The sequence below is a fragment of the Anomaloglossus baeobatrachus genome, chromosome 11 (assembly GCF_048569485.1).
Source record: "Anomaloglossus baeobatrachus isolate aAnoBae1 chromosome 11, aAnoBae1.hap1, whole genome shotgun sequence".
Lineage (NCBI taxonomy): Eukaryota > Metazoa > Chordata > Amphibia > Anura > Aromobatidae > Anomaloglossus > Anomaloglossus baeobatrachus.
In genome coordinates, this window is record NC_134363.1 from 143299664 (window position 1) to 143371752 (window position 72089).

At 45.6% G+C, this 72089-nt stretch overlaps 4 protein-coding genes across 4 annotated transcripts; all 4 read left to right on the top strand.

Annotated features, from left to right (window-relative positions):
* The first annotated feature begins 5752 nt into the window (after positions 1-5752).
* LOC142255861 (olfactory receptor 5G3-like) lies at positions 5753-6685 on the top strand. The gene has a single exon (XM_075327308.1). The coding sequence runs from the start codon at positions 5753-5755 to the stop codon at positions 6683-6685; it is 933 nt and encodes a 310-aa protein (XP_075183423.1).
* A 14542-nt stretch (positions 6686-21227) lies between these two features.
* Positions 21228-22175, top strand: LOC142255862 (olfactory receptor 5V1-like). The gene has a single exon (XM_075327310.1). It carries the CDS (start codon positions 21243-21245, stop codon positions 22173-22175), a length of 933 nt encoding a protein of 310 aa, XP_075183425.1. The 5' UTR covers positions 21228-21242.
* Positions 22176-33545: 11370 nt separating this feature from the next.
* LOC142256426 (olfactory receptor 5V1-like) lies at positions 33546-34478 on the top strand. The gene has a single exon (XM_075328106.1). It carries the CDS (start codon positions 33546-33548, stop codon positions 34476-34478), a length of 933 nt encoding a protein of 310 aa, XP_075184221.1.
* A 32179-nt stretch (positions 34479-66657) lies between these two features.
* Positions 66658-67590, top strand: LOC142256372 (olfactory receptor 5G3-like). Its single transcript, XM_075328010.1, has one exon. It carries the CDS (start codon positions 66658-66660, stop codon positions 67588-67590), a length of 933 nt encoding a protein of 310 aa, XP_075184125.1.
* Positions 67591-72089: the final 4499 nt, after the last annotated feature.

Sequence of the window (72089 nt, forward strand, 5' to 3'; positions counted from 1 at the left end):
CATGTGGCTGTATGGGGGTATACACTAAATCTTTCTTTTGGTAATCACTGAGGATCATCAGGGTCAGATTTCCACCAATAATACATTTATGATCCGTCTAAAGAACTTCAGTGACTTGGTCTAAGTGACTTTTAGGGCAGCAGAAAAATTTCTTTGGCCAACCATTGGTTGAATATTACTCTTGTAGATCATGTATCTCAACAAACAGTAGTTTATGCACCAGAAAAGTCCCCTAACCTTCATATGTCCTATGATATTTTATTATGTAAAAAAATATATAGTAGATACAGTAGGGAAAATAATTATTTGATAAGCTGCCAATTTTCCTCACCTTCAGAGAATGGAGAGGTCTGTAATTTTTCTCATAGGTAAAATCAACTGTTACAGACAGAATAAAAAAAATTAGTAAATCACATTGTATGACTTTTAAATAATTAATTTGCATTTTATTGCATGAAATAAGTATTTGATACAGTGAAAAGCAGAAATTAATATTTGGCACAAAATCCTTCATTTGCAAATACAGAGGACAGACATTTCCTGTAGATCTTGACCAGGTTTGCACACACTGCAGCAGGGATTTTAGTGACTCCTCCATACAGATATTCTCCAGATCTTTGAGGTTTCGGGGCTGTCACTGGGCAACATTGAGTTTCAGCTCTTCCAAAGATTTTCTCTTGGATTCATGTTTGGAGACTGGCTAGGCCACTTCAGGACCTTGAAATGCTTCTTAAGGAGTCACTCCTTAGTTGCCCTTGTTGTGATTCAGGTCCTTGTTATGCTGGAAGACCCAGCCATGACCCATCTTCAATTCTCTTACTGAGGGAAGGAGGTTGTTGGCCAATATCTCGCAATACATGATATGTGCAGTCGTACTGTCTCTTTTTCAGAAAAGCACCCCAAAGCTTCCACCCCCTTGCTTCATGAATGGGACGGTGTTCTTTGGGTTGTACTCATCCTTCTTCTTCCTCCAAACATAGTGAGTGGAATTGATACCAAAAGGTTCTATTTTGGTCTCATCTAACCACATGACTTTCTCGCATGCCTTCTCTGGATCATCCAAATGGTCACTCGCGAACTTCAAATGGGCCTGAACATGTGCTGGCATGAGCAAGGGGACCTTGCATGCCCTGCAGGATTTTAATCCATGATGGCATAATGTGTTACTAATAGTAATCTTTGAGACTGTGGTGTCAACTCTCTTCAGGTCATTGACCAGACCTCCAGTGTAGTTCTGAGCTGATTACTGACCTTTCTCAAAATCATTCTTACCGCATGAGGCAAGATCTTGCATGAAGCCCCAGAGTGAGTAACAATGACAGTTATATTGTGTTTCTTTCATTTTCTGATAATTGCACCAACAGTTGTTGCCTTTTCACCAAGCTGCTTGCCTAATGTCCTGTAACCCATCTCAGCCATGTGCCTTGGGAAACCTTGCAAAATTGGCAGTGTAACAAATTCTTATTTTCCCACTGTATGTTGCATATTTCAGATATTACTATTTTTATTTCTTTCCTAGGATATCAGATGAAATGAAGAGCAATCACACAATTGTAACAAGATTTATTCTTTTGGGATTTTCTGGAGTTATCGAGAATCAAATCTTCCTTTTTCCAATCTTTTTATGTACCTATATCCTCACAGCGGCTGGGAACCTATCTATAATCGTTGCATACCAGCTAACTCAAAGCCTTCACACTCCAATGTATTTTTTTCTTGCTAATTTTTCACTATTGGAAATACTATACAGTCATATGAAAAAATTTGGGCACCCCTATTAATGTTAACCTTTTTTCTTTATAACAATTTGGGTTTTTGCAACAGCTATTTCAGTTTCATATATCTAATAAATGATGGACTGAGTAATATTTCTGGATTGAAATGAGGTTTATTGTATTAACAGAAAATGTGCAATCTGCATTTAAACTAAATTTGACAGGTGCATAAGTATGGGCACCTCAACATAAAAGTGACATTAATATTTTGTAGATCTTCCTTTTGCAAAAATCACAGCCTCTAGTCGCTTTCTGTAGCTTTTAATGAGTTCCTGGATTCTGGATGAAGGTATATTTGACCATTCCTGTTTACAAAACAATTCCAGTTCAGTTAAGTTTGATGGTCGCCGAGCATGGACAGCCCGCTTCAAATCATCCCACAGATGTTCAATGATATTCAGGTCTGGGGACTGGGATGGCCATTCCAGAACATTGTAATTGTTCCTCTGCATGAATGCCTGAGTAGATTTGGAGCGGTGTTTTGGATCATTGTCTTGCTGAAATATCCATCCCCTGCGTAACTTCAACCTGCTTCTTAATGGTGGAGAATGGTGAAAGGAGGCTGGGGTGATGTGCGGTGAGTGCTGCTCTGTGCAGTGCTGCTTTGTGCACTGCTCCCATTCATGCCTCAGCAGTTGATTTAAGAAAAATGGCACCTGGAGGTGGCGCGTGTGCAGATAAGATCTCAGCTTGTCAATTAACCGATAACTCAATCTGCGCATGCACCGACTCCGGGCACCATATATTTGAATCCCACACTGCTGACAATTCCTAGATGTTTTCTCTGCTTCACAGTGCCGCCGAGCATCTGGGACACCCGCCGCACCACCCTGCTCCATGACCGTCCCTGCCTCTTGTGTCCCCGGCACCACCACTGCTGCCGCACCACCCTGCTCCACGACCGCCTCTGGGTAGTGTGACCCTTGCTCCACCACCATTGCTGCCTCCTGGTAAGACACTACTAGCTTAGAAGGCGGACCCCATTTTTTTTTCTTTTTTTTTCCTCTAAATTTGGGGTGTGTCTTATAATCCAATGCATCTTATAAAATTAAAAATACGGTACTAGTCATACAGAAAATTTAAGTTCTACTGCAAAGATTCATTGTAAAATACATTTTGCATAGAAATTTGGACCTAAAATTGAAATGCAGGACATTAAGTAGAGATCGGGAGCTATTCTGATTTGAAATTTATATTACACACTAGGGTTTTTTTGTAATATATTTTCAATTACCATTTTTTGTTTATTTGAAGTCTTGGAGATTTTTTTTTATATGGTGTAATTTAGTATGAAAATTGTAATGCATTCAGGCTATTTAATGATTGGGAGTCTATAATCAAAGTTATTCCTTAAATCAGTCCTGATTTATCCACAACTGGAACTGAACCAGTGTTTCGAGAGTCCGCAATAAAAAGCGTGAGATTCAAAATAACAATTTGTGAATTCCTCGATTTATCATTTGGAATGAGGGGACTAAAAAAAAATAACATTATCTGAAAAAAAAGCAATACAAAAAAATGACATCTCTGTTCTCACAACAATCCGAGAAATCTTCATATTCTCTTATTTTTAGTTAAAAAAGATTAAGATATTTCTACTTTTCTGGTCATTGTATTTGGTTTATTTCAGTTTTTTACTCTATGTATTGTTTGTAACACAATATGTAAAGCCTGCTTTACACATTGCAATTGTGCATATGATATCGTATGCGATTTGAAACGCCCCCATCGTAAGTGTGGCACGTTTAATTTGCTGAATGTGCCGCACAAACGATTAACCCCCGTCACACGTACTTACCCATCCATACGACCTCGATGTGGGCGGCGAACGTCCACTTCCTGGAGTGGGAGGGACGTTCGTCATCACATCGACGTCACGCGGCAGTCGGCCAATAGAAGCGGAGGGGCGGAGCTGAGCGGGACGTAAACATCCCACCCACCTCCTTCCTTCCGCATTGTGGGCCGGGAGCCGCAGGACGCAGGTAAGATCTGTTCATCGTTCCCGGGGTGTCACACACAGCAATGTGTGCTACCCCGGGTACGATGAACAATCAGATGTACAATTCTAGAGAAAGGTACGATGTGTATGCGATGAACGTTTTACTGTTCAATCGCAATCGCACGTACCTGTCACACACTGCAATGTACCTTACAATGCCGGATGTGCGTCACCTACGACGTGATCCCGCCGACACATTGTAAGATACATTGCAGCGTGTAAAGCGGGCCTTAGCTGTGAACAAATGGGAAAATATGTTATTTTTGTATGATTTTCTGAAATGACAATGTTATTACTAGAGATGATCGAATCTTATAAAAGTCTAATATGGCAGCTTCAACTAACTTTTCCCAAAAAATGGAATTTGCGGTAAAATAATTTGTCATGATTCACAGGGTCCATTAAGTGTTTAATTGCCCAGTAAAGATGTGAAACCATCTGCAAGGATCGTATTGAACCACTTTTGCTTTTTAGTTCAAAGACAGACTTAAAAATGTCAAAGTAAACTTAACCTAACTGGCTAGAGGAAAAACCAACAGCCTATTTACCATTACACTGTACTAGCAGACTTTTTAGGCTACTTAAATTGTAAAAACTGTCCAAAAATTATCCCTTGTTATTGGCAGTTGCCCGAACTGCTGGTATTTTTGCACAGGTGATGGAAACAAAAGAACCCAACTTGAAAAATGTTGTAATATGTAGTTCCACATCTAAAGATTAACAGAAGAACCCATAGCTTTTCTTACCCGGATTGGTGAAAAATGATCCCTACTAGAGAAGTATAAAAAGCTTTGATCCAATAGAAGAAGTGATCATTTTTTGAGGGATGATTAATCAAACATTTTTACCACAACTCAATTGACAGAAGTTAATCTCTGGTAATATGGAAAACATGGGCATGTAACAGATCAGTTTATATGCATCTCACTTTGGCCTCAAACATGACTCCTTACAGGATGGTGCAGTGACAATGACAGGTTTGCTCAATTTGGGGCAAGGAAGGTCAATGGTTACAGTCACTCAATAAGGGCCCAAACTTGATGGTTACACATTAGAGAGTGTCACGCATCTTGACGATTACACAACTATGAAATGATTCTTGGTGTTTCGACACCAATACTGAGGCACACAATGATACTGATACACTGTGCTTGTTGGTTACTGATCAATGCTGTGGTACTCTGCTTGGGGGTTACGTTACAGTGGTCAGTTGACAAAGATCACAGCCCTACAGTGTATTCATCAAGAATGGGTCAGAATCCACGCACTGTGTTTAGAGCCTCTTCTATCTTCAGTTGTTCTTCAATGTCATTGGTTGAAATTGATGGACTAGTGTCTCTTTTCAACTATAACTTTTTAACTATGTCACTATAGGTTCTTCGGTAGGTAACTGATCTAAAAAAAACTTCTGTTAATTTGCTATCTGTTAAATCCAGTTCTAACTCTTACTAAACTAACCAACAGGTGAGCTTTACAGTAAAGCAGCTTTCCGATGAGCTCTCTAGCTTCCTTCTACTGTCCAGCTTACTCACTCTCACTTTTTTAGCTCTTCCCAAGTCTCTTTTTGCAACTTTTTACATTTTCCATCATTGTTTTATTAAGTTTTGAAAGATTAAAATGATTATTCAAATTAAAAATGTTTCGTGCACAAGCAGAGCTCAATTTACTCAAGGGATGAGTCCCAAATGATTACCATCTACCTACCTCTAATATAATGAAGGAATGCTACGATCACCATGTTAGATGCATCTTTGAGATTAATTAATGGAACAAGTGATGGATAAAATTTTTCGTAGAAAACTTTTCTTGGTCAACTATTTGTTGAGTGTTACTCCTGTAGATCATGTATCTCAGCAAACAGTAATTTATGTTCAAGTAAATTCTAAATTATAAAACAATATTTTATTATTTAAAAAATATAGTTGATATGTTGCATATTTAACATTTTTCTGTTTCTTTTTTCAGAATATCAGATGAAATGAAGAGCAATCAAACAATGGTAACAGGATTTATTCTTTTGGGATTTTCTGGAGTTATCGAGAATCAAATCTTCCTTTTTCCGATCTTTTTATGTACCTATATCATCACAGTGGCTGGGAACTTATCTATAATCCTGGCATACCAGCTAACTCCAAGACTTCACACTCCAATGTATTTTTTTCTTGCAAATTTTTCACTCCTGGAAATACTATATGTGTCATGTACTGTCCCTAAGATGTTGTCCAGTCTATGGTCAGAATGTAAAGCCATCTCCTTCTCCGGCTGCGCTATACAAATGTATTGTTTCTTGCTGTTGGGTGGAACAGAATGCTACATGCTCGGAGCCATGGCTTATGACCGCTATAACGCCATATGTCACCCTCTGTTATATAATGTGATTATGAGTGACGTTGTCTGTATCCAGCATATAGTGGGATCATATTTCATTGGCGCCGTGAATTCCCTAATTCACACAACATTCACTTTTTCATTACCGTTCTGTGGATCAAATGAGATAGACCATTTCTTCTGCGATGTGCCACCCGTCCTAGAACTTTCCTGCCAGGATACTTGGGTTAATGAACTTGTGATATTAGTGATTGCCGGCTGTCTTGTAATTGGTCCATTCATAGTAACATTGATTTCCTACATAGAGATCATTTCAAAAATTCTAAAACTTCATTCCACATCTAGTAAGAGAAAAACTTTTGCAACCTGCTCCTCTCACCTAATAGTTGTTACAATATTTTATGGTTCGATAAGTTTTATGTACTTTAGACCCAGGTCAAGCCATAGAATTGGTCAAAACAGTGTGGTCTCGTTAATGTATACAGTTATTTCTCCACTCTTTAACCCTTTTATATACAGTCTACGGAACCAAGAGGTCAAATCAAGTATCAAGAACATATTTTTACAGAAGAAAAGACTCTGATCCATTATTTTTGTTTACTTTTAATTTTATCATTTTATTTTCTGAATATAAAGTATAATGTGTTTTTGGGTGCACAGTTTGTAATTTAGTCTAAATCCAAATAAACAAGTCTTAAATGATTTGGCTGTGACCTTATTTTTAGGGTTAATACAATTGTAAATTAGACATAAGAAAGGAAAGTATTTTGTATGCTCACCGTACTTGCTGTAACAATGTAGTAAATATCCAAGCTGGAAACACCTAATTCACCGTTGACCTGCGGATATACAAATGAAAAGGAAGAAGGGGGATTCCAGATCTTTTGCAGAATTAAACTGTCAAGTTTATTTGTGCATAATTAAAAATCCATATTCGGCAATAGAATAACCATAATCAAACACGTTTGAGGGTTGACTCCCTTGTTCACTAAATAATAGTAGCTTAACATGGAACAAAGTATACAAAACCACAACCATTGTCACGGTTCGGGGTTCTCCCGAGCCTCAAACTGCTCCTGCTGTATCCCCATCCTCTGCTGTGGTGCCAGCTGGCTCTCCTGTGCCACATGTCCGCCGCTCTAGGCGCCTGGCTGCTGGCGTCTGGTGTCCAGGGTCTTTGTACGTTCTGAGGCTAAGTCCCTGTTTTGCCCTACCGAGCATGCGCAGGTTCCGCTGCCTCTCCTGGCTCTAAGTGCAGGATTCGCGCTACTGCGCATGTGCATCACCATTGATGTCATTGGTGACATGGCATATCACACATTGGCCACTGCTGCCATCACTGGTAATGTGGCGGTCCCTGAGTGGCCGCTGTTGATGCCATTGTCAACTGGTGCTTGGTGTAACGTTCAGTCCAGAGGTGAATCCACGGGACCATGCACCGGACTCTCCCAGAGAGACAACCAGGAGCGAACCCCTGTACAGGGATTGTCCGGCGGCCTCCCCAGAGGGCCTAGATGCACAGCAGCCAGGACACAAGTGAGTTCGGGTTGCGTGTCCTTCAGATGTCCAGTACGGGATATGGCGACAAGTCCAACGGTAGCCGTGGGCAGGACGGATGACAGGAACCGGGTACGGGCACCGAGTGGAAACAGCAGACGGAGTCCGGGTCCAGCGAGGAGTGCAGGCTGATGAGGCCAGATGGAATCCAGAAGCGGTGATGGGTACGGACTGGCAGAAGATGACGGGATCCACAGCTGATGGTCACCGGCGCGACTCATGGGAAGCGGCAGGCTGGAAACACTCGGGTTGGCAGTCGGACACTGTGGGCAGAGACAGGGTTAACTTGGGTACTAAGCACAGAGGGACCTGAACATCTAGTGCAAGAGATAGACTACAAGAACACATTGAACAGGCACCGCCCACAAAAAAAGGAAGTCTTATATACCCTGTACCTGTAATCAGCCATATCCTGTTTCAGTGACGCTGGTCCTTTAAGAAGAGGTGAGTGAGCACGCCCGCGCTCTAGTGCGCATGCGCGAGGCCTGAGCGCCGGAGATCAGCACAGGATGCTGGGGAGAGAGCGGAGGAAATGCAGGGAAGCTGGAAGCTGAATCCCAGGCCGCAGCGGGACGCCAGGGCCGAAGGGCGGGGAGCACGGAGGATGTGCAGGAGGGAGAGCTGGGGCAGCAGGAGCGACCAGGGTGCCCGGGGACCGGATCGGTGAGTGACGGGTGGCGCAGGGATCTCGGGGGCGTGACAGTACCCCTTCCCTCATGCCCCTCTCCCCGCAACCGGGACAGGAATTCGCAGAGAAGAGGAGCAGCAATGTTCTCCCGGGTTTTCCAGGACTGTTCCTCGGGACCGAATCCCTCCCAATCAACAAGAAAGAACTGCTTACCCCTCACTCTCTTCATGGCCAAGATGTCTCTTACCTCATACACATCATCATCGGCAAGAGGAGGAGGAGAATTACCAGGATCTGAGAAGTAGGGACTCAAGATGACTGGCTTGAGCAAGGATACGTGGAAGGAGTTAGGGATGCGCATCGTGGCCGGCAGCTGAAGTTTGTACGAGACCTCATGGATCCGGTTGATGATCTTGAAAGAACCGATGTATCGAGGACCCAACTTGTAGGATGGAACTTTCAGCCGGACGTATTTGGAGGAAAGCCACACCATATCCCCAGGAGAGAAGTGAGGGGGATTGAGGCGTCTTTTGTCAGCATGTTTCTTCATCCGAGCGGAAGCGCGTTCAAGAGAGGTTTTGACAGTACTCCATATTTTGGAGAAATCTCTGGACAGGTCGTCTGCAGAGGGAACACCAGAAGTAGAGGGTACTGGTAGTGGCACGGAATGCTGAAGACCGTAGACAATATGGAAGGGAGAGCTGGATGAGGACTCACTGGTGTGATGATTGTATGAGAACTCAGCCCAAGGCAGCAGTTTGGTCCAGTCGTTATGGTGAACGTTGACAAAGTGCCGGAGAAAGGTAGTCAGGACCTGGTTGATCCGGTCGACCTGACCATTCAACTAAGGATGGTATGCTGAAGAGAAGTCCAGGGATACTCCTAGGAGTGTACAGAGCACCCTCCAGAAGCGTGAGGTGAATTGACTCCCCCTTACGGACACAATATGCAGAGGAAAGCCGTGAAGCCGATGTTGAATGAAGATGTTGGCGAGGTCTGGAGCAGAGGGTTGTCTGACCAAGGGCACGAAATGGGCCATTTTAGAGAAACGATCCACCACAACCCAGATAACAGTACAGCCCGAAGACAACAGTAAGGGGTGTTTTACACACTGTGACATCACTAGCGATCTTATTAGCGATGTGACACGCCAGATCGCAGATGTGATCTGCCGAGATCGCACATAGGTCGTGTTTTATAGCGCCAGTCACATGTGCGATATCGGCAGATCGCATCTACGATCTGGCGTGTCACATCGCTAACTAGATCGCTAGCGATGTTGCAGCGTGTAAAGTACCCTTAAGTCTGTGATAAAATCCATGGCAATGTGTTGCCATGGGACGGAGGGAATGGGCAGAGGCAAAAGACGACTGGTGGCCAGGTGCTTGGGAGTCTTGTTGCGGGCACAGGACGGACAAGCTGCAACAAAAGAGACAACATCCTTACAGAGAGAAGGCCACCAATAGTGACGGGAGATCATGCCCCAAGTCTTCTTCTGACCTGCATGGCCGGCCACTTTTGATGAATGGCCCCAGTGAAGAACCTTTTGTCTGTCGGCCTCCACAACGAAGGTCTTCCCAGGAGGTATCTGCGACAGAGTGACTGGAGCCACCGAAACAACCTTACTGAGGCTAATGATGAACTGGCCCCTCTCTTCCTCTTGTTCTGCAGGTACGAAGGATCGGGACAAGGCATCGGCCTGCACATTCTTGTCAGCGGGCCGGAAATGTAGCTGGAGATCGAAGCGGGCGAAAAACAGAAACCGCCATGCTTGTCGAGGATTGAGTCTCCGGGCTGAATGCAGGTATGCTAATTTTTTGTGATCGGTATAAATTACAGTTAGGTCCAGAAATATTTGGACAGTGACACAATTTTCGCGAGTTGGGCTCTGCATGCCACCACATTGGATTTGAAATGAAACCTCTACAACAGAATTCAAGTGCAGATTGTAATGTTTAATTTGAAGGTTTGAACAAAAATATCTGATAGAAATTGTAGGAATTGTCACATTTCTTTACAAACACTCCACATTTTAGGAGGTCAAAAGTAATTGGACAAATAAACCAAACCCAAACAAAATATTTTTATTTTCAATATTTTGTTGCGAATCCTTTGGAGGCAATCACTGCCTTAAGTCTGGAACCCATGGACATCACCAAACGCTGGGTTTCCTCCTTCTTAATGCTTTGCCAGGCCTTTACAGCCGCAGCCTTCAGGTCTTGCTTGTTTGTGGGTCTTTCCGTCTTAAGTCTGGATTTGAGCAAGTGAAATGCATGCTCAATTGGGTTAAGATCTGGTGATTGACTTGGCCATTGCAGAATGTTGCACTTTTTAGCACTCATGAACTCCTGGGTAGCTTTGGCTGTATGCTTGGGGTCATTGTCCATCTGTACTATGAAGCGCCGTCCGATCAACTTTGCGGCATTTGGCTGAATCTGGGCTGAAAGTATATCCCGGTACACTTCAGAATTCATCCGGCTACTCTTGTCTACTGTTATGTCATCAATAAACACAAGTGACCCAGTGCCATTGAAAGCCATGCATGCCCATGCCATCACGTTGCCTCCACCATGTTTTACAGAGGATGTGGTGTGCCTTGGATCATGTGCCGTTCCCTTTCTTCTCCAAACTTTTTTCTTCCCATCATTCTGGTACAGGTTGATCTTGGTCTCATCTGTCCATAGAATACTTTTCCAGAACTGAGCTGGCTTCATGAGGTGTTTTTCAGCAAATTTAACTCTGGCCTGTCTATTTTTGGAATTGATGAATGGTTTGCATCTAGGTGTGAACCCTTTGTATTTACTTTCATGGAGTCTTCTCTTTACTGTTGACTTAGAGACAGATACACCTACTTCACTGAGAGTGTTCTGGACTTCAGTTGATGTTGTGAACGGGTTCTTCTTCACCAAAGAAAGTATGCGGCGATCATCCACCACTGTTGTCATCCGTGGACGCCCAGGCCTTTTTGAGTTCCCAAGCTCACCAGTCAATTCCTTTTTTCTCAGAATGTACCCGACTGTTGATTTTGCTACTCCAAGCATGTCTGCTATCTCTCTGATGGATTTTTTCTTTTTTTCAGCCTCAGGATGTTCTGCTTCACCTCAATTGAGAGTTCCTTAGACCGCATCTTGTCTGGTCACAGCAACAGCTTCCAAATGCAAAACCACACACCTATAATCAACCCCAGACCTTTTAACTACTTCATTGATTACAGGTTAACGAGGGAGACGCCTTCAGAGTTAATTGCAGCCCTTAGAGTCTCTTGTCCAATTACTTTTGGTCCCTTGAAAAAGAGGAGGCTATGCATTACAGAGCTATGATTCCTAAACCCTTTCTCCGATTTGGATGTGAAAACTCTCATATTGCAGCTGGGAGTGTGCACTTTCAGCCCCTATTATATATATAATTGTATTTCTGAACATGTTTTTGTAAACAGCTAAAATAACAAAACTTGTGTCACTGTCCAAATATTTCTGGCCCTGACTGTATGACTGGATACACCGCTCCCTCCAGCAAGTATCGCCATTCCTCCAAACCTAACTTAATAGCCAAAAGCTCCCGATCACCGATAGTGTAATTGCTAGAGTTGAGCGCAGTTCGAGGTTCTCCAATTTCATGTTCGAGTGATTTTAGGGGATGTTCTATATCGAACTAGAACTCGAGCTTTTTGCTAAAAGTTCGGCAGTTCGAGTTACGTTCGAGAACGATTCGATCAGCAAAAAGCCTAGATAATTACTAGCTGGCTTTTCACTGTAATAGTGTGAGTCACTCTGTGATTCACACTATTATCAAATTTCAGCGTATAGTGTACGGGGGGACGGGGTTTAGATCTGTGTTGCTGAGAGAATGTCGATCGCCATTTTTTTTTTCCCTAAGCGCGCATACAGTGGGGTGGGCCAGCATGTCAGCCAATCCCAGACACGCACACAGGTAAGTGGACTTTTTGCTAGACAAGCAAGGGCATGTGTCATAGGCTGTGAATGTCACATGTCCTTGCCTTATAAAATACGTCCATTTCCCCTGTCGCCGCCATTATCTGCCTTCTGCGTCTGGATGACAGTCACCGCTCACGCAGCTCCTGTCGCCGGTCCAGCTGTGTACGCTATACACACAGCGCTCTACAGATTAGGGACAGAAGTTTATTTCAGCTCTTTTCAGGGCTCATTTCCTCAGGCTCAGAGCCATAGGTGACAGTCAGGTCTGTTGAAACGCTGTATACAGCTTCAGATAACAACGTTTGTGTACCTAAGCTCAGGGAATTCCTTGCTGCATTTCACCATTAGGAGGGATAGAAAGTGAGGCTTCCTTTCCTCTACACTGACCCACAACCCGGCCACTGTACCCCCTGCCCTTTTTTGAAAAGTCATTTTAATAGAAAAGAGTGCTGCCAGTTAGTGCCATCCAAAAAGTGGCTGCTGTACTCCATTAGTGTCCCACTTCTGCCAAGCAAGTCCCACCACCTCTGCATTCTACCCTCCAGCCCTTTTTTGCAAAGCCATTTTAATAGAAAAGAGTGCTGCCAGTTAGTGCCATCCAAAAAGTGGCTGCTGTACTCCATTAGTGTCCCATTTGTGCCAGCAAGTCCCACCACCTCTGCATTCTACCCTCCAGCCCTTTTTTGCAAAGCCATTTTAATAGAAAAGAGTGCTGCCAGTTAGTGCCATCCAAAAAGTGGCTTCTGTACTCCATTAGTGTCCCACTAGTGCAAAGCAATTTCCACCACCTCTGCATTCTAACCTCCAGCACATTTTGCTACGCTATTTTTATAGCAAAGAGTGCTGAACATAAGTGGCATCCAAAAAGTTTCTGCTATACTAATTTTGTGTCCCACTTGTGCCAAGCAAGTCCCACCAACTCTGCATTCTACCCTCCTGCACATTTTTACTATGCTATTTTAATAGCAAACAGTGCTGCCAGTTGTAGGGCCATAGTTGCATTGTCAGGGATAGTCAGTGTTGGTTCTTCAGCTGTCAATAAAGCTAGACCACCTCTGCAGTCTACACCACCTCTCAATTTTTGCTACCACATTTTAAGTGGCCAATCTTGTCGCTAACAAAATGAGTGGCAAAAGGACAGATGCTGGTGGAAAGGGAAACAGGCGTGTTAGAAGAGGAAAAAAAGTTTGTGTCCGTGGGGAAGGTGGGAAAGCTACATTAACATCTGCTGAAGATAGGCCATCTTCCAGCAAAAGTAAGATGTCTACTACTTTCCGCGGACAATCCGATGTGCTCCCTTTTTTACGGAACAAAACAACTGGAACAAAGGTAGATGATGCACAAAACAAGCACATGCTTGAATGGATCTCAAGTGCTACAACAAGTGGCCTCTCCTCCACCTCAACTTGTAAATCCAAAAAACAACAGTCCTCTGAGTTGTCATCCCAATCACACTTGCTTTCTAACAGCTCTCAAGTCTCCACCCACCCTGTGGAGTATGGTGGAACACAGATGGCTGAGTCTGCAGAGCTGTTCAGTCACACTATAGGCTGGGAATCAGAGGTCTGCTCCCAAGCTACAGTGAGTACAGACCAGGAAATGGTCTGCAGTGATGCCCAGAAGCTTTGTGACTCAGATTTAGGCCCTGATGACCAAGATTCTGAGCTTAATGTAGACCCTTATTCACAAACTGTAACACCTGTTGGTGGAGACAATGAGGAGCATACTGATGACGATGAGACGCAGATACAAGATTGTGATGACAACTTAAATATTCGGTCAGGGCAGGAAGAGGTTAGGTCTGAGGGCGAGGGGAGTGCAAACACAACGCTTGATGATGAAGTTCTAGATCCCACCTATTGTCAACCCACAGTCAGGCACTCGAGGTCAACAGAGGCGGTGGAGGAGGATGCAACTGAGGATGAAGTTACCTGGACAGAGGAGGAGTACTGGTAGCACATCTACAACTGCATCCTCAGACACCACTCTGCCTCTGAGCACCAGTCGGGGTGGCTCAGCAGGTCGCATGTCCTCTAAGCCTTGCCTAGCCTGGTCCTTTTTTGACCTTGCAAAGGATCTCCCAAATCATGTGATCTGTAAAATTTATTGGGAATCTGTAAGTAGAGGCAAAAACCTCAGCAGTTTGACAACTTCTTCCATGAATCGTCACATAAATAGCTATCATAAGTCCCAGTGGGAAGCTTACTGTGCTGCAATGCGGCCTAGCGTAGCGGACCAACCTCCGCCTGCCCCTTCCAGTGCATCCGTGCGCTCTTCATCTTCTATGACTATGGGGGCAGCTGTCACATCTGTTCTTCCACGCACACCTTCCACCTCTTTAACCACAACAGGCAGTTTGCTTGGCAGGTCGTCAGTTGGTTTAAAAAGGGAAACAAGTGTGTGTGTACAGCTCTCTCAGACATCGATAGCACGAACTTTGGATGAAGTCAACATCATGTCTCCGCCTGCACTTTCCTCACAAACCTGCATTTTTCCAGGGACACACTACTCACCACCATATCCACACAGCAGCCAGATCTCTGTCCCTCATATGTGGACAAATAAAAGGTAATTTCCTCCGACCCATGACAAAACTAAGAGGTTAACTTTATCCCTCTGTAAGATCTTGGCTACCGAAATGCTGCCTTTCTGCCTGGTGTATCACACAGGTAGAAGAAAAGACCGGGTTTATGCCGCGCTGAAAACCACTGATGCGTGTAAATTAAAAGATTTCCTTTTTATTGGATAGTTCCTACGCGTTTCAGAGACATCCGTCTCCTTCCTCAGGAAAAGAAATCATATTACAGCAAGGCCGCTTGGACCTATATATAAGGAGCAAACAGCCATGTATGCATTAAGGACTGCCTGTATGACTCAGAGCTGATGACTCAGAGCCACATGGTAAAAAAAAAAAAAAAAAAAAAAAAAAAAAAAAAAAAAAAAAAAAAGGGAGATGGAACGATCGTGAATAACAGAAAAAAGTGTCTGATAGAGCATGATCCCAAGAAACATGGATAATTCCAACAAAGGGAGTACTGAAGAAATAAAAAATAAATAAATAAATGAATGAATAAAGACATGAAAACACTTGTTCCTCGTGTTATTTAATAAAGTCAGGGGGGGAAGAAATGTGAGGGATGTGTTCAAGATGGTGTGCGAACCTATGAAGTATAGGTGAATTTATTAGTGTTTAGTCCTCTACTCTACATGGGGGTACAGAGATTTAGAGTGAAAAATCAAAACAATGTGTAAAAAAGTATATATATATATATTGAACTATATATGGGGATACAGCGATCGTGAGTGAATATCCAGAGGGACGTGAAAAAAATCTTTTTAAATTTATTTATTTATAAATAAAACTATAAAGAATGAGGAACTGCAAGGGCACTGCGATTGAAAATTATTTTGATTAAAAATGTTTATAATGTCCGACAATGACAAAAAGAGCGGGCTCAGTGAGGAAACCACTAAAAAAGAGGGGGTTGGGGACATTTATATAAAAATGACGTCCAGGGATTTTTACTTTCTAATGCTTAGTATGCATTCTATTTTTGAAAAGGAGACATGCTCCGGTAATAAGTGAGTGAGTGGGAAAAAAAAAAAAAAAAAAAAAACTAGGGCACTTGCACAATAGAGGTGATACAAGTTCAAGGAAACGAGGGGTGACACCAGAGTTCACTACAGTGCAAGCCAGATACAATGCGCTTGCGCTAGACAAGCAGACAGGGAGGTTTTGTCAATCTAGCGGCAATGAGTGCAAAGAGTGCAGAGAGACAGCAAAAAAAAAAAAAAAAAAAAAAAAAAAAAAAGTTTACCAAATGCATGTAGCAGTCATTTGCATGAAGAGTAAGAGTATTAACGAGAGATGGAGGAACATAAAACGCAATAGAAATAAATAATAAATGGTAAAACAATAAGACTATACTTATTGTAGATATATATAGGACAGTGTCAATATAAAAGTACATACAATAAAACAGAATAAATGGGTAAAAAGTTTGTTAGCACTAGATATAAAAACAACGGCCAAGCCACTATATAAAACCAGATAAAAGGGTACTTCATAACTGATAGGGGATAAAAACGAATTAATAAAACAAGTCAGTGACCTCATTTAGACCAAAGGGTTTTAATGTATTTAGTTTGTTGATCCAAAAGGTCTCCTTTCTGCTCAGGGTTTATAAAACAAGTCTGCCTGGTGGACACAGAGGATTTTCGAGACCTTATGTCCGTCGCTGTACCCCAGTACCAGATGCCCAGTCGCCACTACTCTAAGAAAGGTGTGCCTGCGCTACATCAGCATGTCGCACACAACATCACCTCTTCCTTGAGAGATTCTCTGTGTGAACGGGTGCATTTCACCACCGATACTGGTGCAATACATCATGACGTATAGCCTGGGCCAACGAGATCCAGAGGTGGGGCAGATCACCCTGATGGAGTGGTCTCAGATCAAGGACCTATGCACCCTTCTGCACAGTTTCGACATGACAACGAATATGTTTAGCGCTGACAATGCCATTATCAGCATGACAATTCCAGTCATTTACATGCTGGAGCAAACGCTAAACACTATTCGGAGTCAGGGGGTGGGACAACAGGAAGGGGAGGAAGTAAAGGAGGATTCATATGCACAAGGGATACCAACATCTACAAGGTCCAGACGTTCATCATCACCAAGGCGACAGGCATGGGACAGTGGGGGAGGAGGATCAACAAGGGCGCATGGTAGCAGGCAAAATGTGGAGGAAGGTGCAGGAGAACATGAAGAAATGTAGGATGAACTGTCCATGTGTTGCAATACACCATGGACATGGAAGACTCAGAAGATGAGGGAGACCTTGGTCACATTTCAGTTGAAAGAGGTTGGCGGGAGATGTCAGAGGAAGAAAGAACGGTTAGAACCTCTATGCCACAAATACAGCAAGGACTTGATCCGCATAGATGCGCAAGACACATGAGCGCCTTGCTGCCTTCTTGCTGCACTACCTACAACATGACCCTCAGATTGTCAAAATTAGAAGTGATGATGACTACTGGCTTGCCACACTATTAGATCCTTGGTACAAGTCTAAATTTTGTGAAATAATTCCAGCCATAGCAAGGGACGCACGGATGCAGGAATATCAGCAGAAGCTGTTACTCAATCGTAGCTCGGCTTTTCCACCAAACCCCAGTGGTGCACGGAGTGAATCTCCCAGTTGTAACTTGACAAACATGGGATGGTCTCGTCATCAACAGTCTAGCCGTACCAGCAGCACCGTATCTGGTGCTGGTAACAGCAATTTTATTGAATCCTTTCATAATTTTTTTAGACCATCCTTTGCAAGGCCAACAGAGACAAGAAGTCTGACACATAGTCAACGGCTGCAGAGGATGATACAGGAGTATCTCCAAATGAACATCGATGCCAGGACTTTGCAACTGGAGCCTTGCTCATTTTGGGCATCAAATCTTGAAAAACGGCCTGAGCTCGCCACTTACGCCTTGGAGATCTTGTCGTGTCCAGCTGCCAGTGTTGTCTCAGAACGTGTCTTCATTGCTGCTGGGTGTGTGCTGACAGATAAGCGCACGCGTCTGTCCAGTGACAATCTGAACAAACTAACGTTCATCAAAATGAACAAGTCATGGATCCGCAAGGACTTTACTACCCCTGTGTCATCCTGGGGAGAGTAAATGCTTGTGTATTTGGAATGTGCTTGATGCAAATCTAGCTGTGAAGTGTACAACTGGGGCACAAGTGCTGCCACTGAAGGGTTGTCTGTGTGGCCCAATTTTTGGAGAAAAGGAGACTCTGCTTTGAGTCCACTTGCTGTGTTTTTAAAAATGAGCCAAGATGACCAAGTCTTGGTTTAGCAAGGACTTTGCTACCTACCCCGGTGTCATCCTGGGGACAGTTAAGGCTGGCATATTTTTCAATGTGCTTGATGCAAATCAACACATCCAGTTTGCAACTGGGGCACAAGTGATGCCACTGAAGTGGTGTGTGTGGCCCAATTTTTGGAAAAAAGGGAGACTCTGCTTGGAGTCTCCTTGCTGTGTTTTACATGACTTTAGAAGGGCATGCCATGCCTATATCTGTGTCTCCTCCTCTTTTTCCTCGTCCAGCTGTTTAGTTTTCGCATGAGTATTTGTCCTTGTCACTTTCCCATGTGTTTGTGTTATTTTGGGAGTTGTTTGGCACCTTTTGGACAACTTTGAGGGTGTTTTCCAGGTGTTTTTATATGTTTGTGATTGCATCCCATTGTTTCCAATAAGGGTTCGAGAGTTCGACGAACGGTTCGACGAACGGCTCGTCGAACGGAGCACCGATCGACGAACCGAACCGAACTTGAACTCTAGGGGGCTGGCTCATCTCTACTTCTAAGGTGTCCAAAAGGTGACAAACAACTCAGAAGACACCACAAACACAGAGCTGGACAAGTAAAAGGAGGAGGAGGCACAGATATAGGCATGTCATGCCCTTCTAAAATCATGTAAAACACAGCAAGTGGACTCCAACCAGAGTCTCCCATTTTTCTAAAAATTGGGCCACACACATTACTTCAGTGGCATCAATTGTCCCACAGTTGCAAACTTAACATGTTGATTTGCATGAAGCACAATCAAAATCCACAATCATTTCGTCTCCCCAGGATGACATAGGGGTAGAAAAGTCCTTGCTGATCCATGACTTCTTCATTTTGGATCATTTAAAACACAGCAAGTGGACTCCAACAAGTCTCCATTTTTTCCAGATTTGAAGCCCAAAATGAGCAAGGCTCCAGTTGCAGAGTCATGGCATTCTCTTGGAGATACTCCTGTATCATCCTCTACAGGCGTTGACTATGTGTCAGACTCCTTGTGTCTTGTGGCTTTGCAAAGGATGGCCTAAAAAATTCATGAAACGATTCCATAAAATTGCTGTTACCACCAGATACGGTGTTGCTGGTACGGTTTGAGTGATGATTACTCGACAGTCCCATGGTTGGCAAGTTAGAACTGTGAGATTCACTCTGTGCACCACTGGTGTTTAGTGGAAAAGCTGAGTTAAGATTGTGTGCTGCCGCAGGAATGAGGAACAACATCGTAACAGCGGTCGTTCCGACATTATGGAAATGACCGACGCTACACAGATCGCCGATATACGACGCTTTTGCGATCGTTTATCGGCGCATCTAGCCTTTACACGTTGCGACATCGTTACTGGCGCCGGATGTGCGTCACTTTCGATTTGACCCCGATGATATCGCAGGTGCGTTGTCGCAACATGCTAAGTACCCCTATGTCTTCCCTCTTCTAAGATCAGCAGAGTACACACTGTACTGTAGCTGCACATGTAGCTGTTGGGGGTATACACTGAATCTTTCTTCTGGTAATCACTGAGGATCATCAGGGTCAGATTTCCACCAATAAAACATTCATGATCCGTCTAAAGAACTTCAGTAACTTGCTCTAAGTGACTCTTAGGGCATCAGAAAAATGTCTTTGTCCAACCATTGGTTGAATATTATTCTTGTAGATCATGTATCTCAATAAACAATAGTTTATGCACCAGAAAAGTCCCCTAACCTTCATATGTCCTATGATATTTTATTATTTAAAAAAATGTAGTAGATACAGTGGGGAAAATAATTATTTGATAAGCTGCCAATTTTCCTCACCTTCAAAGAATGGAGAGGTCTGTAATTTTTCTTATAGGTAAAATCAACTGTTACAGACAGAATAAAAAAAATCAGAAAATCACATTGTATGACTTTTTTTTTTTTTTTCTGTAAATAATTTTATTGGGTTTAAGAAAAAGTGAACAAAGCATTGCTTATAACACGAATACGATGTAATCAAACAAAAGTCAAGGTTGATCCAAACATGTGGATCAAGCATGTAGCACTGTATTGTAAGAGAACTTTTATCAGGATAACATTGTATGACTTTTAAATAATTAATTTGCATTTTATTGCATTAAATAAGTATTTGATACACTAAAAAGCAGAAATTAATATTTGGCACAAAAATCTTTATTTGCAAATACAGAGGACAGACATTTTCTGTAGATCTTGACTAGGTTTGCACACACTGCAGCAGGGATATTAGTGACTCCTCCATACAGATATTCTCCAGATCTTTCAGGTTTCGGGGCAGTCACTGGGCAACGATGAGCTTCAGCTCCATCCAAAGATTTTCTATTGGGTTCATGTTTGGAGACTGGCTATGCCACTCCAGGACCTTGAAATGTTATTTAAGGAGTCACTCCTTAGTTGCCCCTGTTGTGATTCAGGTCATTGTCATGTTGGAAGACCCAGCCATGACCCATCTTCAATGCTCTTACTGAGGGAAGGAGGTTATTGGCCAAAATCTCGCAATACATGATATGTGCAGTCGTACTGTCTCTTTTGCAGAAAGGTACCCCAAAATTTCCACCCCCTTGCTTCATGGATGAGATAGTGTTCTTGGGGTTGTACACATCCTTCTTCTTCCTCCAAACACAGTGAGTGGAATTGATACCAAAAGATTCTATTTTGGTCTCATCTGACCACATGAGTTTATCGCATGCCTTCTCTGGATCATCCAGATGGTCCCGAACTTCAAATGGGCCTGAACATGTGCTGGCGTGAGCAAGGGGATCTTGTATGCCCTGCAGGATCTTAATCCATGATGGCATAATGTGTTACTAATGGTAATCTTTGAGACTGTGGTGTCAACTCTCTTCAGGTCATTGACCAGACCTCCAGTGTAGTTCTGAGCTGATTACTGACCTTTCTCAAAATCATTCTTACCGCATGAGGCAAGATCTTGTATGAAGCCCCAGAGTGAGTAACAATGACAGTTATATTGTGTTTCTTTCATTTTCTGATAATTGCACCACCAATTGTTGCCTTTTCACCAAGCTGCTTGCCTAATGTCCTGTAACCCATCTCAGCTATGTGCCTTGGGAAACCTTGCAAAATCAGCAGTGTGCCAATTTCTTATTTTCCCCACTGTATGTTGCATATTTCAGATATTGCTATTTTTATTTTTTACCTAGGATATCAGATGAAATGAAGAGCAATCACACAATTGTAAGAAGATTTATTCTTTTGGGGTTTTCTGGAGTTATCGAGAATCAAATCTTCCTTTTTCCGATTTTTTTATGTACCTATATCATCACTGTGGCTGGGAACCTATCTATAATCCTTGCATACCAGTTAACTCCAAGCCTTCATACTCCAATGTATTTTTTTCTTGCTAATTTTTCACTCCTGGAAATACCATACGTGTCATGTACTGTCCCTAAGATGTTGTCCAGTCTATGGTCAAAATGTAAAGCCATCTCCTTCTCTGGCTGCGCTATACAAATGTATTGTTTCTTGCTGTTGGGTGGAACAGAATGCTACATGCTCGGAGCCATGGCTTATGACCGCTATAACGCCATATGTCACCCTCTGTTATATACTGTGATTATGAGTGACGTTGTCTGTATCCAGCATATAGTGGGATCATATGTCATTGGAGCCGTGAATTCCCTAATTCACACAACATTCACTTTTTCGTTACCGTTCTATGGATCAAACGAGATAGACCATTTCTTCTGTGATGTGCCACCCATTCTAGAACTCTCCTGCCAGGATACTTGGGTTAATGAACTTGTGATATATGTGATTGGTGGCTTTCTTGCACTTGGTTCCTTCATAGTAACACTGATTTCCTATTTAGAGATCATTTCAAAAATTCTAAAACTTCATTCCACATCCAGTAAGAAAAAAACTTTTGCAACCTGCTCCTCTCACCTAATAGTTGTTACAATTTTTTATGGTTCAGCAATTTTTATGTATTTTAGACCCAGGTCAAGCCATAGAATTGGTCAAAACAGCGTGGTCTCGTTAATGTATACAGTTATTTCTCCGCTCTTAAACCCTTTTATATACAGTCTACGGAACCAAGAGGTCAAATCAAGTATCAAGAACTTATTTTTACAAAAGAAAAGACTCTGATCCATTATTTCCGCTCATTTTTAATTGTATAATTTTATTTTCTGAATCTAAAATATAATTTATTTTTGGGTGCACAATTTGTAATTAGTCTAAATCCAAATAGACAAGTCTTAAATGATTTGGCTGTGACCTTATTTTTAGGGTTAATACAATTGTAAATTAGACAAAAAAAGGAAAGTATTTTGTATGCTCACCGTACAGGCTGTAACAATGTATAGGGTTAGAACAACCAACATGCACGGGAAAGGAGCCCGTGCCATAATGTGTACATGGAAATAGCCATATACAGATATAGTTTCAACTAAAGAAAGAAAAGACTGTACAAAGGCTTAGAAGAATTAGGTAAATTTATTCAATTCAAAGCTTACAAAAGGTATAAAAGATTAAAAAAGGAATTGGAATGAGAGAACCAGCAGGTGGCGTACTCACACCTCAACTCAGTAATCAAGTCTATAAAGGTAAAAAGTGGCTGTACTAAAGCACCACAATGAGATGCCTACCAAACACTGCTCATATGATGAAATGTAAATGGCTGCCAAACGGCATGCCCTGAGGACCAATGGTTATACAAAAAGAGCTAAGCAGTGTCTGGAGGTAAAACAGTAGGTGCATGTAAAGGAGTTAAAAAACTCTTCAGCACACTATAAACAGAAGAATCATATACCTGAGTTGTGGGGTGAGCGACCAAGAGACCCGACCTAGGTTTCGATCTTAATGCCTTCTTCCGGGGATGGCCTCATGTTCAAATAGAGCGCCTTTTTATATCAACATGCACCAATAAAGAGACGGAAAAGACAGGCCAATCAAGTCAGTCTTTACTTTAGTTGGTATAGCAAGTGACAATCCCAACTCCTGATTGGTCTCCGGAGAGGCGTGTCTGTTCAACAAGGATGTACATGCAAAATGACGTATAGTGTAGCTATAGTAACCACAAAACAAATACCACTCAACCCCGAACTGCAAACAACATAAGCAGAGGGGGAGAGTGACACAGGTAACAGCCAATCGGAGATACCAATCTTATAATAGGTTGTCATTGCCCAGAGTATGGGAGAAACAACCGCAGCGTCTCATATAATAGTACAACAATGAAGGATCCAGCACTGCAGCAGTGTAAATCACCGAACAGCGTCCCGCGGGCCGAGCGGCGCATGCGCGGATGTCCCGAGAGTCGGCAAACCACGAGCGCGTGCAGCCATCGCCATAGAGACAGCCACTCCCCATGCAAGAGAAGTGGGCATCACCAGGGCGGAAGCATGTGTGACGCGCCCAAGGTACGGCCGAGCCACGCAGACAGGCGCGCAGGCGCACAGGCAGGCAGGAGACTGTTAGGAGAATCAAAAAGGACCGGCAGGATACTAGAATACTGAAAATGATATCATATACATATACAATATAAACAACTGAACCAATGCAATACATGATTATAAGTAAAATGTAATCATACACATAATAGACATGTTATGTACGTCCAGGTCCGTAGTAAATATCAATGTAAAATTCGAGATGATATCTTGCATAATAGACTACTGCTTTTGACAGGCAGTTAATCCTTTTCTTAATTGAAAATGCCTTGCCGTCAGAGGAGAAAAAATCACTAGCAACCTCAATATTTGGGCACGCAACACATGACCCACATGGTGAGCAGCCACTCCGACTATTGCGCAGGCTAAGGGAGGGGAAGGGGGGAGCAGGTTTGTCACGTTTGTCGTAATGACTCGTAGTCAATAGGTCTTAAGTTTCTTCCACGTCTAGATACGACTGATGGTTTCTGTGGAAGATAGTGACACAAAATAGGGTCAATGGTCAAAATAGACCAATATTTTGACAAAACCTCCATGATCCTGCCTCAGTGCGAGTGGTATTGAGTGATTAATCTTACCGTATTGTCAGACGTTTGTGTCTTCCTTCCGAAAAGGCCCTATTGACTACGAGTCAGTACGACAAACGTGACAAACCTGCTCCCCCCTTCCCCTCCCTTAGCCTGCGCAATAGTCGGAGTGGCTGCTCACCATGTGGGTCATGTGTTGCGTGCCCAAATATTGAGGTTGCTAGTGATTTTTTTCTCCTCTGACGGCAAGGCATTTTCAATTAAGAAAAGGATTAACTGCCTGTCAAAAGCAGTAGTCTATTATGCGACCTGCCCCTGTCCCCGTATTTATGTTGGCCTTACGACACGGGCCCTTAAGGTTTGTGTCAGAGAGCACGTACGTGACATCTTGGCCGCAAAAGATGAGGAATACGATGAAGGTTTGAAGACCTTACCAAAACATTTTAAATTATTCCATCAATGTAATCCTCACCTTTTGAAGGTACGTGGGATTGACCAAGTAGTAATGAATATTCGGGGAGGTAATGTAAGCCGTTTGCTTGCACAACGAGAAACCAAATGGATTTGGACTCTCAAAACCCTCCAGCCATTTGGGTTAAATGAATGTATGAGTTTTGCTCCATTTCTGTGATCCCTTGCTATATATTTACTGTTTGATTATGTATCCTCAGTCCAATCTTTTGTCCACTGCTATATTGGCCTTTTTTTAATTTGTTTTTAAATCTGTTTTCTTGTTTTCTATTTTTTAGTATGCGCTCTTTTTGTACCTACCTGTATATTTCTTCTTATGGTGGCTTTACTTCTTGAACTGGATCCATCCTTCATATTAATGGATTTACGATGGGATATACAGAAACACCTATACTTGCATTGGTTCAGTTGTCTATATTGTATATGTATATGATATAATTTTCAGTATTCTAGTATCCTGCCGGTCCTTTTTGATTCTCCTAACAGTCTCCTGCCTGCCTGTGCGCCTGCGTGCCTGTCTGCGTGGCTCGGCCGTACCTTGGGCGCGTCACACATGCTTCCGCCCTGGTGACGCCCACTTCTCTTGCATGGGGAGTGGCTGTCTCTATGGCGACGGCTGCACGCGCTCGTGGTTTGCCGACTCTCGGGACATCCGCGCATGCGCCGCTCGGCCGCGGGACGCTGTTCGGTGATTTACACTGCTGCAGTGCTGGATCCTTCATTGTTGTACTATTATATGAGACGCTGCGGTTGTTTCTCCCATACTCTGGGCAATGACAACCTATTATAAGATTGGTATCTCCGATTGGCTGTTACCTGTGTCACTCTCCCCCTCTGCTTATGTTGTTTGCAGTTCGGGGTTGAGTGGTATTTGTTTGGTGGTTACTATAGCTACACTATACGTCATTTTGCATGTACATCCTTGTTGAACAGACACGCCTCTCCGGAGACCAATCAGGAGTTGGGATTGTCACTTGCTATACCAACTAAAGTAAAGGCCGACTTGATTGGCCTGTCTTTTCCGTCTCTTTATTGGTGCATATTGATATAAAAAGGCGCTCTATTTGAACATGAGGCCATCCCCGGAAGAAGGCATTAAGATCGAAACCTAGGTCGGGTCTCTTGGTCGCTCACCCCACAACTCAGGTATATGATTCTTCTGTTTATAGTGTGCTGAAGAGTTTTTTAACTCCTTTACATGCACCTACTGTTTTACCTCCAGACACTGCTTAGCTCTTTTTGTATAACCATTGGTCCTCAGGGCATGCCGTTTGGCAGCCATTTACATTTCATCATATGAGCAGTGTTTGGTAGGCATCTCATTGTGGTGCTTTAGTACAGCCACTTTTTACCTTTATAGACTTGATTACTGAGTTGAGGTGTGAGTACGCCACCTGCTGGTTCTCTCATTCCAATTCCTTTTTTAATCTTTTATACCTTTTGTAAGCTTTGAATTGAATAAATTTACCTAATTCTTCTAAGCCTTTGTACAGTCTTTTCTTTCTTTAGTTGAGGCTGTAACAATGTAATCACCCGTATGGGATATCCAGGCTGGAAAACCTAATTAACGCTGACCTGTGGTAATACAAATGAAAGGAAAGAAGGGGGATTCCAGATCTTTTGTAGAATAAAACTCTCAAGTTTATTTGTGCATAATTAAAAATCTATGTTCAGTAGTATAATAACCATATTCAAACGCGTTTCAAGCTTTACACCCTTGTTCACTAAATAATAGTAGCTTAACATGGAACAAAGTTTACAAAACCACAACCATCAATCCTAGGAAACCTATTGTCACAGTTCGGGGTTCTCCCGAACCTCGAACTGCTCCTGCTCCATCCCCATCCCCTGCTGTGGTGTCAGCCATCTCTCCTGCGCTACACGTCCACCGTTCCATGCGCCTGGCTGCTGGCATCTGATGTCCAGGGTCTTTGTACGTTCTGAGGCTAAGTTCCTGTGTTGCCCTACCGCGCATGTGCGAGTTCCACTGCCTATCCTGGCTCTAACTGCAGGATTCACGCTACTGCGCATGTGCATGATGTCACTAGTGATACGGCAGCTTCTGATTGGCCATCGCTGACGTAACTAGTGACGCGACGGCCGCTGATTGGCTGTAGATGACGTCATTGGGGACATGGCGGTCCCGCATTGGCCGCTGCTGCCGTAACTGGTGATGTGGCAGTCTCTGAGTGGCCGCTACCGGCACCATTAACATCTGGTGCTTGGCTTAGGGCAGGGCTTAGTCTTTAAAAGATCTTGGATGACGCACATGGCTGCGCGTGCGTCACATTTGCTCTGTTATATGGTACAGATCTGTGCAGCCATACAGCAGCTTTAGCGCCATTGATATCTGGAAGCAGCAGGCAGGGTTAGGCGGCGGTACCAGTCACGCCAAAATTTGTGGTGAGGTACAGTGAGGGTCAGTCACTCCACTTCTGCTCTACCACTCCAGTCCTTCCATAGCAGCTCAGTGGTGTTAACTGGGCTGCGCCTCCTGTCCTGGTGTGCTTCATAGGTGCACGGACAGTCACCCTCAGGACTCTCTGTGCTGCTAACAGGAGAGGTCCTGCTCTTGGCATGTGTGCAGCTAACACCGCCAATTGTGTTTTCTATTTTCTTGTTTCTTTGAAGCTGTGCCGTCTCACCGCTTGTCCATCTGTAGCTTTACCTCCTGCCCGGAGGACCTCGGGAGCTGTTAGAACTTCTCTTCTTTTCGGCTCTAACTATCCTCCTGCGTAACACTTAGTATTACAAATAATGAAAGACTGTATTTTTTTACCATCTACATTAGTGCTTTTTTTGCATATTTACACATATTGCACTTAGCCCCAAAAAACTTGTAAAGTCCAATGCTAAACAACCATGTATTATTATTATTATTATTATTATTATTATTTTTAGGTTCAACGTACAAACTAGGCAACAGCATACTACCAAGAGACCTCTCTCTCCGTGCCACAAATGATACCTCATCTTTTAAGATTTTATTATATTCCTGATCCTGATACAAAATAGACATGAACCTCGCTTCAATATTTTTTATTAGTGTGAACTGTCTGCTAAAAGGAATACTAAAGTTCAATTGAGATGATATTTCCTTTTTTCTTTTTGCCATCCCTGACAGGGATGGTTTTGTGATCACTGGAATATCTTTTATATTCTGACTGTCAAAAATGCACTATCTCTGTCTGTTTATAGCTTTTCTGTAATAACCTTTGCGATGTTGCTGAATATTCCCTCTGGGAGTAAACCTCTTTAGAGCAATTGCGACCAAGCTGTGTAAACTCTCCCATTTTAATTGATCAAATGATATGTCTGTGGGGGTTACTGTCTACCCTAAATGTGGTATTTCCACTTATAGGTTTCCTATAATTCCGATACTCCGCCCTCTGTGAAACTCCCTCACCAAACATGGTTAGATCCAGGAAACCAATTTTAATATCAAAACCAATGAGAGGAAATCGCAAAGGCGCTTCACTACAGTTCATTTCATGTACGAACTGAGACATATCATCGACGCCTCCATCCCAAATTATTAGAACATCGTCGACATATCTCCCATACCAAAATATGTCTTTTTTTAAAGCTTTTCCTGTGAAGAAAGTATGTTCCTCCCACTAAGCTACACAGAGTGACACTAAGGAAAGGGAGAAATGGGAGCCCATCGACGCTCCTTTGATTTGCATAAAAAAAAAATCATTCTTGAACATGAAAAAATGATGTGCAAGCAAATAGTCTACGCCCTGTAATATCATTGCTTTGGTTTCTGAATTATATAAAGTGTAATGTTGCAAATGATATGCAATCCCACCAAACCCGGATAGCTGCAAATTCGCTTATCTTTAATTACCGTATTTTTCAGATTACAAGATGCACTTTTTCTCCCAAAAATTTGGGGTGCATCTTATAATCTAAATTTAGCTCCTTAATGGTGGAGAATGGTGACAGGAGACAGGGGTGATGCTGCGGGTGCTGTGCAGTGGGTGCTGCTCTGTGAGGCGGTAGGCGCTGCTCTGTGTGGCCCCGCTCTGTGAGGCGGGCGACACTGCTCTGTGCGGCAGGCAGTAAGGTAGAGCTGTGAGGTGTGGGCTTCAAATAAAGGTGCTCTCAGCTCAAAATTTATTCTGCACACATGCTGCCTCCGGCCCATTCATGCCTCAGCAGTGGATTTAAGGAAAATAGCACCTGGAGGTGACGCGTGTGCAGAATAGGATTTTAGTTTGTCAATTAGCCGATAACTCAATCTGCGCATGCACCGACTCCTATCACCATATATTTGAATCCCACACTGCTGACAACTCCAAGATGTTTTCTCTGCCTCACAGTGCCGCCGAGCTTCTGGCACAACCGCCGCACCGCCCTGCTCCATGACCGCCCCTGCCTCTTGTGACCCCTGCTCCACCATTGCTGCCACACTACCCTTTTCCACGACTGCCTCTGCCTCCTGCGACCTCCGCTCCACTGCTGAACCACCCTGCTCCATGAGCGCCCCTGCATAGTGTGACCCTTCCTCCACCACCACTGCTGCCCCCCGGTAAGACACCAACAGATTAGAAGGCAGATCCCATTTTTTTTCCTCTAAATTTGGGGTGCGTCTTATAATCCAATGCATCTTATAAAATTAAAAGTATGGTACTAGTCATACAGAAAATTGAAGTTCTACTGCACAGATTCATTGTAAAATACATTTTGCATAGAAATATGGACCTACAATTGAAATGGAGGACATTAACTAGAGATCGGGAGCCATTCTGAATTGGAATTTACATTACACACTAGTTTATATTTTCAATTACCATTTTTGGGTTATTTGACGTCTTAGAGATTTTTTTTTTATATGGTGTAATTTAGCTTGAAAATTGTAATGCATTCAGGTTATTTAATGATTGGGAGTCTAAAATCAAAGTTATTCCTTAAATCAGTCCAGATTTATCCACAACTGGAACTGATCCAGTGTTTCGAGAGTCTGCAATAAAAAGCGTGAGATTCAAAATAACAATTTGTGAATTCCTCTATTTATCATTTGGAATGAGGGGACTAAAAAAAATAACATTATCTGAAAAAAAGCAATAAAAAAAAAAATTACATCTCTATTCCCACAACAATCTGAGAAATCTTCATATTCTCTTATTTTTAGTTAAAAAAAAGACTAAGCTATTTTTACTTTTCTGGTCATTGTATGTGGTTTATTTCACTTTTTTCTCTATGTATTGTTTGTAACACAACATGTAAGCTGTGAACAAATGGGAAAATGTCTTATTTTTGTATGATTTTCTGAAATGACAATGTTATTACTAGAGATGATCGAATCTTATAAAAGTCTAATATGGCAACTTCAACCAATTTTGCCAAAAAATTGGAATTTGCGACAAAATAATTTGTCATGATTTACAGGGTCTTGTAAGTATTTAATCGCCCAGTAAAGATGTGAAATCATCTGCAAGGATAGTATTGATCCACTTTTAGCTTTTTAGTTTAAATACAGACTTAAAAATGCCAAAGTAAACTTAACCTAACTGGCTAGAGGAAAAGAATGATAACCAACAGCCTATTTAACAATACACTGTACTAGCAGACTTTTTAGGCTACTTAAGTTGTAAAAATTGTCCAAAAATTATCCCTTGTTATTGGCAGCTGCCCAAACTGCTGGTGTTCATGCACTGGTTGTGAAAAAAAAAAGAACCCAATATGGAAAATGTTGTAATATGTAGTTCCACATCTAAAGATTAACAGAAGAACCCATAGTTTTTCCTACCCGAATGGTGAAAAATGATCTCTACTAGAGAAGTATAAAAAGATTTGATCCTATAGAAGAAATAATCGTTTTTAGAGGGATGATTAATCAAAAATTTTGACTACAACTCAATTGAAAGAAGTTAATCTCTGATAATATGGAAAACATGGGTGTGTAAAAGATCAGTGTTTATGCTTCTCCCTTTGGCCTCCAACATGAATCCTTACAGGATGGCGCAGTGATAATAACTCAGACATTGGAGGGTTAAACTGAAACAGGTTTGCTCAATTTGAGGCAAGGAAGGTCAATGGTTACAGTCACTCAATAAGGACACAAACTTGATGGTTACACATTGGATAGTGTCACGCATCTTCATGACTACACAACTATGGAAAGAATCTTGGTGTTTAGACACCAATACTGAGGCACACAATGATACTGAAACACTGTGCTTGTTGGTTACACGTCAATGCTGTGGCACTCAGCTTGGTGGTTACGTTACAGTGGTCAGTTGACAAAGATCGTAGCCCTATTGTGTATTCATCAAGAATAGGTTAGAATCCACTCACTGTGTTTAGAGCCTCTTCTATCTTCAGTTGTTCTTCAATGTCATTGGTTGAAATTGATAGACAAGTGTCTCTTTTTAATTATAACTATTTAACTATGTTACTATAGGTTCTTCGGCAGGTAACCGATCTAAAAAAATCTTCTGTTAATTTGCTATCTGTTAAATCCAGTTCTAACTCTTACTGAACTAACCAACAGGTGAGCTTTACAGCTAAGCAGCGCTCTAATGAGTTTACTAGCTTCCTTCTGCTTACCAGCTAGCTCACTCTCACTTTTTTAGCTCTTTGCAAGTCTCTTTTTGCAACTTTTTACATTTTCCATCATTGTTTTATTAAGTTTTGAAAGATTAAAATATTTCTCAAATTAAAAATGTTTCGTGCACAAGCAGAGCTCAATTACTCAAGGGATAAGTCCCAAATGATTCCTTACCTCTTATATAATAAAGGAGTGGTACGATCACCGTGTAAGATACATCTTTGAGACTAATTAATGGAACAAGTGATGGATAAAAATTGTGAAGAGCACAAGACTGATCAAAGATCCTCTTTCTGAAGATATCTTTGTCCAATAAGCCTTGGGATAACTTATAGTTGAGTACCTCTCAATCCTGGAATAAGAATATTGATAATACTAATATATAGTAAGTGGCTTTTATTTAACATGTAACTGTGATTTTAGAAGAACAAAAAAATCTTGATGGTCCATTCTTAGAATATGCCATCAGTGTGAGACCCATGGAAGTCGTCCCTCCTCCTAAGATCATCAGAATAAAAGTGTACTGTATGTAGCTGCACATGTGGCTGTTGAGGGTATACACTGAGTCTTTGTTCTGGTAATCAATGAGGATCCTAAGGGTCAGAATTCCACCAATAATACATTAATGGTCTATCTGAAGAATTTCAGTGACTTGTTTTAGGATATTTTGGGACCGGTAGAAAAATTTCCTTGGTCAACCATTTGTTGTAGATCATGTACAGTTAGGTCCAGAAATATTTGGACAGTGACACAAGTTTTGTTATTTTAGCTGTTTACAAAAACATGTTCAGAAATACAATTATATATATAATATGGGCTGAAAGTGCACACTCCCAGCTGCAATATGAGAGTTTTCACATCCAAATCGGAGAAAGGGTTTAGGAATCCTAGCTCTGTAATGCATAGCCTCCTCTTTTTAAAGGGACCAAAAGTAATTGGACAAGGGACTCTAAGGGCTGCAATTAACTCTGAAGGCGTCTCCCTTGTTAACCTGTAATCAATGAAGTAGTTAAAAGGTCTGGGGTTGATTACAGGTGTGTGGTTTTGCATTTGGAAGCTGTTGCTGTGACCAGACAACATGCGGTCTAAGGAACTCTCAATTGAGGTGAAGCAGAACATCCTGAGGCTGAAAAAAAAGAAAAAATCCATCAGAGAGATAGCAGACATGCTTGGAGTAGCAAAATCAACAGTCGGGTACATTCTGAGAAAAAAAGAATTGACTGGTGAGCTTGGGAACTCAAAAAGGCCTGGGCGTCCACGGATGACAACAGTGGTGGATGATCGCTGCATACTTTCTTTGGTGAAGAAGAACCCGTTCACAACATCAACTGAAGTCCAGAACACTCTCAGTGAAGTAGGTGTATCTGTCTCTAAGTCAACAGTAAAGAGAAGACTCCATGAAAGTAAATACAAAGGGTTCACATCTAGATGCAAACCATTCATCAATTCCAAAAATAGACAGGCCAGAGTTAAATTTGCTGAAAAACACCTCATGAAGCCAGCTCAGTTCTAGAAAAGTATTCTATGGACAGATAAGACAAAGATCAACCTGTACCAGAATGATGGGAAGAAAAAAGTTTGGAGAAGAAAGGGAACGGCACATGATCCAAGGCACACCACATCCTCTGTAAAACATGGTGGAGGCAACGTGATGGCATGGGCATGCATGGCTTTCAATGGCACTGGGTCACTTGTGTTTATTGATGACATAACAGCAGACAAGAGTAGCCGGATGAATTCTGAAGTGTACAGGGATATACTTTCAGCCCAGATTCAGCCAAATGCCGCAAAGTTGATCGGACGGCGCTTCATAGTACAGATGGACAATGACCCCAAGCATACAGCCAAAGCTACCCAGGAGTTCTTGAGTGCAAATAAGTGGAACATTCTGCAATGGCCAAGGCAATCACCAGATCTTAACCCAATTGAGCATGCATTTCACTTGCTGAAATCCAGACTTAAGACGGAAAGACCCACAAACAAGCAAGACCTGAAGGCTGCGGCTGTAAAGGCATGGCAAAGCATTAAGAAGGAGGAAACCCAGCGTTTGGTGATGTCCATGGGTTCCAGACTTAAGGCAGTGATTGCCTCCAAAGGATTCGCAACAAAATATTGAAAATAAAAATATTTTGTTTGGGTTTGGTTTATTTGTCCAATTACTTTTGACCTCCTAAAATGTGGAGTGTTTGTAAAGAAATGTGTACAATTCCTACAATTTCTATCAGATATTTTTGTCCAAACCTTCAAATTAAATGTTACAATCTGCACTTGAATTCTGTTGTAGAGGTTTCATTTCAAATCCAATGTGGTGGCATGCAGAGCCCAACTCGCGAAAATTGTGTCACTGTCCAAATATTTCTGGACCTAACTGTATTTCAACAAACAGTAGTTTATGTTCTAGAAAATTCCCCTGAGCTTGATATGTCCTATTATATTTTATTATTTAAAAAATATAGTAGATATTTCGCATATTTCAGATTTTTCTGTTTCTTTTTTAAGAATATCAGATGAAATGAAGAGCAATCACACAATGGTAACAGGATTTATTCTTTTGGGATTTTCTGGAGTTATCGAGAATCAAATCTTCCTTTTTCCGATCTTTTTATGTACCTATATCATCACTGTGGCTGGGAACTTATCTATAATCCTTGCATACCAGCTAACTCCAAGCCTTCACACTCCAATGTATTTTTTTCTTGCTAATTTTTCACTCCTGGAAATACTATATGTGTCATGTACTGTCCCTAAGATGTTGTCCAGTCTGTGGTCAAGATGTAAATCCATCTCCTTCTCCGGCTGCGCTATACAAATGTATTGTTTCTTGCTGTTGGGTGGAACAGAATGCTACATGCTCGGAGCCATGGCTTATGACCGGTATAACGCCATATGTCACCCTCTGTTATATACTGTGATTATGAGTGACGTTGTCTGTATCCAGTATATAGTGGAATCATATGTCATTGGCGCCGTGAATTCCCTAATTCACACAACATTCACTTTTTCATTACCGTTCTGTGGATCAAGTGAAATAGACCATTTCTTCTGTGATGTGCCACCCGTCCTAGAACTCTCCTGCCAGGATATTTGGGTTAATGAACTTGTGATATTTGTGATTGGCGGCTGTCTTGTAATTGGTCCATTCATAGTAACACTGATTTCCTACATAGAGATCATTTCAAAAATTCTAAAACTTCATTCCACATCTAGTAAGAGAAAAACTTTTGCAACCTGCTCCTCTCACTTAATGGTTGTTACAATATTTTATGGTTCAACAATTTTTATGTACTTTAGACCCAGGTCAAGCCATAGAATTGGTCAAAACAGCGTGGTCTCGTTAATGTATACAGTTATTGCTCCGCTCTTTAACCCTTTTATATACAGTCTACGGAACCAAGAGGTAAAATCAAGTATCAAGAACATATTTTTACAGAAGAAAAGACTCTGATCCATTATTGTTGTTTATTTTTAATTTTATTTTCTGAATATAAAGTATAATGTGTTTTTGGGTGCATAGTTTTTAATTTAGTCTAAATCCAAATAGACAAGTCTTAAATCATTTGGCTGTGACCTTATTTTTAGGGTTAATACAATTGTAAATTAGACAAAGGAAAGTATTTTGTATGCTCACCGTACTCACTGTAACAATAATAATAATAATAATAATAATAATTTATTCATTTATATAGCGCTATTAATTCCATAGCACTTTACATACATTGGCAACACTGTCCCCATTGGGGCTCACAATCTAAGGTCCCTAACTGTATGTTTTTTGAGTGTGGGAGGAAACCGGAGTACCCGGAGGAAACCCACGCAAACACAGGGAGAACATACAAACTCCTTGTAGATGTTATCCTTGGTGGGAATTGAACCCAGGACCCCAGCGCTGCTAGACTGCAGTGCTAACCACTGAGCCACTGTGCCGCCCATGACAATGTTGTGGATATCCAGGCTGGAAACACCTAATTCACCGCTGACTTGCGTTAATACAAATGAAAAGGAAAAAGGGGGATTCCAGATCTTTTGCAGAATTAAACTCTCAAGTTTATTTGTGCATAATTAAAAATACATATTCGGCAATATAATAACCATAATCAAATGCGTTTCAGGCATGACACCCTTGTCCACTAAATAATAGTAGCTTAACATAGAACAAAGTATACAAAACCACAACCATCAATCCTAGGAAACTCATTGTCACTATTCGGGGTTCTCACACGCCTCGAACCACTCTTGCTCTGTCCCCATTCCCTGCTGTGATGCCAGCTGGCTCTCCTGCGCCACATGTCCGCCGTTCCAGGCGCTTGGCTGCTGGCGTCAGGTGTCCAGGGTATTTGTGCGTTCTGAGGCTAAGTTCCTGTTTTGCCCCACCATGCATGTGCAGGTTCCACTGCCTCGCCTGGTCCTAAGTGCGGGATTCGCGCTACTGCACATGTGTGTGACGTCACTGGTAGAGTTGAGCGTGGTTCGCAGTTCGAGGTTCTCCAGTTCGCAGCTCGAGTGATTTTGGGGGCTGTTCTAGATCGAACTAGAACTCAAGCTTTTTGCTAAAGCTCGATAGTTCTAGATACGTTCGAGAACGATTCTAGCAGCAAAAAGACAATCTAATTACTAGCTGGCTTTCCGCTGTAATAGTGTAAGTCACTCTGTGACTCACACTATTATGACATTTCAGTGTATAGTGTGCGGGAACAGCGCATTCAGATCACTGCTGTATGGATAATGGCGATCGCCATTTTTTTTTTTTTCCTTGTCTTCCTTCCCTAAGCGCGCGCGTGTAGTGGGGACTGGAGGGCCAGCATGTCAGCCAATCCCAGACACACACACAGCTAAGTGGACTTTTAGCCAGAGAAGCAACGGCATGTGTGATAGGATGTCCATGTCACATGTCCCTGCATTATAAAAACGGAAATTTTCCTCCAGCACGCAATTATCTGCCTTCTGCGTCCTTGGTGTCAGTCACCACTGGCGTAGCTCCTGTCTCCGATACTGCTGTGTACGCTCTATACACAGCGCTATACAGAATAGGGATAGAAGTTTCTATTAGTCCTTTTAAGGACTAATACCAGCAGGGTCAGAGCCATAGGTGACAGTCAGGTCCGTGAAAACAGATTTTAACAGCTACACAAGATGACAGCGTCTGTGTAGCTAAGGTCAGGGATTTCCTCGCTGCATTTCCCCATTAGGAGGGATAGAAAGGCAGGCTTCCTTTCCTCTACCCAGACCCACAACCCTGCCACTGTACCCTCCTGCCCTTTGCACACTCAAGCTCATTGTTACTAAGCCATTATACAAGCAAACACTGAGTGAACTTAGTGGCATCCTAAAAGTGTCTGTTGGACTTCCATTAGTGTCCCACTGGTGCAAACCTATGTGCAGCACCTCTGCATTGCACACTCAAACTCATTGTTACTAAGCCATTATACTAGCAAACACTGAGTAAACTTAGTGGCATCCTAAAAGTGGCTGTTGGACTTCCATTAGTGTCCCACTGGTGAAAACCTATGTGCAGCACCTCTGCATTGCACACTCAAACTCATTGTTACTAAGCCATTATACTAGCAAACACTGAGTAAACTTAGTGGCATCCTAAAAGTGTCTGTTGGACTTCCATTAGTGTCCCACTGGTGCAAATCTGTTTGCAGCACCTCTGCATTGCACACTCAAACTCATTGTTACTAAGCCATTATACTAGCAAACACTGAGTAAACTTAGTGGCATCCTAAAAGTGGCTGTTGGACTTCTATTAGTGTCCCACTGGTGCAAATCTATGTGCATCACCTCTGCATTGCACACTCAAACTCATTGTTACTAAGCCATTATACTAGCAAACACTGAGTAAACTTAGTGGCATCCTAAAAGTGGCTGTTGGACTTCCATTAGTGTCCCACTGGTGCAAATCTATGTGCATCACCTCTGCATTGCACACTCAAACTCATTGTTACTAAGCCATTCTAGTAGCAAACTATGCTGCCAGTTTAAGGGCCGTAGTTGCATTGTCAGGGATAGTTATTGTTGTTTATTCTGCTGTTAATAAAGATAGACCACCGCTGCAATCTACACCACCTCTCAATTTTTATTACCACATTTTAAGTGCACAATCTTGTCGCAATCAAAATGAGTGGCAAAATGACAGATGCTGGTGGAAAGGGGAAGAGGCGTGTTGGAAAAGGAAAAAAAGGGTTTGTCCGTGGGGAAGGTGGCAAAGCTCCATTAACATCTGCTGAAGATAGACCATCTTCCAGCAAAAGTAAGATGTCTACTACTTACCGTGGACAATCCGATGTGCTCCCTTTTTTACGGACACGAACAACTGGAACAAAGGTAGATGATGGCCAAAAAAGGAAAATGGATCTCAAGTGGTCCAACAAGTGCCCTCTCCGCCACCTCAACTACCGCATCCAAAAAACACCAGTCCTCTGAGTTGTCATCCCAATCAAACTTGCTTTCTCCCAGCTCTAAAGTCTCCATCCGCCCTGCACAGTATGGTGGAACACAGATGGCTGAGTCTGCGGAGCTGTTCAGTCACACTATAGCCTGGGAATCAGAGGTCTGCTCCCAAGCTACAGTGAGTACAGACCAGGAAATGGTCTGCAGTGATGCCCAGAACCTTTGTGACTCTGATTCAGGCCGTGAGGACCAAGTTTCTGAGCATAATGTTGACCCTTTTTCACAAACTGTAACACCTGTTGTTATAGACAATGAGGAACATACTGATAACGATGAAACGCAGATACCAGATTGGGATGACAACTTAAATATTCGGTCAGGGCAAGAAGAGGCTCGGTCTGAGGGGGAGGGGAGTGCAAACACAACAATTGATGAGGATGTTCTAGATCCCACCTACTGTCAACCCACAGTCAGGCCCTCGAGGAGGTCAACAGAGACTGTGGAGGAGGATGCAACTGACGACGAAGTTACCTTGCGCCTTCCTGGACAGAGTCGGAGCACTGGTAGCACGTCTACAACTGCATCCTCAGCCACCACTGTGCCTCTGAGCACTAGTCGGGGTGGATCAGCAGGTCGCATGCCCTCTAAGCCTTGCCTAGCCTGGTCCTTTTTTGACATAGCAAAAGATTGCCCAAATTATGTAATCTGTAAAATTTGTCATGATTCTGTTAGTAGAGGGCAAAACCTCAGCAGCTTGACAACTTCTTCCATGAATCGTCACATGAATAAATATCATATGTCCCAGTGGGAAGCTCACCGTGCTGCAATGCGGCCTAGCGGAGCGAACCATCCACCGCCTGCCCCTTCCAGTGCATCCGCGCGTTCTTCATCTTCTAGGACTGTGGGGACAGCTGTCACACCTGGTTTTCCACGCACAATTTCCACCACTGTAACCGCAACAGGCAGTTTGCTTGGTAGGTCGTCAGTTGGTTTGGAAGGGGAAACAAGTGCGTGTATACAGCTCTCTCAGACATCGATAGCACCAATGTTGGATGAAGGCAAAATCATGTCTACGCCTGCACTTTCCTCACAAACCTGCATTTTTCCAGGGACACCCTACTCAACACAGTCTACACACAGCAGCCAGATCTCTGTCCCTCAGATGTGGACAAATAAAAGGCCATTTCCTGCGACCCATGACAAAGCTAAGAGGTTGACTTTATCCCTCTGTAAGCTCTTGACTACCGAAATGCTGCCTTTCCGCCTGGTGGACACACAGGATTTTAGAGACCTTATGTCTGTCGCTGTGCCCCAGTACCAGATGCCCAGTCGCCACTACTTCTCTAAGAAAGGTGTGCCCGCGCTACACCAGCATGTCGCACACAACATCACCGCTTCCTTGAGAAACTCTGTGTGTGAACGGGTGCATTCCACCACCGATACTTGGACCAGTAAGCATGGACAGGGACTTTACATGTCGCTGACTGGGCACTGGGTAACTATGGTGATAGATGGTGAAGGGTCTGCTGAACAAGTTTTGCCGTCCCCACGACTTGTGTGTCAATCCTCTGTCTGTCCAAGTTCCGCCACTGCTTCTGCCTCCTCCACCTCATCTGGGTCCTCCACCTCCGCCCCAAACCTGCCTGGTCAGGCCACCAGCGTTGTCACTGCGCAGAAGGAATCACACACCCCTCATTACTATGCTGGCAGCAGAGCGCAACGGCATCAGGCGGTCTTTAGCTTGACATGTCTTGGAAATAGGAGTCACACAGCAGATGAGTTGTGGGCAACTCTGGAGACTGAGTTTAATAAATGGTTGTCTCCACTCAACCTGCAGCCGGGTAAGGCCGTGTGCGACAATGCTGCAAACCTGGGTGCGGCCCTTCGCCTGGGCAAGGTGACACACGTGCCTTGTATGGCTCACATGTTGAACCTTGTTGTCCAGCAATTTTTAACACACTATCCCCGCCTAGATGGCCTTTTGACCAGGGCACGAAAACTGTCTGCTCACTTCCGCCGTTCAACCGCCGCAGCTGAGCGACTTGCATCGCTCCAGAAGTCTTTCGGCCTGCCGGTTCATCGCCTGAAAGGCGATGTGGCGACACGCTGGAATTCGACTCTCCACATGTTACAGCGACTGTGGCAGCACATGACGTATAGCCTGGGCCAACGAGATGCAGAGGTGGGGCAGATCACCCTGATGGAGTGATCTCAGATCAAGGACCTATGCACCCTTCTGCACAGTTTTGACATGGCGACAAATATGTTTAGCGCTGACAATGCCATTATCAGCATGATAATTCCAGTCATTTACATGCTGGAGCACACGCTAAACACTATTCGGAGTAAGGGGGTGGGACAACAGGAAGGGGAGGAACTACAGGAGGATTCATATGCGCAAGACACAACAACATCACCAAGGTCCAGACCTTCATCATCACCAACGCGGCAGACATGGGACCATGGGGGACAGGGATCAACAAGTGCGCATGGTAGCAGGCGAAATGTTGAGGAAGGTGCAAGAGAACATGAAGAAATGGAGGACGAACTGCCAATGGACATGGAAGACTCAGCGGATGAGGGAGACCTTGGTCAATTTCAGTTGAAAGAGGTTGGGGGGAGATGTCAGAGAAAGAACGGTTAGCACCTCTATGCCACAAACACAGCGTGGACTTGGTCCGCATGGCTGCGCAAGACACATGAGCGCCTTCTTGCTGCACTACCTCCAACATGACCCTCGTATTGTCAAAATTAGAAGTGATGATGACTACTGGCTTGCCACACTATTAGATCCCCGGTACAAGTCCAAATTTTGTGACATAATTCCAGCCATAGAAAGGGACGCATGTATGCAGGAGTATCAGCAGAAGCTGTTAGTCGATCTTAGCTCGGCTTTTCCACCAAACAACCGTGCAGGTGCAGGGAGTGAATCTCCCAGTTGTAACTTGACAAACATGGGACGGTCTCGTCATCTTCAACAGTCTACCCGTACCAGTAGCACCGTATCTGGTGCTGGTAACAGCAATTTTATTGAATCTTTTCATAATTTTTTTAGACCCTCCTTTGCAAGGCCACCAGAGACAACAAGTCTGACATATAGTCAACGGCTGGAGAGGATGATACAGGAGTATCTCCAAATGAACATCGATGCCATGACTTTGAAAATGGAGCCTTGCTCATTTTGGGCTTCAAATCTTGAAAAATGGCCAGAGCTCTCCAGTTACGCCTTGGAGATTTTGTCGTGTCCAGCTGCCAGCGTTGTCTCTGAACGTGTCTTCAGTGCTGCTGGGTGTGTGCTGACAGATAAGCGCACGCGTCTGTCCAGTGACAATGTGGACAGACTAAGTCATGGATCCACAAGGAATTTACTACCCCTGTGTCATCCTGGGGAGAGTAAATGCTTGTGGATTTGGAATGTGCTTGATGCAAATCTAGCTGTGAAGTGTACAACTAGGGCACAAGTGCTGCCACTGATGGGGTGTCTGTGTGGCCCAATTTTTGGAAAAAAGGGAGACTCTTCTTGGAGTAACCCTTGCTGTGTTTTTAAAAATGATCCAAGATGCACAGCGCTGGGATCAGGAAAGACTTTTCTACCTACCCCGGTGTCATCCTGGGGACGGTTAAGTATGGCGTATTTTTGAATGTGCTTGATGCAAATCTAGCTGTGGAGTGTATAACTGGGGCACAAGTGCTGCCACTGAAGGGGTGGGTGTGTGGCGCAATTTTTGGAAAAAAGGGAAACTCCGCTTGGAGTCACCTTGCGGTGTTTTACATGATTTTAGAAGGGCGTGCCATGCCTATATCTGTGTCTTCTCCTCTTTTTCTTTGTCCAGCTCTTTTGTTTTCGCATGAGTATATGTCCTTGTCACTTTCCCATGTGTTTGTGTTGTGTTGTGAGTTGTTTGTCACCTTTTGGACACCTTTGAGGGTGTTTTCTAGGTGTTTTTGTGTGTTTGTGATTGCCTGCCATTGTTTCCTATGCGGTTCGAGCTCGGTTCGTCGAACGTTCGCCGAACCAAACTCGAACGAAACGCCCGTTTGGCGAACCGAACTCGAGCCGAATCGCGACCGGTTCGCTCATCTCTAGTCACTGGTGACGCGGAAGCTGCGATTGGCCGTCGATGACGTTATTGGTAACATAGCATTCCCACAATGGCTGCTGCTGCCGTCACTGGTGATGTGGCATCCCTGAGTGGCCACTGCTGGTGCCATTGCCATCTGGTGCTTGGCTTGGGGCAGGGCTTAGTCTTTCAAAGATCCCTGATGACACACATGGCTGCACATGCGTCACATTTGCTCTGTTGTGTGGATCAGAGCTGTGCAGCTATACAGCAGCTTTAGCGCCACTACAGTCTGGAAGCAGTAGGCTGGGTTAGGCATTGGTACCATTCATGCCAATATTCGTGGTGAGGTACAATCAAGGTCAGTCACCCCAGTTCTGCTCTACCGATCCAGTCCTTCAGTGACAGCTCAGTGGTGTTAACTGAGCTGTGGCTCCTGTCGTGGTGTTCTTCGTATGTACACGGACAGTCACCTTCTGGATCCTACTTGTGCAGTTAACAAGGGAGGTCCTCTTTCCGGCGAGTGTGCAGCTAACACCACCGATTGTGTTTTTTATTTTCTCTGAAACTGTTCCTTGCGGCCACTTGTTCATCTGTGGCTTTACCATCTGGACCTCAGGAGACATTAGAGCTCGTATTATTTTGCCTCTAACCGTCCTCCCACATACCACTCATCAAACTCCAATTGATTGCGCATGTTAAACCAAGGTACAAAACCACCATTCAACTCCAAACAGAATCCTGCAAAGTTACAGACAATACAAATATATCACAATAAAAGTCACATATTATGAAGGAAACAATTAAACACCCAAAATTTCTGTTATACATTAATCAAATTCCTATGTTGAACCATAATCACAAATTATTGTTATAATTTAATTGTCAAGAGGTGCTCTAGGAACACAGGGTAACCTAAACTAGCACTAAGGCTGGGGCACCTGCTCTCACCTTCACACCTGGAGATTCCCTTGAAGGTAGGGAGGTCCGGTCCTGCGACCTGGCCCTGATTCCTGTCCTAGCCCTGATGGTAATGTCCCCTCCACACCCACCACTCAAGGGGACAGACCAGGACAGGAGAACCCCCCAAAAAAACAAATATATGAACAACAGAACTGCATAATAATAACTTACCACAGGGAAAACACACTGGGTTGTACAGGCACTGGGAAGGGAAAAGGGAAAGTACCAACACCAGGGTAACACCTCTACGCAACAAAGCACTGACCACTGCAGCAGCAGCAAGAATCATGTCCGTCCACCTCCGAACCGAGCTCCACAATGACTCTGAATAAATAGCACCCCCTGCTGGAAGCAGGGGGTATTTATCCAGGCCGGATTTGGACATCAGCAGGAACAGCTGAGTATCCTAGCAGAGTCTGCTGCTGCAGCAAAAACTGAAAGTAACCACTCATGTGCCAAAAGAAACAAAACTCGTTTAAAGCGTGTGGCCTGAACCTGTCAAAAACTCACAGGCAGAGAAGACCCTGACATTCATACACATCATCACCCCTTGAATGTCACTGTAGGTAAATTAATAAATGAAAAATATGTCATCTTTATAGTTCACACAGTTCGGATATTTCATATTAACGCTGGTTATCCAAAATGCTTCTCCAAGCAATAGTTTTTTCTCCAGTCACCTCCCCGGGTTGGACGCTCGACTTTCTCTAATCCAAAAAAAATTAAATTATCCAATTTACCTCTCTGTTGTTCTAAAAAGTGTCTGGTATCTCAGGAATAGCTTACATTATTATTGAGAATGTTAGAAATGTGCTCCGCTATCCTTCTATTGATTTTCCGGACAGTGCATCCTTTGCATCCAATGTGTACACTATGCAATTTACAGCATACTTAGTATCACAAATATTGAAGGACCGTATTTTTTTACGATCTACATTAGTGGGGGTTTTTTGGCATATTTACACATATTGTACTTAGCACCAAAGCACATGTAAAATTCAATGGTGGACAACCATGTATTAATGTTATTGTTAGGTTCAATGTACAAACTAGGCGACAGCATACTCCCAAGAGACCTCCCTCTCCTTGCCACACGATACTCCATCTTTTAAGATTTTATTATATACAGGATCCTGATAAAAATAGACATGTACCTCTCTACAATATTTTTTATTTGTGTAAAATGTCTGTTTAAAGGAATACTAAAATTTAATTGAGATGATATTTTATTTTTCATTTTACCAACACTGACAGGGATGGTTTTGTGATCTTTTGTTTTTTACTGTCAAAAAGGCGCTATCTATCTCTGTCTGTTTATATCCTCTCTGTAATAACCTTTACGATGTTGCTAAATATTCCCTCTGGAAGTAAACCTCCGTAGAGCAATTACGACCAACCCATGTAAACTCTCCCACTGGAATCAATCTAATCGTATGTCGGTGGTTGTTACTATCTGTGTCCAAAGTGTAGTATTTTCACTTATAGGATTCCTATAATTTCAATACTCCACCCTCCGTGAAACTCCATCACCAAACAAGGTTAGATCCAGTAAATCAATTTTAATATCAAAACCGGTGAGAGAAAATTGCAACGACGCTTCATTACAGTTCGTATAATGTATGAATTGACACATGAAAATAGAATATAAAACTACGGTGCTACTAAATAAAATGGGAAAAGGATGTGGAAGACTAGGTAAGGTGTGTAGTAAATAAAGTAAAACTAGTTAGAAAGTGTAATTAGCACAATAAATGAGGAAGGTATGTGAAATAAAAAATGTTTATTAATTTCTTAAAATTAGATAATTAAAAATGTATTTAGTCTAAAAATATCAATTGAAAATGCCAAGCTCCAGATGTTCGAGCAGGGAGGTGGGTCGGTGTAGGACCTGTAAAATGAAAAAAGGAGGGCTGTTCATCCACCCACCTCCACCATCCTTCGCCTGTGAGCGCCGGTGTCCATTCAGTCTATGAATTGAGACATGTCATCAACGCCTGATCCCAAAAAATTAGGACGTCGTCAACATATCTCCCATACCAAAATATGTCTTTTTTATAAGGTTTTTCCTGTAAAAGAAAAGTATGTTCCTCCCACCATAGAGTGACACTAAGGAAAGGGAGAAAAGGGAGCCCATCCTTTGATTTGAATAAAAAAATAATTCTTGAACATAAAAAAGTTATGTGTAAGCAAATAGTCTACGCCCTGTAATATTTCTTTGGCTTCTGAATTATATGAACTGTAATGTTGCAAATGATATGTAATCCCACCAATCCCTGATATCTGTGAATTTGCCCATCACTAATTACCGTATTTTTCATTTCACAAGATGCACTTTTCCTCCCAAAAATTTGGGAGGAAAATAAGGGGTGCGCCTTATAATCTGAATGTAGCTTCTTAGTGGTGGAGAATGGTGACAGGAGGCAGAGGTTATGCTATGGGTGCTGTGCAGTGGGTGCTGCTCCGTGCAGTGGGAGGCGCTGCTTTGTTTGGCGCTGCTTTGTGCAGCCCTGCTCTGTGCTCCTTGCAGCAGGCAGGACTGCTCTGTGCGGGCGTTGAGGCAGGAATCATCCTGAAGACGTTGGTGGTGCGAGCTTCAAATAAAGGTGCTCTCGGCTTATAATTTCATCTGTGCACACGCCACCTCCAGCCCATTCATGTTCTAGCAGCATATGTAAGAAAAATAGCACCTGGATGTGGCGCATGTGCAGATAAGATCTCAGCTTCTCATTGAGCCGGTAACTCAATCTGCGCATGTGCTGACTCTGGGCACCATAAATTTGAATCCCCCACGGCTGACAATTCCTGGATGTTTTCTTTGTCTCACAGTGCCACTAAGCATCTGGGACACCCCCCACACTGCCCTGCTCCATGACCGCCCCTGCCTCCTGTGACCCCTGTTCCACTGCTGCACTGCCCTGCTCCATGACCACCCCTATCTCCTATGACCCCCGCTCCACCACCACTGCCACCCCCGGGTAAGACACCACCGGACTAGAAGATGGACCCCATTTTTTTCCTTTTATTTCTCTACATTTGTGGTGCGTCTTATAATCTGGTGCATCTTTTAAAATGAAAAATGCGGTACTAGTCATATAGAAAATTGAAATTCTACTGCACAGATTCATTGTAAAATACATTTTGCATAGAAATTTGGACCTAAAATTGAAATGGTGGACATTAAGTAGAGATCGGGAGCCATTCTGATTTGGAATTTCTATTACACACTAGTTTTTTTTGGTAATATATTTTCAGTTACCATTTTTTGTTTATTTGAAGTCTTGGAGATTGTTTTTATATGGTGTAATTTAGCTTGAAAATTGTAATGCATTCAGGCTATTTAATGATCAGGAGTCAAAGTTATTCCTTAAATCAGTCCTAATTTATCCACAACTGGAACTGAACCAGTGTTTCAAGAGTCCGCAATAAAAACACAAGATTCAAAATAACAATTTGTGAATTCTTCTATTTATCATTTGGAATGAAGGGGACTAAAAAAAATAACTATCTGAAAAAAAAGCAATAACAAAAAATTACATCTCTATTTCTCACAACTATCCGAGAAATCTTCGTCATATTCTCTTATTTTTAGTTAAAAAAGATTAAGCTATTTGTACTTTTCTGGTCATTGTATGTGGTGTATATCATGTTTTTCTCTATGTATTGTTTGTAACACAACATGTAAGCTGTGAACAAATGGGAAAATGTCTTATTTTATTATTATTTTGTGAAATGACAATGTTATTACTAGAGATTAGTGATGAGCGAGCATGCTTGTCACTACTCGGTACTCGCACGAGTATCACTGTACTCGGGCTGCTCGGCGGGGACCGAGTAATCTCGCGATACTCGTGCTTTACTCGTGGTCTTCATTTCTGCATGTTGGCGCTCTTTTGAGAGCCAGCCCTCATGCAGGGATTGGCTGGCAGACCACTGCAATGCCACAGCCCTGTTAGTTGTGGAATTGCAGTGATTGGCCGGCCTGCACAGCGTCACCGAGCCTTTATATCGGCCGGCGCGCTGTGCTCTGCTCACAGCTATTCTGACAGTGAGTGTAGGGAGAGTGTCGCTGATTCAGGGAAAGCTTTGCGGCCCTTTATAGCTTTTTCAGTTGCAGGGCTGCAAACAGTGTGACCAAAAGTCCTTCTCAGGACTATTCTAGTTGTATACAGGCAGGCAGGGTATAGCCAGGTCGGAGTACAGTAGCAGAGTCCTTCTCAGGACTATTGTTGCTATATACAGGCAGGGTATAGCCAGGTCTGAATACAGGCTAGTGACCAAAAGAGTCCTTGTCAGGACTATTGTAGCAGTATACAGGCAGGCAGGCAGGCAGGGTAGTGGTGACCGTATACCAGCCTTCATATCTGGGGCTGGTGTACACAGTGTAAAACAGTCCAGATAGTGTCTGACTTGTCTGTACTGTAATTGTCGCTCCCCAAAAAAACCTGTTAGTAGGTTATTATTGCGTCCGTGCTTGGTTTTTAAAACCGCACGTGTGTGCCTGTTGGTGGCAGCGTACAGGTGCACTGGTGTGCGTTTACCAAACTATTATATAACGCACAAGTGTAGTGTATAATACACGTCAGTCAGCAGTGGCTGATAGTGTCAGAGTTCTTAATTTTTGCTCCTAAAACCTGTGTTAGGTTATTATTGCGTCCGTGCTTGGTTTTTAAAACCGCACGTGTGTGCCTGTTGGTGGCAGCGTACAGGTGCACTGGTGTGCGTTTACCAAACTATTATATAACGCACAAGTGTAGTGTATAATACACGTCAGTCAGCAGTGGCTGATAGTGTCAGAGTTCTTAATTTTTGCTCCTAAAACCTGTGTTAGGTTATTATTGCGTCCGTGCTTGGTTTTTAAAACCGCACGTGTGTGCCTGTTGGTGGCAGCGTACAGGTGCACTGGTGTGCGTTTACCAAACTATTATATAACGCACAAGTGTAGTGTATAATACACGTCAGTCAGCAGTGGCTGATAGTGTCAGAGTTCTTAATTTTTGCTCCTAAAACCTGTGTTAGGTTATTATTGCGTCCGTGCTTGGTTTTTAAAACCGCACGTGTGTGCCTGTTGGTGGCAGCGTACAGGTGCACTGGTGTGCGTTTACCAAACTATTATATAACGCACAAGTGTAGTGTATAATACACGTCAGTCAGCAGTGGCTGATAGTGTCAGAGTTCTTAATTTTTGCTCCTAAAACCTGTGTTAGGTTATTATTGCGTCCGTGCTTGGTTTTTAAAACCGCACGTGTGTGCCTGTTGGTGGCAGCGTACAGGTGCACTCGTGTGCGTTTACCAAACTATTATATAACGCACAAGTGTAGTGTATAATACACGTCAGTCAGCAGTGGCTGATAGTGTCAGAGTTCTTAATTTTTGCTCCTAAAACCTGTGTTAGGTTATTATTGCGTCCGTGCTTGGTTTTTAAAACCGCACGTGTGTGCCTGTTGGTGGCAGCGTACAGGTGCACTGGTGTGCGTTTACCAAACTATTATATAACGCACAAGTGTAGTGTATAATACACGTCAGTCAGCAGTGGCTGATAGTGTCAGAGTTCTTAATTTTTGCTCCTAAAACCTGTGTTAGGTTATTATTGCGTCCGTGCTTGGTTTTTAAAACCGCACGTGTGTGCCTGTTGGTGGCAGCGTACAGGTGCACTGGTGTGCGTTTACCAAACTATTATATAACGCACAAGTGTAGTGTATAATACACGTCAGTCAGCAGTGGCTGATAGTGTCAGAGTTCTTAATTTTTGCTCCTAAAACCTGTGTTAGGTTATTATTGCGTCCGTGCTTGGTTTTTAAAACCGCACGTGTGTGCCTGTCGGTGGCAGCGTACAGGTGCACTTGTGTGCAATTTCCAGAAACTTTGATATAACGCACAAGTAGTGAATATACACGTCAGCAGTGCACAGCATTGCAAAATGCGCAAGGGCATTGGCAAGGAACAAGGAAGTGGACGTGATGGTGGTGCAGGCAGAGGCCGAGGTCGTGGGCAAGCTCTAATTTCGCCACAACAAAGGGCCACATCTAGTCGCTCGCACGTCCTGTCCCAAATTCTTGGGGACCGCAGCAGTACACCGCTCTTGAACCAAGACCAGTGTCAACAGGTTGTTAGTTGGATAGCGGATAATGCTTCCAGTCAGATTGGCACCACCACAAACACTCTGTCTTCCACACGGTCAAGTGTCAGTAGCCGTGATACTGCACCGCACATTTCTGAACCTGATCCTCCTTCCTACCACCAGGCTGAGTACACGTCCTCCTCGGACATTAATGATCCCACACTTGGACACTCGGAAGAGCTGTTCACGTTTCCATTCACACATTCTGGCCTCTCGCCAGCTCATATTGAAGTGGGTCATGAGGAGATCGTCTGTACAGATGGCCAAATATTTGAGCAGCCACGTTCTCACGAAGTTGGCAACGTGTCTCAACAAGTGGTGGACGATGATGAGACACAATTGTCAGCAAGTCAGGAGGAGGAGCAGGGTGCGGAAGAGGAAGACGACGTGGTGGATGATCCAGTAACTGACCCAACCTGGCAGGAGGATATGCAGAGCGAGGACAGCAGTGCACAGGGGGAGGGAGGCGTAGCATCACAACAGGCAGTAAGAAGCAGGGTGGTGGCCCCAGGCAGAAGTCAGGCAACCGTTCCCCGGAACAACACGACGACACAAGGTGCCTGTCCAAATGTTAGGTCTTCACGAGTCTGGCAGTTTTTTAAGTTGGATCCAGATGATTCAAAAAAGGCCATTTGCAACACCTGCCGTGCCAGCATCAGCAGGGGTACCAAAACTAGCAGCCTGACCACCACCAGCATGATCAGGCACATGTCAGCCAAGCACCCGACTTTGTGGGAAGTACAACAGAGTCGAGGAGCAGTGCTTGCTGATGTCACTGCTACGTCTTCGCTGGTTGTGCATGCGAGCCAATCCTCTGTCCATGCTGCCTGCGAACAAGCCTCCTCCACTCCTGCACCTACAGTTGCCTACGCAGAAAGAACACCATCATCAAGCACGTCCTTGTCCCAGCGCAGCGTTCAGTTATCCATTCAGCAAACCTTTGAACGCAGGCGCAAATACACTGCCAACACCCCACATGCCACAGTTCTAAATGCTAACATTTCGCGACTGCTTGCGCTGGAAATGTTGCCTTTTAGGCTGGTGGAGACAGAAGCATTCCGTGACCTGATGGCGGCAGCTGTCCCACGTTACTCGGTCCCCAGCCGCCACTATTTCTCCCGGTGTGCCGTCCCCGCGTTGCATAACCACGTGTCACAAAACATCACACGTGCCCTGAACAACGCTGTTTCACCCAAGGTCCACCTAACCACAGACACGTGGACAAGTGCTTGTGGGCAAGGCCGCTACATCTCGTTGACGGCACACTGGGTTAATATTGTGGAAGCTGGGACCCAGTCTGAGCGAGGGACGCAACACGTCCTTCCCACACCAAGGTTTGCAGGCCCTACCTCAGTCAGTGTTTCACCCACACTCTACAGCTCCGGAATGTCATGCTCTTCAGCCTCCTCCTCCTCCTGCGCATCCTCATCCACTGTGCCCTCCACACCAGTCACAAGCTGGAAGCACTGCAGCACTGCCTCGGCGAAGCGGCAACAGGCTGTGCTGAAGCTAATCTGCATAGGTGACAAACCCCACAATGCAGAAGAGCTGTGGACAGCTCTGAAACAGCAGGCAGATCACTGGCTCACACCTCTGAACCTAAAGCCAGGAAAGGTCGTTTGTGACAATGGCCGGAACCTGGTGGCGGCTTTGAGGCGAGGCCAGCTGACACATGTTCCATGCGTGGCCCATGTGCTCAACCTCGTGGTTCAGCGGTTTATAAAGTCATACCCAGAGCTGTCTGATCTGCTGGTAAAAGTTCGCCGCCTGTCTGCACATTTTCGAAAGTCACCTACTGCTTCAGCCGGCCTTGCCGGCTTTCAGCGCCGTTTGCATCTTCCGGCTCACAGACTGGTGTGTGATGTCCCCACGCGTTGGAATTCAACTCTGCACATGTTGGTCAGGATATGTGAGCAGAAGAGGGCAGTTGTTGAGTACCTGCATCACCTAAGCCGTCGGGAAATGGGTCAAACTCCACACATAACACCTGAGGAGTGGAGATGGATGTCAGACCTATGTACCATCCTCCAAAACTTTGAGGACTCCACCAAGATGGTGAGTGGTGATGACGCCATTATTAGCGTCACCATACCGCTACTCTGCCTTCTAAAACGGTCCCTGCTGAAAAACAAACATGATGCATTGCAGGCGGAGCGCGATGAGTTGCAGCAAGAAACAGTAGTGGGTGTGGGTGATAACACACAGCCCAGCCTCGTCTCATCACAACGTGCAGTGGAGGACTATGACGAGGAGGAGGATGAAGACATGGAGCAACTCTCCGGCCAAATTGAGGATATGACATGCACACCAGTCATATCCTCGATTCAGCGTGGCTGGCCAGAGGACAGGGTAGATGAGGAGGAGGAGGAGGAGGAGGAGGAGGAGGAGGAGGACAGCATGTTCAGTCATCTTGTTGGTCAGGCTACTGAAGTCCTGGCTGTTAAGAGTCTGGCGCACATGGCTGACTTTATGGTAAGCTGCCTGTCTCGTGACCCTCGCGTTAAGAACATCTTGGCCGACAATCATTACTGGTTGGTAACACTGTTAGACCCACGCTACAAGGAGAACTTTTTGTCTCTTATTCCCGTGGAGGAGAGGTCAACCAAAATGCAGCAGTTTCGGAAGGCCATACTCACGGAAGTAGGCAAAGCATTCCCCTCACAAAACGCTAGCGGCATAGGTCAGGAATCAGTGGACAACCGAGGCGTACAGCCGAGAGAGGCACAAGTCCAATCCGCCAGAGGTAGGGGAACAGTCTTTAAGATGTGGGACAGTTTTCTCAGCCCCTCACGTACCACAGCCCCTGAGGTGCGGGGTAGTGCCACAAGAAATCCTAAGTTTGCCCAGATGCTGAAGGAGTACCTTGCAGATCGAACAACTGTACTCCGACATTCCTCTGTGCCTTACAATTATTGGGTATCCAAGCTGGACACGTGGCATGAATTGGCTCTCTACGCCTTGGAAGTCCTGGCCTGCCCTGCTGCTAGCGTTTTGTCAGAGCGTGTTTTTAGTGCCGCAGGTGGAATCATTACAGATAAACGCACCCGCCTGTCAACTGAAAATGCTGACAGGCTGACTCTGATAAAGATGAACAAGGGTTGGATTGGGCCAGACTTCACCACACCACCAGCAAATGAGAGCGGAATTTAAAGTTTGCCATGTACCTCCACTCACCCATGGGTACACTTCTCGACTTTGGATAATCGCTGGACTGCTCCTCCTTCTCCTCATGCGCCATCATGATGACCGTTACAATAGTTAGGTCTTTGTTTCAGGTATACCCCCAGTGGTAAATTTTTTCGCCCATTCTTTGCAGAATGGACATTACAACGACAGGAGACCCGCTCCTTTGCAATGGGAACAATGTTTTGAGGCCCTCATGCACGTCTCTACCCAGGGACAACGTGTAGCCTCCCAATTTTTGGCTGCCCTGCCTAAGGGCTATACTATAATACACCCACTTCCTTAAAATGGACACTTAATGTTTTGAGGCCCTCATGCACGTCTCTACCCAGGGACAATGTGGAGCCTCCCAATTTTTGGCTGCCCTGGCAAAGGGCTATACTGAAATAGACCCACTTCCTTACAATGGGCACTTCAGGTTTAAAGGCCATCATGCACGTCTCTACCCAGGGACAATGTGGAGCCTCCCAATTTTTGGCTGCCCTGCCTAAGGGCTATACTATAATACACCCACTTCCTGACAATGGACACTTAATGTTTTGAGGCCCTCATGCACGTCTCTACCCAGGGACAATGTGGAGCCTCCCAATTTTTGGCTGCCCTGGCAAAGGGCTATACTGAAATAGACCCACTTCCTTACAATGGGCACTTCAGGTTTAAAGGCCATCATGCACGTCTCTATCCAGGGACAATGTGGAGCCTCCCAATTTTTGGCTGCCCTGCCTAAGGGCTATACTGAAATACACCCACTTCCTTAAAATGGACACTTAATGTTTTGAGGCCCTCATGCACGTCTCTACCCAGGGACAATGTGGAGCCTCCCAATTTTTGGCTGCCCTGGCAAAGGGCTATACTGAAATAGACCCACTTCCTTACAATGGGCACTTCAGGTTTAAAGGCCATCATGCACGTCTCTATCCAGGGACAATGTGGAGCCTCCCAATTTTTGGCTGCCCTGCCTAAGGGCTATACTGAAATACACCCACTTCCTTAAAATGGACACTTAATGTTTTGAGGCCCTCATGCACGTCTCTACCCAGGGACAATGTGGAGCCTCCCAATTTTTGGCTGCCCTGGCAAAGGGCTATACTGAAATAGACCCACTTCCTTACAATGGGCACTTCAGGTTTAAAGGCCATCATGCACGTCTCTACCCAGGGACAATGTGGAGCCTCCCAATTTTTGGCTGCCCTGCCTAAGGGCTATACTATAATACACCCACTTCCTGACAATGGACACTTAATGTTTTGAGGCCCTCATGCACGTCTCTACCCAGGGACAATGTGGAGCCTCCCAATTTTTGGCTGCCCTGGCAAAGGGCTATACTGAAATAGACCCACTTCCTTACAATGGGCACTTCAGGTTTAAAGGCCATCATGCACGTCTCTACCCAGGGACAATGTGGAGCCTCCCAATTTTTGGCTGCCCTGCCTAAGGGCTATACTATAATACACCCACTTCCTGACAATGGACACTTAATGTTTTGAGGCCCTCATGCACGTCTCTACCCAGGGACAATGTGGAGCCTCCCAATTTTTGGCTGCCCTGCCTAAGGGCTATACTATAATACACCCACTTCCTGACAATGGACACTTAATGTTTTGAGGCCCTCATGCACGTCTCTACCCAGGGACAATGTGGAGCCTCCCAATTTTTGGCTGCCCTGGCAAAGGGCTATACTGAAATAGACCCACTTCCTTACAATGGGCACTTCAGGTTTAAAGGCCATCATGCACGTCTCTACCCAGGGACAATGTGGAGCCTCCCAATTTTTGGCTGCCCTGCCTAAGGGCTATACTATAATACACCCACTTCCTGACAATGGACACTTAATGTTTTGAGGCCCTCATGCACGTCTCTACCCAGGGACAATGTGGAGCCTCCCAATTTTTGGCTGCCCTGGCAAAGGGCTATACTGAAATAGACCCACTTCCTTACAATGGGCACTTCAGGTTTAAAGGCCATCATGCACGTCTCTATCCAGGGACAATGTGGAGCCTCCCAATTTTTGGCTGCCCTGCCTAAGGGCTATACTGAAATACACCCACTTCCTTAAAATGGACACTTAATGTTTTGAGGCCCTCATGCACGTCTCTACCCAGGGACAATGTGGAGCCTCCCAATTTTTGGCTGCCCTGGCAAAGGGCTATACTGAAATAGACCCACTTCCTTACAATGGGCACTTCAGGTTTAAAGGCCATCATGCACGTCTCTACCCAGGGACAATGTGGAGCCTCCCAATTTTTGGCTGCCCTGCCTAAGGGCTATACTATAATACACCCACTTCCTGACAATGGACACTTAATGTTTTGAGGCCCTCATGCACGTCTCTACCCAGGGACAATGTGGAGCCTCCCAATTTTTGGCTGCCCTGGCAAAGGGCTATACTGAAATAGACCCACTTCCTTACAATGGGCACTTCAGGTTTAAAGGCCATCATGCACGTCTCTACCCAGGGACAATGTGGAGCCTCCCAATTTTTGGCTGCCCTGCCTAAGGGCTATACTATAATACACCCACTTCCTGACAATGGACACTTAATGTTTTGAGGCCCTCATGCACGTCTGTATGCAGGGGCATTGGTGAACCTCACAATTTAGGACTGCCCTGGCAAAGGAAAATACTACAAAGACTCACTTCCTCAAAATGGGCACATTAGACTCAAGAGGCCTTCATGTACGTCTCTTCTCAGGGACATCGGAGTGCCACACAATGTTTTCACGTAAAATCTTTCATGTATTGATCTCAAAAAGTAACATACACCAGCTCTATCTCACTATTGGGTATGTGCCCTTAACATTTCCGCCATGAAAAATCATTTTGGGGTCATTTTGGAAGGTTTTCTGGTGAGTCCGTAAAAATGGCGTAAAACGCGGACAAAATTGTTCACAGCTGTGACTTTTGAGTGATAAATGCTTCAAGGGGTCTTCCCCATGCTGTTGCCATGTCATTTGAGCACTCTTCTGAGACTTTTGTGACATTTTTAGGGTTTCTCCATGCTGCCGGGAGGTCATTTCACAAAAATACTCGGGTCTCCCATAGGATAACATTGGGCTCGTTGCTCGGGCCGAGTACACGAGTATCTTGGGAGGCTCGGCCCGAGCTTCGAGCACCCGAGCTTTTTAGTACTCGCTCATCACTACTAGAGATGATGGAATCTTATAAAATTCTAATATGTCAGCTTAAATCAATTTATCCCAAAAATTGGAATTTGCGACAAAATAATTTGCCACGATTCACAGGGTCTGGTAAGTGTTTTGTTGCCCAGTAAAGATGTGAAACCCTCTGCAAGGATAGTATTGAACCACTTTTAGCAGACAAAGCGTATCTAACAACACACTGTATTAGCAGACTTTTTAGGCTACTTAAGTTGTATAAATTGTCCAAAAATTATCCCTTGTTATTGGCAGCTGCCCGAACTGCTGGTGTTTATGCACAGGTCATGGAAAAAAAGAACCCAATATGGAAAATGTTCTAACATGTATGTGAGGAAAATCCTGGGATATGAAGAGGAATTATGATTTCCAGTCATAATCGCTCTCATCACTCCATGGCAGTGCCCCTCCCTTCTTGTTCTCAATGTCCAACATCTGGGAAGGTGTCACATCCTAGCAACACATCCCATGGCCATCTCCTGTGATATGGAGATTAGATGACCTGGGAACAGTGGAGACAGGATGCCTCCCTGCCGTGACCCTGTAACAAGAGTTTGTATCTCATTATAAGGCTATGGAAGTATCCAGACAGAACGACTCCAGTAAAATATGGTTCATATCTCGCAAGCCATATTTCCCATAAAAATGGCAACCATAAAAATGGTGTTTCCGCATGCGGACGATGCTGGCACACCTTTTTTATGGGAGTGGGAGCTTGGGAAGTACCTCAAGCGTGATAGCAGCCAATGGGGAACTAGTAGACAAGTCATGAGTCCTCTCGTTCTGTAGCTAAATTCATAACTGTCACAATGAGAGCGTTGGCGTCCGCCTACGACGCTCCCAGGCAAAGTTATGGCCCATATTCCCTGTTGTGGATATTGTCCATAACTCCAGCCAGGGGTGGAGCAGTGCTCCCTCTGAGATCACTAAGGTAGGAGGGGACCTGGATTTGCCCAGGTTGATAACCCCAATTCGACCATTTTCCAGTGTTCTTTTGCTCGGGGGTCTGGTCAGGGAAGACCTGTGAGGGAGATCCTGGAAACCTGGTCCACGGCACCCCCCTGTGGCCAGACGCACAAGGTAACTGCTGGAACTGTGTATGCCTGTTTGTAAACCATGCTTTAATTGTAACTGTACTCTGACCTATGTATATTCTGTAGATCTCCTATTGTATATATTGTAGTTTCTAGTGTGGCTTCGGCCGATTAAATTATATAATTAATCTTGGGCTGTTCTGTTATCTCGATCTTGAATCCCACGCCTGTGTGTTCGGCTAATAGTTACCGTAAATCGGTTGGTGGCAGCGAGTGTGTGCCAAGGATCATTGTGGGGCGGCCAGTGAGAGGCAAGGAGGTTCTTATATATTCCGTCCGCGGAGGTCGGAGGAATATATACCCTGCTCTCACCGGGGACCCTTCAATCATCGGCACAGGAGAATAGTGGCCTCCTTGCTTATTTTCGGGCAATTCCATAATTGGCCTGACTATAAGAGGGGCGCTAGAGAGCGCATCACGTGCTCTGTCTGTCGGTCGGGAGGTATAAAGGAGGGGTGACCCCCACTTGTTACCTCCCGATCGTGACATTGGTGGCCAGCACGGGGGATTTCTGAGTGACCCTCCCTGGTGGTTCGTGACATATTGGTGGCAAGCGGTGGGATCGAGATAATAGTGTGTGTGAGTGTGAGACCCATACTCCCAGACACTAAAGACTGCCTGCAGCAGCTGTGTCTGCTGGGGTCTTCAGACCAGACCAACACTAGAGTGTCAGAGTGCAGGTACTGTAGGTGTGTGGGCGCATCAGGTGGCAGTTCTGTGTCAGTGACCAAAGTCTGCAAGAATGGCTGATGGCACCAGGAGCAGAGCTATGCAACTGGCCAATGCTAAGGCAGGAGCCGAAGAGAGGGAGGACGGTGCTGTGGACAGCAATGAGGAGGTTGTCCACGAGCCCTCCAAGAGCCCGACGCCAGAGAACAGCTCTGCAGAGGACATCGCACAACCTGGCACTCATGGGCAAGATGAGGAGCACACCCAAGGGTCCTCAACGAGCCAGATGCCAGTTCTCCGCTCTGAAAGGGACAGTGAATCGCCTAGCTCTGCAGCGTGCCGCAGATCACCACGTGCCATTCCACCGAGCCTGGCAGGCTCGGATAGCCTTCTTCAAATGGCTATGGCCCTCCTCCAGGCTGGAGACCGGGAGGGCTACAAGGAACTCATGGCAGAGCGCAGGGCAGCGTGTGAGGCTGAGGCTGCGGAGCGGCAGGCAGCGCGTGAGGCTGCGGAGCGAGAGCGCAGGGCAGAACGTGAAGCTGCAGAGCGCAGGGCAGCGTGTGAGGCTGAGGCTGCGGAGCGGCAGGCAGCGCGTGAAGAGCGAGAGCGACAGGCAGACCGTGACCACCAGCTGCATCTAGCCAAGCTCCAGCCCTCATCAGCCACACGTGACCTTCAAGACACCAAACTTCCAAAGGTCCGTGTTGAGGACTTTCCCGTGCTGGAGAAGGATGGAGACTTGGACTCTTTCCTGACTGCTTTTGAACGGACTTGCTTGCAGCACCATTTGGACAAGGACCAGTGGGCCAAATACCTGACCCCCCATTTAAGGGGTAAGGCCCTGGAAATCCTTGGGGACTTGCCTACTGAGGCAGATCAGGGCTACGACACCATCAAGCAGGCCCTGATCCAACAGTATAACCTTACTCCGGAGTCCTACCGCAAGAAGTTCCGGACCCTGCAGAAGGGACCAAAGGACTCCTGGACTGACCACCGGCGGGCACTTGCCCGAGCTGCCGACCACTGGACCCAAGGCCTGCAGCTTTCCACCGGACCAGAGATCCTAGACTTGGTCATCACAGAGCAACTCTTGTGGAACTGCCCTGAGGATCTCCGCCAGTTCATCCGAGACCAGAAGCCAAAGGGGTCCACGGCTACAGCTGCCCTGGCTGATGACTACACCAACAATCGGGCCCCTGAGGCCAGGAGAGCGGCCACCAGTAGCACCTGGAGAGGGGGTAAGATGAATTATGCGACTGCCCCACCTGCCCCTAGACTGCAGGGGGTGTCCCCCTCAACTCCCCTCTCCAGGCCTGTGGCAGAACCAAGACGGTGCCACCAGTGCAACCAACCTGGACACTTCAAGACCATGTGCCCTCAGCGTCCCAAGGCCCCGGCTCCGTCCCCGTCCCAAGGGCCTCCCAAGGTGTATTGTGTGGGTGGGGGTGGTGGTAGGTCCCTGGACAGCTTCCAACCTGTCACCGTCGACCGGTCTGTGACCATAGGACTGCGAGACAGCGCCTCGGAGGTGACTCTGGTGCGGCCTGAGATGGTGTCCCCCCAAGACTTGGTACCTGGAAAAACCCTCGCTGTCTCCGGGATTGGAGGCATTGACCCTGCGCTGCCTGTTGCTGGCCTTTATTTGGACTGGGGCGCAGGGCGAGGGGTGAGGGAGGTGGGGGTAACTGATCGGATCCCCGCAAACGTGCTACTTGGGACAGATTTGGGGCAGATAACCTCCCAGTTTGGGCCCCCCCAAGGGCTGAACCTTCAGCCAGTACTGAGATGCCTCCGGACAATGTTAATGTGTTATCTATGAATGATGTAAGGGAGGAGGGAGTGAACTCTGATTCTTCTGCTTGCACAGACACCATAGACACACACACAGCTGCAGCTGTGACAGGAGGGGAGGGGGTCAGAGGAAGGTGGGACAATGCCTCTACAAGTGATCAGCCAGTGAGCTGGGATCTGTTGCCCTCTGCAGGGATAAGCAGAGAGCAGGGTGCTGCAGGGGGAGGACCAGTGTGTGGGGTGGGGGCTACCACAGCAAATGTGGGGTCCCCAGAGATTTCACAGCGGGGTTCTGTTGCTGCAGGGGGGGAACAGGCCGGTGAGATTGGGGCCGGTCCAGGAGCGGAAGTGCTCCCAGGTAAGATCTCGGTACATGGTTCCCCCACAACCGGGGTGTCAGGAAGCCAGGTAGGTCTGCCTGAACCGGCGACTTGGTCAGGAACGGAGGAGGAGCAGGTACGACCCACGGTCGCAGCGGCTGTGGCCGCTGTCACCCGCAGTGGGAGTGCTGGAAGCCAAGGGGCCTCCCGGAGGTCCGATAGCTCTTCCCCTTCTGACCAAATGGCAGCCGAGTCAGGTGGAGGCCAGGACACAGGTCCCGGGGTACTGACCGAAGATGTGACAGTCTCGTCAATTCTGGCCACATCTAGTCAGGGGTTTCAGGCAGCGTTAGAAGCTGATGACAGCCTGAAAGCTCTTAAGGAGCAGGCGGCACAGCCTCCCTCGGACTCGGACCCGGAGCGAGTGGTCTGGGACCAAGGACGGCTGTACCGGGTCACGGTCCAGCAGGGTTCACCGGAGGCGTGGCCCAGGGACCGACAGTTGGTGGTACCCTATCCGTTCCGGATGGAGTTGTTGCGGATCGCACATGAGATTCCGATGGCCGGACACCTAGGGATCGCTAAGACCAAGGCCAGGTTAAACCAGCATTTCTACTGGCCAAAAATGGGGGCCGATGTGGCTGCCTACTGCCGTTCGTGTGAAACCTGTCAGAGAGTGGGGAAGGCGGGGCCACACCCCAAAGCCCCACTGGTATCTCTGCCCATCATCGATGAGCCTTTCAGGAGGGTGGCTGTGGATCTGGTCGGCCCGCTAGCCATCCCCAGTAGCTCCGGGAAACGCTTCATACTGACGGTAGTGGACTATGCCACGCGGTACCCAGAAGCAGTGGCATTGTCGTCCATTCGGGCTGACAAGGTGGCCACCGCATTGCTGGAGATTTTCTCCCGAGTGGGTTTTCCCCAGGAAATGCTCACTGACCGGGGGACCCAATTCATGTCCCAGCTGATGGAGGCCCTCTGTAAGCAAGTCCAGGTGCGACATCTGGTGGCCAGCCCGTACCATCCACAGACTAATGGCCTGTGTGAGCGGTTCAATGGCACCTTAAAGCAGATGCTTAAGATGTTGGTCGACTCCCACGGGCGTGACTGGGAGCGGTATCTCCCACACCTGTTATTTGCTTACCGGGAGGTTCCACAGGCCTCAACGGGATTCTCACCGTTTGAGCTCCTGTACGGGCGACGTGTGCGGGGCCCCCTGGCTCTGGTGAAAGAGGCTTGGGAAGGGGATTTGGCCACCCCTGGAGTGTCGGTTATCGAGTATGTCATGCGCTTCCGGGACAAAATACAGGCCTTGACGCAACTGGTACATGACAATATGGCTCAAGCCCAGGCCGATCAGAAGCGTTGGTACGACCAGAACGCTTGTGAGAGGACCTACCAAGTGGGTCAAAAGGTGTTGGTACTGGTCCCCGTACCACAGGACAAGCTTCAGGCAGCCTGGGAAGGTCCATACCTCGTGTACCAGCAGCTCAACCCTGTAACGTACCTGGTCACCCTGGACCCTGCCCGTGGAAGGCGGAAGCCCTTCCATGTGAACATGATGAAGGCACATCATGAGCGGGAGGCATGTGCACTCCCTGTGTGCAACCTGCCCGAGGAGGGAGAAGCGGAAACCCTCTTGGATATGCTAGCCCAGGTTAGGGCAGGCGGATCCATTGAGGATGTGGAGGTTGGCCACCAGCTCTTGGAGGACCAACGGTCCCAGCTGTGGGCCACCCTACACTCCTTCCGGGGGTTGTTTACCAACCAGCCCGGAAGGACTGACCTGGACACTGGGGATCATCCCCCGATCCGGCGTTCAGCATATCGGGTCTCCCTGGAGGTGCAGCAACACATGCGCCAGGAGATTGACGAGATGCTGAAGCTGGGGGTGATCCAGGCATCCAACAGCGCTTGGGCCTCGCCTGTAGTCCTCGTCCCTAAGAAGGACCGAACCACTCGGTTCTGCGTGGACTACAGGGGACTCAATGCTGTCACGGTCGCCGATGCGTACCCAATGCCACGCATCGATGACCTGCTCGATCAGTTGGCCGGGGCTCAGTACCTGACCATCATGGATCTGAGCCGGGGATATTGGCAGATCCCCCTGACTCGCAAGGCATGGGAACGCTCTGCCTTTATTACCCCATTTGGACTGTACGAGTCCACGGTGATGCCATTCGGGATGAGGAATGCCCCTGCCACTTTCCAGCGGATGGTCAACACCCTGCTCACGGGACTTGAAGGGTACGCGGCCGCGTACCTGGATGACATTGCCGTCTTCAGTCCCACCTGGGAGGACCACCTAGAGCATCTAGCACAGGTGCTCAGGCGGATCCTCCAGGCAGGTTTGACGATCAAGCCGGGAAAGTGTCAGCTGGCCATGAGCGAGGTCCAGTACCTCGGTCACCGGGTAGGCGGGAGAACACTGAAGCCCGAGCCTGCGAAAGTGGAGGCCATCGCATCCTGGCCCACCCCCAGGACCAAGAAGCAGGTGATGTCCTTCTTGGGGACTGCTGGGTACTATAGGAGGTTTGTTCCATGCTATAGTAGCCTGGCAAAGCCCTTGACGGACCTCACCAAGAAGAAGCTGCCCTCTGCAGTCGATTGGACAATGGACTGCGAGACAGCCTTCCGGGCCCTAAAGGATGCCCTGTCCAGCCCGCCCGTGCTACAGGCAGCCGACTTCACGCGGCCGTTTGTAGTACAGACCGACGCCAGTGACTTCGGCCTCGGTGCGGTGCTCAGCCAGGTGGACTCTGCGAGCCAAGAGCACCCAGTCTTGTACCTGAGCAGGAAGCTGTTACCGAGGGAGGTGGCCTATTCCACGATGGAAAAGGAATGCCTGGCCATAGTGTGGGCCCTGCAGCGTCTGCAACCCTATCTATACCGGCGCCACTTCATCGTGGAGACGGACCACAGTCCCCTCAGCTAGTTGCACACCATCTCTGGGACGAATGGACGGTTGTTGCGATGGAGCCTTGCGCTCCAGCAATACAACTTCACCATTTGCCACAAAAGGGGCCGGGACCACGGTAACGCAGACGGGCTGTCCCGACAAGGAGAGGTCGCGGACGGGCGCACGGGGGAACACCGGAGTGTGCTGCCCCCTAGCGCCCTCAAAAGGGGGGAGGTGTGAGGAAAATCCTGGGATATGAAGAGGAATTATGATTTCCAGTCATAATCGCTCTCATCACTCCATGGCAGTGCCCCTCCCTTCTTGTTCTCAATGTCCAACATCTGGGAAGGTGTCACATCCTAGCAACACATCCCATGGCCATCTCCTGTGATATGGAGATTAGATGACCTAGGAACAGTGGAGACAGGATGCCTCCCTGCCGTGACCCTGTAACAAGAGTTTGTATCTCATTATAAGGCTATGGAAGTATCCAGACAGAACGACTCCAGTAAAATATGGTTCATATCTCGCAAGCCATATTTCCCATAAAAATGGCAACCATAAAAATGGTGTTTCCGCATGCGGACGATGCTGGCACACCTTTTTTATGGGAGTGGGAGCTTGGGAAGTACCCCAGGCGTGATATCAGCCAATGGGGAACTAGTAGACAAGTCATGAGTCCTCTCGTTCTGTAGCTAAATTCATAACTGTCACAATGAGAGTGTTGGCGTCCGCCTACGACGCTCCCAGGCAAAGTTATGGCCCATATTCCCTGTTGTGGATATTGTCCATAACTCCAGCCAGGGGTGGAGCAGTGCTCCCTCTGAGGTCACTAAGGTAAGAGGGGACCTGGATTTGCCCAGGTTGATAACCCCAATTCGACCATTTTCCAGTGTTCTTTTGCTCGGGGGTCTGGTCAGGGAAAACCTGTGAGGGAGATCCTGGAAACCTGGTCCACGGCGCCCCCCTGTGGCCAGACGCACAAGGTAACTGCTGGAACTGTGTATGCCTGTTTGTAAACCATGCTTTAATTGTAACTGTACTCTGACCTATGTATATTCTGTAGATCTCCTATTGTATATATTGTAGTTTCTAGTGTGGCTTCGGCCGATTAAATTATATAATTAATCTTGGGCTGTTCTGTTATCTCGATCTTGAATCCCACGCCTGTGTGTTCGGCTAATAGTTACCGTAAATCGGTTGGTGGCAGCGAGTGTGTGCCAAGGATCATTGTGGGGCGGCCAGTGAGAGGCGAGGAGGTTCTTATATATTCCGTCCGCGGAGGTCGGAGGAATATATACCCTGCTCTCACCGGGGACCCTTCAATCATCGGCACAGAAGAATAGTGGCCTCCTTGCTTATTTTCGGGCACTTGTTACCCCCTGATTGTGACATTGGTGGCCAGCACCGGGGATTTCTGAGTGACCCCACCGGTGGTTCGTGACAATGTAGTTCCAGACTTAAAGATTAACAGAAGAACCCACAACTTTTCTTACCCGGTTTGGTGACAAATGATCCCTACTAGAGAAGTATAAAAAGCTTCGATCCTATAGAAGAAGTGATTGTTTTTTGAGGGATGATTAATTAAAAATTTTGACTACAACTCAATTGAAAGAAGTTAATCTCTGGTAATATGGGCAACATGGGTGTGTAAAAGATCATTTTTTTATGCATCTCCCTTCGGCCTCAAACATGACTCCTTACAGGATGGCGCAGGGACTATGACTCAGACATTGGAGTGTTAACCTGAAACAGGTTTGCTTAATTTGAGGCAAGGAAGGTGTCACACTGGGTGTGGGAAGAGACACTCAGGAGGTGGACTCAAGGGAATAATAGAGGATGTAACACAAAGAAGGGGGGGGGGGAACCAAGGGCCCCTGTGCTGACCCTGACACTGGGGGGGGCCCTGCGCTTACCCTCAAACCACAGGTACCTATAACGGTTAGGAGGTGTGGCCCTCCAACATGCCCTGTCTCCTAGCCAGACCCTAGGACTAAATTCCACCACCTACCAATCCACGGGGGGGAACACAAAAATAACTAGCAAAAGGGGAAAAAGGAAAAAACAACAACTTATCTTTAAGAGGGATTCTTCAGAAAATACAGCAACAGTAGTCTGAAGCAACCTGCACACTAGAGCAAGAAACTTCTCCAAGTGAAGAGAATAATCCGCACTGGAGGAATGAGAGGCCCAATCTTATAAAGTTCCTTAATTACCAGCTTGAGGAAAGGCTCCTCCAATCTGGCAAGGAACAGAAAAAAAACCTAAATCCAGCCCTTAAAGGCACACGTCCATTAATGTCTGGATGATCGCTAAGCCCTCCTGCACCAGGTCCCAGTAACAGGTCCAGACACATCCGTGATATAAGGTCAGTGGTTACAGTCACTTAATAAGGACACAAACTTGATGGTTACACATTGGAGAGTGTCACGCATCTTGTCGGTTACACAACTATGGAATGAATCTTGGTGTTTAGACACCAATACTGAGGCACAACGATACTGAGACACCGTACTTGTTGGTTACATGTCAATGTTGTGGCACGCAGTTTGGGGGTTACGTTACAGTGGTCAGTTGACAAAGATCACAGCCCTACAGTGTATTCATGAAGAATAGGTTAGAAACCACTCACTATGTTTAGAGCCACTTCTATCTTCAGTTGTCTTTCAATGTCATTGGTTGAAATTGATGGACAAGTGTGTCTTTTCAACTATAACTATTTAACTATGTCACTATAGGTTCTTCGGCATGTAACCAATCTAAAAAAGCTTCTGTTAATTTGCTATCTGTTAAATTCAGTTCTAACTCTTACTGACCTAACGAACAGGTGAACTTTACAGTTAAGAAGCGCTCTGATGAGCTCTCTAGCTTCCCTCTACTTACCAGCTAGATCCCTCTCACTTTATTAGCTCTTCCCAAGTCTCTTTTTGCAACTTTTAACATTTTATATCATTGTTTTAATAAGTTTGAAAGATTAAAATGATTTCTCAAATTAAAAATATTTCTTGCACAAGCAGAGCTCAATTACTCAAGGGATAAGTCCCAAATGATTCCCTACCTCTTATATAATAAAGGAATAGTACGATCACCAAGTAAGATGCATCTTTGAGAACTGCTGAAACCAATAATTTAACAAGTGACAGTTAAAAATTGTGAAGATCACAACAAGACCGAACAAAGACCCTCTTTCTATAGACATCTTTGTCCAATAAGCCTCGGGATGAATTAAAATAGAATACCTCTGCGTTCAGGAACAAAAATAGGGATAATACTAATGTATAGTACGTTTTTTTTTAGCATGTAACTGTGATTTTGGAGGGACAAAAATATTGATTGTCTATTCTTATAATTTTCCATCAGTGTGAGACCTATGGAAGTTTAAGTCTTCCCTCCGCCTAAGATCAGCAGAATAAAGACTGTACTGTAGCTGCACATTTGGCTGTTGGAGGTATACACTGAATCCTTCTTCTGGTAATCACTGAGGATCAGAATTCCACCAATAATGCATTAATGGTCTGTCTTAAGAATTTCAGTGACTTTTTTTTTAAGGGACTTTGGGGTCAGCAGAAAAAATTTCCTTGGCCAACTATTTGTTGAGTGTTTCTCCTGTAGATCATGTATCTCAACAAACAGTAGTTTATGGACAAGAAAAGTCTCCTCCTCACCTTCACATGTCCTATGATATTTTATTATTGAAAAAATATTGTTGATACAGTGGGGAAAATAAGTATTTGATAACCTGGCGATATTAAAGAAGGGAGAGAAGTGTATTTTTTTTATAGGTAACTTCAACTGTGATAGACAGACTAAAAGAATTCAGATAATCACATTATATGATTTTTAAATAATTAATTTGCATTTTATTGCATGAAATAAGTATTTGATGCAAAAGAGAAACAGAACTTAATATTTGGTACAAAAACCTTTGTTTGCAATTATGAAGGTCAGACATTTCCTGTAGTTCTTGACCAGTTTTGCACACACTGCAGCAGAGATTTTGGCCCACTCCTCCATATTGATCTTCTTTAGATCTATCAGGTTTCAGGGCTGTCACTGTGCAACATTGAGTTTCAGCTCCCTCCAAAGATTTTCTCTTGGTTCAAGTCTGGAGACTCACTAGAACACTCCAGTACCTTGAAATGTTTCTTACGGAGCTACTCCTTAGTTACTCTTGTTGTGTTTTGGGTTATTGTCATGCTGGAAGACCTAGCCATGACCCGTCTTTAATGCTCTTACTGAGGGAAGGAAGTTATTGGCCATAATCTCGCAATATATGACCCCATCCATCCTCCCTTCAACTAGGTGTAGTAGTCCTGACACCTTTACAGAAAAGCACCCCCAAAGTGTGATGTTATCACCCCCATGATTCATGATTGGGACGGTGTTCTTGGGGTTGTACTCACTCTTCTTCTTCCGCCAAACACAGCGAGTGGAATTGATACCAAGAGGTTTTATTTTGATCTCATCTGAGCACATGAGCTTCTCCCATCCCTTTTCTGGATCATCCAGATGGTCATTCATGAACGTTAAATGGACTTGAACATGTGCTGGCATGAGCAGGGGGACTTTCCATGCTCTGCAGGATTTTAATCCATGACAGCAAAGTGTGTTACTAATGGTAATCTTTGAGACTGTGGTCCCAGCTCTTGGCAGGTCATTGTCCAGTTCCCACCATGTATTTTTGAGCTGATTACTGACCTTTCTCAAAATCATACTTACCGCACGAGATGAGAATTTGCTTGGAGCCCCAGAGTGAGTAAGATTGACAGTTATCTTGTGTTTCTTTCATTTCCTAATAATTGTCCCAACAGTTGTTGCCTTCTCACCAAGCTGCTTGCCTAATGTCCTGTAGCCCACCCCAGCCTTGTGCCTTGGGAAAACTTGTAAAATCGACAGTGTATCAAAACTTATTTACCTCACTGCATGTTGCATATTTCAGATTTTTCTATTTTATTTTGTTTTCTAGATATCAGATGAAATGAAGAGCAATCACACAATAGTAACTGAATTTATTCTTTTGGGATTTTCTGGAGTTATCGAAAATCAAATCTTCCTTTTTCCGATCTTTTTATTTACCTATATCATCACTGTGGCTGGGAACTTATCTATAATCCTTGCATACAAGCTAACTCCAAGCCTTCACACTCCAATGTATTTTTTTCTTGCAAATTTTTCATTCTTGGAAATTCAATATGTTTCATGTACTGTCCCTAAGATGTTGTCCATTCTATGGTCAGAATGTAAAGCCATCTCATTCTCTGGCTGCGCTATACAAATGTATTGTTTCTTTCTGTTGGGTGGAACAGAATGCTACATGCTCGGAGCCATGGCTTATGACCGCTATAAGGCCATATGTCACCCTCTGTTATATACTGTGATTATGAGTGACGTTGTCTGTATCCAGCTTATCGTGGGATCATATGTCATTGGTGCGGTGAATTCCCTAATTCACACAACATTCACTTTTTCGTTACCGTTCTGTGGAACAAATGAGATAGACCATTTCTTCTGTGATGTGCCACCCGTCCTAGAACTTTCCTGCCAGGATACTTGGGTTAATGAACTTGTGATATTAGTGATTGCCGGCTGTCTTGCAATTGGTCCATTAATAGTAACATTGATTTCGTATATAGAGATCATTTCAAAAATTCTAAAACTTCATTCCACATCCAGCAAGAAAAAAACTTTTGCAACCTGCTCCTCTCACTTAATAGTTGTTATAATATTTTATGGTTCAGCAATTTTTATGTACCTTAGACCCAGGTCAAGCTATAGAATTGGACAAAAAAGTGTGGTCTCGTTAATGTATACAGTTATTTCTCCACTCTTTAACCCTTTTATATACAGCCTACGGAACCAAGAGGTCAAATCAAGTATCAAAAACATATTTTTACAGAAGAAAAAACTCTGATGCATTATTTTTATTTATTTTTAATTTTGCCATTTTATTTTCGAAATAGAAAATCTAATTAATTTTTGGTTGCACAGTTTGTAATTTAGTCTAAATCCAAAATGTCTTAAATGATTTGGATGGATGTGACTGTAGGGTCAAATCAAATCCCAAAAATATATAATTTAGGGTTAATTCAGTTTTAAATAGTGATGGGCGAACCCGAACTGTAAAGTTCGGGGTCTGTACCAAACACATAGTGTTCGTGCACATGATCCCGAACACGAGCTTTCCTGGGAAGCTCGTGTTTCAGATCGGGTCCAAATCGGGTCTAGGTGTTGTAAAAGAAACACTTTATTAAAAATCATTATCATTATACTTACAGGTCCCGCGACACGTCCTGAAAACCCACTCAGCGGCTGTCTCCCAGTCGCTTCTGCTTCCGGGTCTGATCATTAACTTCCGGTGGTATTCACTGCACTGCTGTCTCTCGGCAGTCTTCGGCTGTTTTCGGCAGTGTTCGTGGTGACGTCAGCGTTCACCCGTGTCCATGGCTCATGGACTCAATTGAACTTTGACTGTCACTGTGCGAGTCTTGCATCAGTATCACCGAGCACGGCGCACACTCTCCTGACAGGAGCGGCTCAGCTACATGTATTTCCATGTCAGAAAACTGTGAAATGTGCGGGGTGATGCAATGCGATACTCGCACGACTCATACGCAAGTGGAATCATACCCTCACCATCAGCCTGCTTCTCGCTCTGTAGAGACGCTTGTCTGTATAAAGTGATGAAGCGGAGCTGACATTTCTCTACCTGTGGACTACGTCAGACTAAGGATTTTTTTTATAATAAAGATGGAGTCTCTAAATTTTTTTTATGTTTTATTTTTAATTAATGTGCAATACAGGTTATATTGTGGTACCGTGTTATCCAGAAATATCAACTGAAATACTATGTCCCAAGAATGACAAAAGTATTTTAGGAGTGATACTGTGGCGCCCCTGACCTGGTCAGGCACCACTGAGTACTGCACCCATGCTGGGGACAGTACAATACAGGTAATCCAGATGGCTGACAGGGGTGTGGAACACAGGCGCATAGTGACCAGGTCTCACACATGTACCCATGAGAGGACCCCTGGGGATCCCAGGAGGGGGCAAGCCTTCACCTTCACTGGAATAGTGGAGGGGGTAGAGCCTCCATCTCCTCTCAAGGGGTGTGGTAAGAGAGTCTGGTTGCTAGGTGGCGTAGGCAAGAACAGGAGAGGAGGAGCAGTGAGCCAGGGCAGTGTAGAGTCCAGGGAGCTCGAGTGAGGAGCAGATTCCTGGAGCTGTGCAACCTGACAGCGTCCGCGCAGTGGCTACAGACGGGGGAGAACGGTCAACTAGGAGTGCTACCTGAAAGCCAGCTTCAGCTAGAGAGAGAGCACGGAGTGGGAAGTAAGGAGACTGCTAGAGAGCACCAGGCCCAACCGGGCGGCAGATCCCGAAGCGAAGATAGATCCAGCTTTCTTCTGCTAAACCTGCCGGTGTGGGGCTCTCAAAGCCCACACCACAACACCACAAAAGCCGCAGCCACGTAACCGCAGTGAGGGCCCATAGGTCACAGGAGGCAAGCAGCTGGAGTGGCCTGGTCCGGGGAACAAGCAAACGGCAACCAAAAGGGGGAGAGAGGCTGCAGCATCTTCCCTGGGCGACCCCCATAGGGACTCAAAGTCGGGGTCACCCCAAACCACCAAGGGCTAAGGAAGGCGAGTCAGTAGTCACCCTCATAAAGTCAGCCTGAAGGATACCTGGTTCCCATCTGGTTCATCCCAGCTACGCCCGGGTTACTCACCCTGCCATCAAATGTGAGTAAAAACCCTAAAAGACATCCTGCCTGTGTGGTCATTCTGCGACTTGTGGTACTACAAACCTACACAGGGCCCTGGGGCTTGCCTCACTCTCAGGAGGCTACTACATCCGACTGCACCCACCATCAGCCCCAGGCGTCCCCTAACCTGCAGTGGCGGTCCCCACTGACCGCAATACTGAGAGTGGCGTCACGATCAAAACCGAAGATTCCCTACCTGTGACCAGCACCAGCTACGTGGAGTCCCTGAAGGTATGCACTGATACAACACCTGTGGGGCTTCACATCTGGCGTCACGAACAGGATAAGGACTAGACCTGTTCAGACAGGTGACCATGTGCCTAGGCGGTCCGCTTGAAAAATTGGAAGCGCCGCCATATTGCCACCATGAAAAGCGCGCTGAAAAACAACAGCAGCCCGCGCTGGAAGAAGTTACCGCCCACGAAGAGGCGTGGCTACCCAGAGATCCCCTGCAGAGTTCTGACCTTGCCAGCTATGAGAGTGGAAGCGTCCAGAGACGGCGGGAAGGAAAGAGAGCCACAAGCCTGCTGCTGGGAGAGGAGCTGCTGAAAGAGGCAGAGCAAAAACTGAACAGCTTGTTATCGGAGGCAACGGCGAGTCCACAGCTGGAGAGTCGTGCAGAAGAGGGCGCAGAAGAAATGGCGTCTGACCGCAGAAATCCAGAACCGGGCTCCGCTGCCTGGTGGTACCGAGAGCTGGCCCAGTTCTGTGACCGACTGGAGACCCGGGTTGTGGAGCAGATCCGGGAAGAACGAATAGAAATGCTGGAGATGACCGCGGCGGTTCGGGCCTATGAAAGGAGAGCCGCGCGCCGAGTGCCAGACAGGACGGCGACGACGCAGACCCCGATGCTGCCACCGGTGGGTGAGTCAAGTGATGCCCCGGCCAGCGCAAGTGCCCCGACCCCTGCTGCCACGCCCGCGGTCCCTGAAGAGGCGTCCGGTGCGGCGACGCTGAAGCAGGCCGCAGCCACGCCAGGTGCGGCCTTCCAAGCCCCAGCGGCCGCAGCGATGCCCTGCTCGGCCCACCACGACCCGGTCCCTGCAGCAACGCCCAGTCCGGCCCGCAAAGAACCGGCTGCCACCGCGACCCTCATCCGCGTCGCAGGCGTAACGCTGACCCAGGCCGCCGCCCTGCTAGGCCCGGCCCGCCGAGACCCCACCGCCGCAGCAACGCTCGTCCGCGCCGCAAGTGAGGTGCTGAACCAGGCCGCAGCCACGCCAGGCGCGGCCCGCCAAGCCCAGACTGCTGCAGCGACGTCCAGCCCAGCCTGCACAGAGCCCCCTGCAACAGCGACACTGATCCAGGCCGCCGCCATGCCAGGCGCGGCCCGCCAAGACCAGGCCGCCGCCATGCCGGGCGCGGCCCGCCAAGACCAGGCCGCCGCCATGCCAGGCGCGGCCCGCCAAGACCAGGCCGCCGCCATGCCAGGCGCGGCCCGCCAAGACCAGGCCGCCGCCATGCCAGGCGCGGCCCGCCAAGACAAGGCTGACGTACCATTTACCCCGGCCTGCAAGGCCAGAGCAGACATTGCTCCCCAGTCCACGGAGGTCCCTGATAGGAAGCCCATGATGGGAGAGGACTCCACCTACTGGCAGCTGAGGGCTGACATGGAGGCCAAGTTTCCGAAGTGGTTGGTGGATCAGTACGTGCGCCCCCCGCGCACCCCCAAGGAGATTCAGGCAATCCCTGCAGCCGCGCCAAAGAGTCCCCCACCTGGGCCTGCCGAAGAGCATCCCTCCCCGGCGCTGCCACCGACAGAGTGCCAAGAAGAACTAAGGGGGAGAGGAGGCCAGGAAGCAGAAGGGCTGACTCCGACGCCAACCGCAGCAGACCCCTACCCAGAGCCGGAGATGCTGCCCTATTCCCGCTGGGAGGAGGAAGACTTGACACCGTCAGCAGATGAAGATCAACCCAAAGACCTCACCTGGGAGCCCACAGGCATGAACCCAGCCCGCAAGACACGGCGCAGCAGAGCAAAGTATCCTCCAACACCACAGTCTCCAGAGCAGAGAGAGGTCACAGCCAGAGACCTGGAGGAGAAAAGGTGCCTAAGAAGGTCTAAAGCCCAGGCCAGAGGACCCCTTTACAGAGGAGTAGTAGAGGACTTCAACTTGAAAAGCGGATACGGCTTTATTGTAGTAAGAGGAATAAAAGAGGGCATATTTGTGAATCGGAGAGATGTTCAAGCCCACCTGCCCAGAGGACATTCAGGCAGAAATTTGAAAATTGGAGACGTAGTACAGTTCACCATGCATGAAGGCGAAAGAGGATTGTATGCGCTTGATGTAGCACCATGTCCCAAACAAGAAAGAAAAGACAGAGATAAAGAACCAGATGTAGAAACAGACGAAGACCAAGAAAGGAAAGATAAAGAACCTACAGATGAAACAACCACAGACAAAGATCCTACAGATGAAACAACCACGGACGACGACGGAGAGCAAGAAAGTCACAGGTGCCGGTGCCCTACATGCCCACGCCCTGGTGAAATGGAGGAGTAGAGTAGAGAGAAGTAAAGAAATACAGCAAGTTACCAGTTGAAGTTTTGACAAGTTTTGTTTGCAACGTTTAAGAAATGCGCCCACAAAAACTATTGTGAGAAAACCATAAACCTTAAGGCTATGAACTTGCTATAGCCACAA

Bases quoted from the DNA above. Each gene is read 5' to 3' on its own strand.
- LOC142256426 (XM_075328106.1), top strand. From the start codon at position 33,546: ATGAAGAGCAATCACACAATGGTAACAGGATTTATTCTTTTGGGATTT.
- LOC142256372 (XM_075328010.1), top strand. From the start codon at position 66,658: ATGAAGAGCAATCACACAATAGTAACTGAATTTATTCTTTTGGGATTT.
- LOC142255861 (XM_075327308.1), top strand. From the start codon at position 5,753: ATGAAGAGCAATCAAACAATGGTAACAGGATTTATTCTTTTGGGATTT.
- LOC142255862 (XM_075327310.1), top strand. From the start codon at position 21,243: ATGAAGAGCAATCACACAATTGTAAGAAGATTTATTCTTTTGGGGTTT.